This window comes from Oncorhynchus mykiss, chromosome 9 (genome assembly GCF_057628025.1).
Source record: "Oncorhynchus mykiss isolate SJ-2025 chromosome 9, ASM5762802v1, whole genome shotgun sequence".
NCBI lineage: Eukaryota > Metazoa > Chordata > Actinopteri > Salmoniformes > Salmonidae > Oncorhynchus > Oncorhynchus mykiss.
Window position 1 is genome coordinate 61,201,249 of NC_143030.1, and position 71,076 is coordinate 61,272,324.

General features: G+C 41.2%; 5 protein-coding genes and 1 long non-coding RNA gene across 10 annotated transcripts; 3 read left to right on the plus strand and 3 right to left on the minus strand.

Annotated features, from left to right (window-relative positions):
- The first annotated feature begins 3,178 nt into the window (after positions 1-3,178).
- LOC110532428 (small ribosomal subunit protein eS10-like) lies at positions 3,179-11,764 on the plus strand. Of its 2 annotated transcripts, XM_090184839.1 has the most exons (6): positions 3,179-3,240; positions 4,619-4,769; positions 4,963-5,128; positions 11,272-11,358; positions 11,524-11,576; positions 11,681-11,764. In XM_090184839.1, the coding sequence occupies exons 3-6, from the start codon at positions 5,095-5,097 to the stop codon at positions 11,759-11,761; spliced, it is 255 nt and encodes an 84-aa protein (XP_090040965.1). In that variant the 5' UTR covers positions 3,179-3,240; positions 4,619-4,769; positions 4,963-5,094; the 3' UTR covers positions 11,762-11,764. The 2 variants fall into 2 exon arrangements, 1 of the variants encoding a protein (XP_090040965.1); XR_016483357.1 differs by lacking the exon at positions 4,963-5,128.
- A 169-nt stretch (positions 11,765-11,933) lies between these two features.
- Positions 11,934-18,833, minus strand: LOC110532425 (diphosphoinositol polyphosphate phosphohydrolase 1). Of its 2 annotated transcripts, none has more exons than XM_021616320.3 (5): positions 17,942-18,833; positions 16,529-16,639; positions 15,644-15,688; positions 15,414-15,498; positions 11,934-15,190 (listed from the first exon to the last, which is right to left on the minus strand). In XM_021616320.3, the coding sequence occupies exons 1-5, from the start codon at positions 18,038-18,040 to the stop codon at positions 14,991-14,993; spliced, it is 540 nt and encodes a 179-aa protein (XP_021471995.1). In that variant the 5' UTR covers positions 18,041-18,833; the 3' UTR covers positions 11,934-14,990. The 2 variants fall into 2 exon arrangements, with proteins under 2 accessions (XP_021471995.1, XP_036844283.1); XM_036988388.2 differs by having other exon boundaries at positions 16,541-16,639; positions 17,942-18,439.
- LOC110532427 (small integral membrane protein 29) lies at positions 18,826-32,904 on the plus strand. 2 transcript variants are annotated; one of them, XM_090184838.1, is made up of 5 exons: positions 18,826-19,146; positions 27,054-27,353; positions 27,517-27,542; positions 28,269-28,374; positions 29,087-32,904. In XM_090184838.1, exons 2-5 carry the CDS (start codon positions 27,246-27,248, stop codon positions 29,153-29,155), a joined length of 309 nt encoding a protein of 102 aa, XP_090040964.1. In that variant the 5' UTR covers positions 18,826-19,146; positions 27,054-27,245; the 3' UTR covers positions 29,156-32,904. The 2 variants fall into 2 exon arrangements, with proteins under 2 accessions (XP_090040964.1, XP_021471997.1); XM_021616322.3 differs by lacking the exon at positions 18,826-19,146 and adding an exon at positions 26,062-26,209.
- Positions 19,008-23,938, plus strand: LOC110532426 (suppressor of cytokine signaling 2). The gene is made up of 3 exons (XM_021616321.3): positions 19,008-19,146; positions 22,234-22,487; positions 22,802-23,938. The coding sequence occupies exons 2-3, from the start codon at positions 22,443-22,445 to the stop codon at positions 23,087-23,089; spliced, it is 333 nt and encodes a 110-aa protein (XP_021471996.3). The 5' UTR covers positions 19,008-19,146; positions 22,234-22,442; the 3' UTR covers positions 23,090-23,938.
- A 170-nt stretch (positions 32,905-33,074) lies between the features above and the next one.
- On the minus strand, positions 33,075-43,587 carry LOC110532429 (high mobility group protein HMG-I/HMG-Y). 2 transcript variants are annotated; one of them, XM_036988392.2, is made up of 5 exons: positions 43,258-43,587; positions 42,215-42,324; positions 41,437-41,517; positions 40,260-40,316; positions 33,075-35,305 (listed from the first exon to the last, which is right to left on the minus strand). In XM_036988392.2, the coding sequence occupies exons 2-5, from the start codon at positions 42,308-42,310 to the stop codon at positions 35,240-35,242; spliced, it is 300 nt and encodes a 99-aa protein (XP_036844287.1). In that variant the 5' UTR covers positions 42,311-42,324; positions 43,258-43,587; the 3' UTR covers positions 33,075-35,239. The 2 variants fall into 2 exon arrangements, with proteins under 2 accessions (XP_036844287.1, XP_036844288.1); XM_036988393.2 differs by having other exon boundaries at positions 43,011-43,365.
- On the minus strand, positions 35,515-38,093 carry LOC149981283 (uncharacterized). Its single transcript, XR_016483358.1, has 2 exons — positions 37,887-38,093; positions 35,515-37,635 (listed from the first exon to the last, which is right to left on the minus strand). It is a non-coding gene; the product is annotated as an uncharacterized LOC149981283 (long non-coding RNA).
- Positions 43,588-71,076: the final 27,489 nt, after the last annotated feature.

Consider the following 71,076-nt stretch of genomic DNA (forward strand, 5'->3'; position numbering starts at 1 on the left):
GATTCTGACACTTAGTATATCTGGAAAGAAGACATCTGGGAGCTTGGGAGGAAATGATCAGAAGATAGATAGCAGTTACATAGTTCAGAATACATAAGATCAAGCACACATAAAATATATTTTTTCAGTTTTTTATTTTTAAAGTCATCTTTCATTGACAAGCTATACGTGAATTATTGATGCCCAGAGCTGGAAACACATCAGATGGCTTCCACAACATGTGAACAATATCAGAAAAAAATGGGATTGATAAACCTAACAACTATAAATGGACAGATGTTTTAGTAAGTGGTATCAGGTGTGGTCATGAGTTGTTTCTAAGCTAGGTAGCAATAGTTCGCATTACATATAAATTCTAGGGCTTGCTTTGTCCCACCCAGGCCAACTGCATATCCCTGGAAAACTTATCTCATTGGCTACAAGACTGTCAAGGTGCCATAGTAGCCAATCCCCTGTGTAATAGATCCCTACAGCGCTTAAGCGGGTAACATCAAATATATAGTCACTCATTGGACATTCGATGTTGCTATTAAGTCATACATTATCAAATAACATTGGCAATAGGCTAGATTTGTTCCTACCAACCGAAGGATTAATTTGAAGTAGCTATAGCTCAAACACAGACCAAAACAAAGCTTACATTGTAAGATGTGCGCTGTTTGGTGAAAACAATGTGTAAAATAAACATTTTGACTCTTGGAGCTGGTGATCAATAATGGTAGGTCACAGGCAGACAAATAAGATATAATCATGATCTGTGGAGTCCAGGCTTTCGGTGTGTATCAACGTATTCCGTGTTTAATTTGTTTATGCTTCACAACCTTAAACAGAATGTAGGTAGCAGCCATCTAGAAAGGAGGTAATCTGCTCTGCCTGCCCTTATTCTTTTGTAAACCCATATATGGTAGCAAGTCATACAAAAGATATTAAGACACCAATCAATAGCCAAGATACTCAGCTTTCCGCATACACCCTGCTTTGCAGATAGGGGCTACCGTTCTCATACCAGACTGAATTGAATAAAACAAATCTAATAGGGTCCCAAAATATGGGGACCTTACATTTAAGAGGTTAAAAGTGCAATCAAGATTTCCTGCTACATATTGGTAATTGCAAATGTTTTGAATACCCCTTGAAAATTACTTAAATGTCTCAATGGGCATAGCATACTAGTACTAGGCTATATTTGTAAGTGTAACCAACAGGTTTATGGGTTTACATCATACATAACAGATAAACTACACTGTGTGTTGCTCTCTGACAGTTAAAGTGCCATCAGGAAGTATTCACACCCCTTGAGTTTTTCCACATGTTGTCATGTTACAGCCTGAATTTAACATTGATTGAGATTTTTTTTGTCACTGGCCTACAAACAATATCCCATAATGTCAAAGTGGAATTATGTTTTTAGAAATGTTTCCAAATTAATTAAAAAGGACAAGCTGAAATGTCTTGAGTCAATAACTATTCAACCCCTTTATTATGACAAGCCTAAATAAGTTCAAGAGTAAACATGTGCTTAACAAGTCACATAATAACTTGCATGGAATAACTCTGTGTGCAATAATAGTGTTTAACATGATTTTTGAATGACTACCTCATCTCTGTACCCCACACATACAGTTGAGCAGTGAAAAAAATATTCAATCACAAAGACCTGGGAGGTTTTCAAATGCCTCACAAAGGGCACCTATTGGTAGATGGGTAAAAATAAAGCAGACATTGAATATCCCTTTGATCATAGTGAAGTTATTAAATACACTTTGGATGGTGTATCAATACATGCAGTCACTACAAAGATATAGGCATCCTTCCTAACTCAGTTGCAGGAGAGGAATGATTTCACCATGAGGCCAATGGTGACTTTAAAACAGTTACAGAGTTTAATGGCTGTGATAGGAGAAAACTGAAGATGGGGTCAACAACACTGTAGTTACTTCACAACACTAAGTTAATTGACAGAGTAAAAAGAAGGAAGCCTCTACAGAATACAAATATTCCAAAACATGAATCCTGTTTGCAACAAGGCACTAAGTCAAACTGCCAAAATGTTTGCAAAGAAATTAACTTTATGTCCTGAAAGCAAAGTGTTATCTTTGGGCCAAATCAAACACAACACATCACTAAGTACCACTCTTCATATTTTAAAGCAGGGTGTTGGCTGCATCATGTTATGGGTATGCTTGTCATCAGAAAGGACTAAGGAGTTTTTTATGATAAAAATAAACAGAATAGAGCTAAGCAGCGGCAAAATCCTAGAGGAAAACCTGGTTCAGTCTGCTTTCCAACAGACACTGGGAGACAAACGTACCTTTCAGCAAGACAATAACCTAAAACACAAGGCTAAATATACACTGGAATTGCTTACCAAGACGACATTGAATGTTCGAGTGGCCAAGTTAGAGTTTTGACTAAATCAGCTTGAAAATATATGGCAAGACTTGAAAATGGCTGTTTAGCCATGATCAACAACCAACTTGACAGAGCTTGAAGAATTTTTTTTTTTTTAAATGTGCAAATATTGTACAATACAGGTGTGCAAAGCTCTTTGAGACTCACAGCTGTAATTGCTGCCAAAAGGGGTTCTAACATGTATTCACTCATGGGGTTAAATACTTATCTAATCAAGACATTGCATTTTATTTTTCATACTTTTTTGTACAAATCTCAGAATTTCTTCTACTGACATTACAGAGTATTTTGTGTAGCTCATTGTCAAAAGAATTACAATTAAATCAATTTTAATCCCACTCTGTGACACAACAAAATGTGGAAAAAGGCAAGGGGTGTGAATACTTTCTGAAGGCACTAAAGGCTGGGGTGAGGGGCAATCTTCTTCTTTAGCCTATCATTGCCTTGGCAAAAGCTGATCAGTTTGGTATTCCGGTTGTCCACTCACAATATTTGCTAGTATCATAAAGTACATCACATAATGAATTTCCTATGAAATGCAGCCTAATCATGAATGCTGCTGATGTGACGTCACCACAGCACCCAGTCACCCTTGCTCCCTCCCTCCCTGTCCTGTACCTGGCTGAAAAATAAATGTAAAATATAGACAACCATAACACTCAAACAAAATGCCATTGGCACACCTGCACAAAAACATATTAATATTGAATTATGAATTGACAGTTCGATAATCAGGGATGTTTTAATTTATCATGGCTGTGCTGCATAAAATCACATCAATACGCATGCGTCGGTCTCTCGGCTCCGGTCTCAAAACACTCATTGAAGGTACAAAAACAGCTTACTTTAATCATTCTGCATGATCCCAAACATCATGAGACATGGCGTTGTCATAACTGAAAGTGGTGTCTAAATTGTGCTTCTTGAAACAGTCTAACATTTATTTTTAAATGTTATTTTTTTGGCCCTTATTATGACTGTTTCTACGAATACCTAAGCGTTAGCGGCACTACTTATAACTATGCATGGCGGCTGCTAGTTAGTTGGCTTGCCCTGCTGTATTCGTTCCACTGATACAATAATACAATGTAGCATAGTCTTGGCTTTATAACTAGCTCATTGTAACTTTATCGCCTATATCCCGGTGTATGCCTTAAACATTGTGTCCGATGTTTTAAAAAAGTGTAGTGCTACACTGCCCCCAGAGGGACCCAGGCATTATGTAGTTAGCTAACTGTTAGTTGGGTAACGTTAGCAAAGCGAGTAGTTAACTAGCTAGTTGTAACTACCAGTTAGCTAACTAGGCATACTTGCCATGATTTAGAGACACTAACAAGTGTTCAACCTTTATACCATATTTGGTTAATCTCTTCTATGTGGTCCATTTTAGGTTAGAAGTGTTTGCTGCCGGCTAGTTAGTGTTAGTTAGCTCACTACTAGCGGACTGAACTCACTCATGGTGAAGGAAGTTCCCGATTACTCCCAACGGAGTGGCGCAAAGACCAGGCAGCAGGCTTTGTGGAATCTTCTGACTACATGATTCACCCAAGGTCAATATTTAAAAAGTAATTATGGAACGCTTAATAAACCTTGTACAGATATTTGTTCTCTGTAGTTGCATGCCTTTATTAGCTGAAATCCATACTTTTTCAATAAACGTTCATGAACCACAACAGACTGTCCTTGTTGAGATTCAATTGGCATTTGAGCAGAGTTGTCATCTTAAAGCAACAGAAATGAGCAAACAGTCAGTTGTATTTTATTGTTTATTGAAAAAGTATGGATTTCAGCAAGCTGCTTCAGAGGACAAACATGGTAGGTGATACAAAATGTGTAATTATGAAAGTATTGACATTGGGCAAATCGATGTAGTTGGAGCAAAATTCCACAAAGCCTGGTCTCTGCTCCACTGTTGGAGTCATCAGAAACGTCCTTCGCTGTGTAGTTTAGTCAGCTAACTAACTACATGTCCTGATTTTTTGGATACACACCCAGAATCAGAAATGTATTTGATTTACCCAGTGGGTCAATTCAGTTGAGGTAGCCGGCATTCCAAGTATCTTTAGCTGCCGTATGACCATTATCTTACACGCCATGGGGGAAGTCTCAACGGCACAGCTGATGCCTGTTGACCTTTCTTGCATGTAACGTTAACTTGAGCGGTCTGTTAAACAGCTGACGGCCATGTTTTTCTCCGCCCCTTCAGATGCTGATGCCCAAGAAGAATTGTATAGCCATCTACGAACTCCTCTTCAAGGAGGGAGTGATGATGGCAAAAAAAGGATGTGCATCTGGCTAAGCACCCGGAGCTGGCCGATAACAATGTGCCCAACATTCACGTTGTGAAGGCCATGCAGGTTAGATTTTGTACTCTATTCTGGTGCCTCATATAGTGTCACATGATTGAGAGTGAAACCAGGATAGGATCAACTTTATTGTCCCTATGGGGAAATTTGTCTTTGACACCCAGTAATGTAGCTGTAAAAAATTATACTGGTTAGTTGGAAAAATGTCCAACTGAATGTGACCCTCCCTCTGCGGTCTTTGAAGTCAACTGGGTATGTGAAGGAACAGTTTGCCTGGTGCCACTTCTACTGGTACCTGACCAATTAGGGCATCCAGTACCTGAGGGACTTCCTGCATCTGCCCCCAGCGATTGTTCCTGCCACTCTGCGTCGCCAGATGCGTCCTGAGACCGCTAGGCCCAGGCCTAAAGGTAGGCTGCATATCATGACTGTGGCCTTTTCTCATTTGGGGAAAAATACTTTCCTTCATGACCCGGAAACCGATAAGTGGTCGAGGAGAGTTGCCACATTCAAAACAACTGGGAAAAATACGAAGTCAAATCATGTCGGTGATCTTCAGGTCGGAAAGACGGAGTTCAAAAAAGAGGCCCGAGTTGGATGACCATTTTTAAATTATTTTTCCCAGTCGGAGCTTGTTTTTTCCCCCCTTAGTTCCAAGTTGTTTTTGTGTTGTTTGTTTTGAACGCACTGAAGTTGGAGATTTTCGAGTTCCCAGTTTTGAATGCGCCTGGTGTCAATTCGTTATTAGGCAAACGGAAGACTGTTCTCCATTCCGATAGCCTCCTTTGGCGAGGAAGCACAAGTGTATCCTACCAGAGTCCTTTGTGGAAGAGTTTTCAAATCTGCCACACCCTTTGAATCTGCTTTTGTTTTCTTGAAGGAGAAAATCATGTAAACATTTAAAAACAATATGCTATTTAAATCTATAAAATGTATTGCATAACTAGCCAAATGTTTATCACTTTATACATTTATTTTGGGATTCCAACGCGCCTGATGACACGTGATTAGATGAGTCTCATTTCATACAAGCGCATTTTCGTCCACTTTCCCTCTCCGCCGCTCCTCGATTGCCTTTGACCTTTTTCCAATTGTGAAAAGGCCCATATGTTTCATCACCTGGGGACTGTTCAGGAGGGTGCACTGTAAAAATATAACTAAACTCAGCAAAAAAAGAAACGTCCCTTTTTCAGGACCCTGTCTTTCAAAGATAATTTGTAAAAATCCAATTAACTTCACAGATCTTCATTGTAAAGGGTTTAACTTCTCTAGGGTAGGGGGCAGCATTTGGAATTTTGGATGAAAAGCATGCCCAAATCAAACTGCTTCTACTCAGGCCCAGAAGATAGGATATGCATATAATTAGTAGATTTGGATAGAAAACACTCAGGTTTCCAAAATTGTTAAAATAATGTCTTTGAGTATAACAGAACTGATTTGGCAGGCGAAAACCTGAGAAAAATCCATTCAGGAAGTAGGATTTTTTGTGTGTAGTTTTCTATTCAACTTAGGACTCAAATTGGAGTTCCTATGCCTTCCAATAGATGCCAACAGTCTTTAGAAATTGTTTCAGGCTTGTATTCTGAAAAATGAAGGAGTAAGAGCAGTCAATGAGTGGACCCTGCCATGTCACAGAGCTTTTTCATGCGCGCGACCGAGAGAGTGCCTTTCTTGTTTACCTTTATATTGACAATGTTATTGTCCGGTTGAAATATTATTGATTATTTAGGCTAAAAACAACCTGAGGCTTGAATATAAACATTGTTTGACATGTTTCTATGAACTTTACGGATACAATTTGGATTTTTTTGTCTGCCTGTTGTGACTGCGTTTGAGCCTGTGAATTATTGAGGAAAACGCGCAAACAAAACTGAGGTTTTCGGATATAAAGAAAGACTATCGAACAAAAGGAAAATTTATTGAATAAATGAATGTCTTCTGAGTGCAAACATATGAAGATCATCAAAGGTAAGTGATTAGTTTTCTCTCTATTTCTGACTTGTGTAACTCTTCTACTTGGCTGGTTACTGTTTGTAATGATTTGTCTGCTGGGATATGTTCTCAAATAATTGTAAGGTATGCTTTCGGCGTTTTTGAAATCTGACACCGTGACTGGATTCACAAGAAGTTCATCTTTAAACCAAAATAGTTGTCTTTTCTGAATTATTATAATGAGTATTTCTGTATTTGAATTTGGCGCTCTGCAATCTCACTGGATATGTGCCAGGTGGGACACGTCCCACATACCCTAGAGTTTAAACACTGTTTCCCATGCTTGTTCAATGAACCATAAACAATTAATGAACATGCACCTGTTAAACGGTCGTTAAGACACTAACAGCTTACAGACAGTAGGCAATTAAGGTCACGGTTATGAAAACCTAGGACACTAAAGAGGCCTTTCTACTGACTCTGAAAAACACCAAAATAAAGATGCCCAGGGTCCTTGCTCATCTGTGTGAACGTGCCTTAGGCATGCTGCAAGGAGGCATGAGGACTGCAGATGTGACCAGGACAATAAATTGCAATGTCTGTACTGTGAGACGCCTAAGACAGCGCTACAGGACGGACAGCTGATCATCCTCGCAGTGGCAGACCATGTGTAACAACACATGCACAGGATCGGTACATCCGAACATCACACCTGCGGGACAGGTACAGGATGGAAACAACAACTCTCCAAGTTACACCAGGAACGCACAATCCCTCCACCAGTTAACCCTCGCAAGGCTGCCGGCCCAGATGGCATCCCTAGCCGCGTCCTCAGAGCATGCGTAGACCAGCTGGCTGGTGTGTTTACGGACATATTCAATCAATCCCTATCCCAGTCTGCTGTTCCCACATGCTTCAAGAGGGCCACCTTTGTTCCTGTTCCCAAGAAAGCTAAAGGTAACTGAGCTAAACAACTATCGCCCCGTAGCACTCACTTCCGTCATCATGAAGTGATTTGAGTGACTAGTCAAGGACCATATCACCTCCACCCTACCTGACACCCTAGACCCACTCCAATTTGCTTACCTCCCCAATAGGTACACAGATGACACAATTGCAATCACACTGCCCTAACCCACCTGGACAAGAGGAATACCTATGTAAGAATGCTGTTCATCGATTACAGCTCAGCATTTAACACCATAGACCCTGGGGTCTCGACCCTGACCTGTGCAACTGGGTCCTGGACTTTGGCGGGCCACCCCCAGGTGGTGAGGGTAGGAAACATCTCCACCCCGCTGATCCTCAACACTGGGGCCCCACAAGGGTGCGTTCTCAGCACTCTCCTGTACACCCATGACTGCGCGGCTATGCACGCCTCCAACTCAATCATCAAGTTTGCAGACGACACTACAGTGGTAGGCTTGATTACCAACAACGACGAGACGGCCTACAGGGAGGAGGTGAGGGCCCTCGGAGTGTGGTGTCAGGAAATTAATCTCAAACTCAAAGTCAACAAAACAAAGGAGATGATCGTGGACTTCAGGAAACAGAAGAGAGAGCACCCCCCTATCCACATCGACGGGACAGTAGTGGAGAAGGTGGAAAGTTCTAAGTTCCTCGGTGTACACATCACAGACAAACTGAAATGGTCCACCCACACAGACAGCGTGGTGAAGAAGGCACAACAGCGCCTCTTCAACCTCAGGAGGCTGAAAAAATTTGGCTTGTCACCAAAAACACTAACTTTTACAGATGCACAATCAAGACCATCCTGTCTGGCTGTATCACAGCCTAGTCCGGCAACTACTCCGCCCACAACCGTAAGGCTCTCCAGAGGGTAGTGAGGTCTGCACAACACATCACCGGGGGCAAATTACCTGCCCTCCAGGACACCTATACCACCCGATGTCACAGGAAGGCCAAAAAAACATCAATGACAACAACCACACGAGCCACTGCCTGTTCACCCCACTATCATCCAGAAGGCGAGGTCAGTACAGGTGTATCAAAGCTGGGACCGAGAGACTGAAAAACAGCTTCTATCTCAAGTCCATCAGACTGTTAAACAGCCATCACTAACATTGAGTGGCTGCTGTCAACATACTGACTCAAATCTCTAGCCTCTTTAATAATGACAAATTGGATGTAATAAATGTATCACTAGTCACTTTAAACAATGACACTTTATATAATGTTTACATACCCTACATTACTCATCTCATATGTATATACTGTACTCAAATCAAAATCAAATGTATTTATATAGCCCTTCGTACATCAGCTGATACCTCAAAGTGCTGTACAGAAACCCAGCCTAAAACCCCAAACAGAAAGCAATGCAGGTGTTGAAGCACGTTGGCTAGGAAATACTCCCTAGAAAGGCCAAAACCTAGGAAGAAACCTAGAGAGGAACCAGGCTATGAGGGGTGGCAAGTCCTCTTCTGGCTGTGCCGGGTGGAGATTATAACAGAACATGGCCAAGATGTTCAAATAATCATAATAGGTCTGGGACAGGTAGCACGTCCGGTGAACAGGTCAGGATTCCATAGCCGCAGGCAGAACAGTTGAAACTGGAGAAGCAGCACGGCCAGGTGGACTGGGGACAGAAAGGAGTCATCATGCCAGGTAGTCCTGAGGCATGGTCCTAGGGCTCAGGTCCTCCGAGAGAGAAGAGAGAATTAGAGAGAGCATACTTAAATTCACACAGGACACCGGATAAGACAGAAGTACTCCAGATATAACAAACTGACCCTAGCCCCCCGACACAAACTACTGCAGCATAAATACTGGAGGCTGAGACAGGAGGGGTCAGGAGATGCTGTGGCCCCATCCGATGATACCCCCGGACAGGGCCAAACAGAAAGGATATAACCCCACCCACTTTTCCAAAGCACAGCCCCCACACCACTACAGGGATATCTTCAACCACCAACTTACCATCCTGAGACAAGACCGAGTATAGCCCACAAAGATCTCCGCCACGGCACAACCCAGGGGGGGGCGCCAACTCAAACAGGAAGATCACATCAGTGACTCAACCCACTCAAGTGACGCACCCCTCCTAGGACAGCATGAAAGAGCACCAGTAAGCCAGTGACTCAGCCCCTGTAATAGGGTTAGAGGCAGAGAATCCCAGTGGAAAGAGGGGAACCGGCCAGGCAGAGACAGCAAGGGCGGTTCGTTGCTCCAGAGCCTTTCCGTTCACCTTCACACTCCTGGGCCAGACTACACTCAATCATATGACCCACTGAAGAGATGAGTCTTCAGTAAAGACTTAAAGGTTGAGACCGAGTTTGCGTCTCTCACATGGGTAGGGAGACCATTCCATAAAAATTGAGCTCAATAGGAGAAAGCCCTGCCTCCAGCTGTTTGCTTAGAAATTCTAGGGACAATTTCTCTATACCATCTACTGCATCTTGCCATGCCGTTCAGCTATCATTCATCCATATATTTATATGTACATATTCTTATTCATTCCTTTACACGTGTGTGTATAAGGTAGTTGTTGTGAAATTGTTAGATTACTTGTTAGATATTACTGCACGGTTGGAACTAGAAGCACAAGCATTTCGCTACACTTGCATTAACATCTGCTAACCATGTGTATGTGACCAATAAAATTGTATTTGATTTCAGTGCTCAGACTGTCCGCAATAGGTTGAGAGAGGCAGGTCCTCACCAGACATCACCGGCAACAACGTCGCTTATGGGCTCAAACCCACCACCACCAGGACTGGCAAAAAGTGCTCTTCACTGACGATTCGCGGTTTTGTCTCACCAGGGGTGATGGTCGGATTCGCATTTATCGTTGAAGGAATGAGCGTTATACCGAGGCCTGTACTCTGGAGCGGGATCAATTTGGAGGTGGAGGGTCCGTCATGGTCTAGGGGCAGTGTGTCACAGCATCATCGGACTGAGCTTGTTGTCATTGCAGGCAATCTCAACACTGTGCGTTACAGGGAAGACATCCTCCCTCATGTGGTAGCCTTTCTGCAGGCTCATCCTGACATGACCCTCCAGCATGACAATGCCACCAACCATACTGCTCGTTGTGTGTGTGATTTTCTGCAAGATAGGGATGTCAGTGTTCTGCCATAGCCAGCGAAGAGCCCAATCTCAATCCCATTGAGCACGTCTGGGACCTGTTGGATCTGAGGGTGAGGGCTAGGGCCATAAATGTCTGGGAACTTGCAGGTACTTTGGTGGGGTAACATCTCACAGCAAGAACTGGCAAATCTGGTGCAGTCCATGAGGAGATGCACTGCAGTACTTAATGCAGCTGGTGGCCACACCAGATACTGACTGTTACTTTTGATCCCCCTTTGTTCAGGGACACATTATTCAATTTCTGTTAGTCACATGTCTGTGGAACTCACTTTATTTCTATTGTTGAATCTTATGTTCATACAAATATTTACACGTTAAGTTTGCTGAAAATAAACGCAGTTGACAATGAGAGGACGGTTCTTTTTTTGGTGAGTTTACTGCCAATCAGTATTACAGGGTTGACTGATTCCTATACTTAGCATGTTTCCTTCATGGATGTATTGTGGTGAACATTGCAGGTGTTATGCCAGTTGGTTGGAGATGAGTGGTGTAAAATGTCCTCCCGTTTCAGGTATGGAGGGTGAGAGAGCTGAGAGGCCAGCCAAGTTTAACCGTGAAGGAGGAGACCGAGACAACTACAGACGTTCTGTTGCACCACGTGAGTACCCAAATCGCCTGTTATGTTCGATAAGCATGCACCCATATGGAAACATTGGACCAATACCAATATTTTCCATGGTGGCTGACCTACGTTGCAACACATGGTAAATTGAATGAAAGTTACCTAATTCTTTACTTGTCTGATGATCAAATGTCCTTTTAGCTGGTGTAGACAAGAAGGCTGAAGCAGGTGCTGGTGCAGATGAGTTCCAATTCGTAAGCAAATACTTTTCCAAGCATTTGAATCAAGTATGGGTGCCATGCGATATTGTAGCCCAATAGAGATCAAGGACCGAAAACATACCAACTTTGTGTTGCAGAGGCGGTTTTGGACGTGGCAGAGGACAGCAACCACCACAGGAGTAAAGCAGACTGTTCTTGTACAGCATAATAAAAGGTGATTGAGATTACACCAATGTGTCATGAATTTAATTGCATGAGATGTCAGTGCTCATTATCATAAGATGTATACACTTGAATTTGTAGGTGGTAATGACTAAGCTTATTTTCAAAGTAGGTTAGTTTACGAACGAATTGTTCCATCAGCTGAAAGAAACCCAAAGAAAAGAGAACTGAAATACTGGTGTTTTTATTAATTGGCACAATTCATTTTACATTCAGGCTTACACTTTGTACCCATTGAAGAAATCTGAGTTGACAACATGGAGATGTTTAGCCATATAATTGCAAGGCCAATTGAACAATGAACAAATGCCTGTCTGGACCATTGCACGCAACGACTAACAATTTCTGAACACCAGTCTTCAAGAAATATCTCATTTGATTTATCCTGTTAAGACCCTTAACCTTACCAGTAAACTGAAGTAATCAAGAATGGGGGAAACACTGCGATAACTACCATCACCTGGTTAGATGACCCATAGCCAGTACATGGCACAACCTCATGACAGGCCTCAAGACATTGGCATACTGAGGAAAATAATGAAATTCCTACTGGCCCTATAGTGGGGAAATAAAGCCATGTATGTCATTACGTCCTGGTGCGATATTATGACTACCATGAGTAGGCCTAACCCTTTCTATTTTTACATGTGCCATAGGCAAGTAGTCAAAAGAAATTAAAATGCAGTTCACATGCAAACGTCACATTCTTATGTTCAGGGTCAATGTTGAAAGGGACCAAAACTCCACATGATAGGCAGTTACTAATACATAAATGTTGCATAACCAACTGAAGGAAATGCAATGCAGCTAGGCAAAACTAGCCAACTGAGGGCTCAAGATACCACAGGGCTAGGGCCATAAATGTTAAGAGGCTGTATAAAACTTAAACATTGGCAAGAGACAGTTCAAAGATGAACAAAAGGAGGCTGAAAACTGAACAGCTCTTTGTACCAGATCTGTTGGGTATATGTGTAAATTTGGACCAATGCAGCTCAGCAAGAATATCCAAATACTTGCCTAAATGCTCAGTGGCACAAGCTGTTCTGCCAGAGCCAGACAGTTTCGCACACCATGGACAACATGACACCTTACATTGTTTGTTCTTGGCAGGGTAACTTGGTGGGCCTGAAACATAATTGAAATGATCACATACCTAGCCCATCAGGGTTTTGAGCTGTTTAGCAGAGGTCTCAGGAGTAAGTACTTCATCAAAACCAGCTAGCAACTACAAGATGACAAGTGTGAGCGAAGAAGAATCTACACATTCATTTGTGGGCCAGGGAGACGAGCAAACGACAGTACCAAACTCCAGGGTCAGTAGGAGAGTTTGCTCTCTACATTGACAGACTATAGCTCATTAACATATCTACCAATCCCAGTTATTTGTTCCCAAGTCCTGACAGGGCCAGAATCACTATGGTTCTGAGACTCGGCATCCATCCATTCGTCAGAAATACGGCATTTAAAATATTTAAATGATTAATTTGAACAACCAATGAACATACCAAAAGTAGACAATATATTAAGACCTGTTAAAAGTATTTTTCAAGAAACAAACAAAAAAAAAAATCTCACTGACAAAAAAGAAGTCCAGTGTTAATTTAAGGGAAAAAGCAGAACTACATCACAGTGTAAACATTTGTTAGGAATACAATTTAGAATTGATGAAATCATGAGTGTAAATGTACTCACCAACGTGCAGGTGATTTACCTTGGCATTGCATCTCAGGTTGTGCAACCTCTTTTCCTGCATCACACACTGGCTGCATTTTGACAGACAGCCCATTCTGATCTTTTTCCACAAATTGGTCTTTTGACCAATCAGATCAACTCTGAAAAAGATCTGTGATTGGTCAAAAGACCAATTAGTGGAGAAAAAAAAAAATCAGAATTGGGCTGCCTGTCTAAATGCATCCATAGTCACACACGCAAATACACACCAATCAGCCCTCAACTTACACAATACACACAAAGGCTATTAGTACAGACTGATAAATGTCCGTCATCTGCAATCAATCACCATAACATAAGAAAATAAATATGAATATTAACAAAGTAAATTGATATAAGATTATTGAATAAAGTGGAAACCATAACAATGAGTGGGGTCTAGAGTGGGGTCCACATGTTATGCAGCAGTGGCATAATCTTCCTAGTGCCATTTTAATTTAGCCTTACTATTCAAGCACAAACACCTAAAGACATTACTCCCCACCTCCTGATACACAACCAGATTCAAAAGACTAGTCTGGGTTCTTGTTCCTTTCCCCTGAGGATCAGAGAACATGCACAATTCTCTGTCTTTCTGGTCAATGAATTATAAAACCAATTAATAAATCTTCATAGTCTGACAAGATGTGAGACAGCAGACGACTTAGATTTCAATGTTCTGGTTAGATGTGCCCCAGTGTGGTTAAAGGCCCAAGCTACTGTGGGAGTAGTTTTTTTTGTCAGACCCTTATCAAAGCTTCTCTTTCAAAACACCAAAGCTTGTGCTACCTTCACAATGTAATACAAAGGGAGACTGTTTGTACCAGATAATTCCATTCCTACAATTTGCGTCACACAAGACACACCCATGTAGCTTTACCACACATGCAAAACAAGAAACTTTCCCACAAGCCTATCTAACCTAAAGCCATTCATTCTTAGGGGATTAGGAAATATATGAAAAAAAGCAACAATAGAAAATGTCACACAGAAATAGACTCATACTTTATAACTCTTAACACCGTTGGGAGTAGGTATTACACTAACGATCTGTCACGGTATATGGTGAGAGGTTGTCATTCTTATGAATGCCATATAAAAAGGGGTGTGGCAACTTCAAGTAGTGTTAGCAAAACACGACCCTGGAAAGCCTGTTTTCTTCTGTAAACACATTCTATACCAATACTTTACGTCGCCAAAGCAGAAAGTTTCATTCATCAAACCTCAGATTTATGAGAGAGGAACCGAGGTAAAGGAGGACAAGAGTTTGGGAATATCTCATGCAATCACTAGTAAAAAGCAACAACAAAAAAAAACATTTTAATTACAAAGTGTTATATCTTCTTCGCCCAACACTTGTCAAGTCTGTACCTCCACTCTGGCACAAGAAGGCTGGCAAGGCAAACATTTCTGTTGATATTTTGAAGATATAAAAAAGTAGTAGGAGCAGGATTAAGTAAGAAAAATAAGCAGGTAAAAGATGTGGAGAAGTCTCCAGGAGTTTCTGTGTTTTAGTTATCTTATACTCGATCTGGAGCTCTGGTTGATATTGTAGGTAGGGGAGTGCTCTTCTCCCCCTATCGTGGTCACCAGGGGTGTCCCGTTGCTGCTCAGGCTGCCCTGTTGTAGGGCCTCAAAGTACGAGGCCTGCACAGGCTTGTGGCACTGCAACACTCTTCTGGCATCCTCTATATTAAACCATTCCCTTTTTCTCCCTGTCAGAGGGATAAAGACCAAAGGGGAGTCAGGAAGGGAAAAAAACAAAAACAAACAGGTTTAGTCTAGATTAACTAAGGACTGAAACATGACTATGAAGGATCTACAATAGTAGTAGGATCTACTGGCCAATCTGTGTGTCAATGAATCAATTTGATAACAAAAATGATTGTCCAGTCATCACAGCTTTCACAAACACCACAAAAACTAGAAACAACATACCAATATTCACAGAGTCCTCCCAGTCTTCCAACATCTCTGTAACGATGAGGACATAGACATATGTTCTGTGCTTCCTGTCTGTGTTCTGAGTAAATCGAGAAATTGTCAGTGCTCAAGGTTAGGAGGCAATCAGTGGAAATAAATGAGCAGTTCCTCCCACCAAGTTTAAAGACAACCACACAGACATTTAAAAAATGGATTATGTAAAATCTTCAATTTTCTCATCTCACCTCGAAAATTCCTAGTAGACGCCCCAATGTCCCCTTGACACCAGCCTGAAAAGACAACATGGCCAGTGGAAATGAAACAGCAGAAAAAAAATCATTATTCTTAGTAAAAGCAGGACACTTGTGATAATGTTTTTTGCATTTTCACCCGATGAGACCTGGGGATTCTGAGAATTGATGCCATTTTCAGTCACGGGGTGGGGGGAGGCCATGGTTGTGTATGGTCATGAAGGAGAGGGAGGTCAGTTCCTATTAACATGGCGTCATCGTAGTACTTTCTTCTTCAGGTTACAGTTTTACTCTATTTATAAACATGGACTCTCAATCAAGAGGCTCCTCCATCCCCATTTAGTCCATAGCTTCCATAGAGGAACATCTAGACTCAAAGAACGCATAGATTTTTCAGGCTTGAAATAAGGGCTGTTAAGGTAACAGGTATAAACTTGGTACATCAACAAAAAAAAATCCTGCAAGAACATTTTGCAAAGACAACAATGCATCAGATTGTGTTTCACTGACAAATGAGCTCAATATCAATCACAAGGAACTCACAAAAGAGGCTGAATACACTTAATGGAAAAGCAATAAACTTAAAATGACTGGAAGATCTAATTTGTTATAAGAGAAAACGCTAACTTCAGTTAGGGAGAAGTGAAATACGTTATGTACCCTCCTTAAGAGCTTTAGGCAACACTTTAGCATGAGCGTAACCCTTCTAGAAAATTTTGCTGAAGGACAGGATGTTTGGGGAAATCGGATCAGATTAATAAGCCTAAACCAAACCATTTAAAGGCCACCTGTGCAGAAGTGAAATTATACTTCCCATGAGCTCCTTGCTTAATAAAAACTCTGCATGCACAAGTCAAGTTGACAAGTAATTCAGCCTACCTCTTCACACACCTCTCGAACAGCAGCAACGTTGGGCTCTTCCTCCGGCTCCATCCCTCCACCAGGGACGATCCACTTGCCTGGATGCCGGATACTACTCACCAACAACACCTGTAGGATTGACAGTTATTTCAATTCAGATAATATGCCCCTACCGTCACAAGATTGAGTTGCTCTAATTGAATACCATTACTTAAGCACTAATATAGGCCTATAACAGAAATCAAGCACTTGAGCCCCCAGGTGTTATAATACCCACAAAAAAAACCTATCAGTCAAACGGTTCCAATAATTTTTTCCATCTTTCATTTTCCCATAGGGAATTTTAGAAACACTTAAAATAATGGCTGTAGGCTCAAGTAGGCTTACCCTGGCATGATGTTTTGATAACCAGGTAAATCTCTCAGACAAGGTGACTTTTATCAATATATTTCAGCTACATTTACTCTCAGATTCGAAAATGCCAATTAGCATCAAAGTAGACATCAAGCAAGAGTACAAATCCCTGCAAGTCATCTCCAGCTGCCACCTTTGCTAACAGGTATTGTGTCAATTTAAATCTTGCACAAGACAGTTCACAGAATTGTCAATTTAAAGAAATGTAGCCAATTTCTTCATGACTACATTTAGCTAACATTAGATAGTTAATCCAGAGATTCTTATTTTTGGGGCAGTCTCATCCAGGTCATCGTGACATTTGTAGTTCTTTATGATAGCCACATTCGCAGCTAATTAGCTTTTCATTTTTTTTGGTGGGGGAAACAGGCGAATATATTGATACATTTCACCTTGTCCGAGAGATTTAAATTTGTATCATCAAAACGTCACAAGGGTAAGCATACACGAAACACAGCCCTTATTTTAAGTGTTTCTAAAATCTCATATGAGATAAATTAAAAAAAACGACGGTGGAAAAACGATTGGAACCATTTCCTTGTTCGACCACTAGGTTTTATGGGTATTATGACTCAAACTGTGGTACTCTATTTGCACAAGGCATGTCATGGATGCATTTGCGCCATGCCTTACATTTTTTTGTTGGCCCACTCCTTTGATGATATGCACACATTGCAGAATTTGTTGCAATGTCCCAAAACTAAATTGAAACGGCATTGCATAAACTCACTGACAACTCTGGGGAAATACAATTACATTACATTTAATCTAGGCGTCTACGGTTAATGTCAGTTTGAGAATTGTAATAGTTTTTGACACAAAAACATGGCAACCGCCGGTGATCGTCTTGCCAGCAATTCTATGTAGGCCTTCTCGCCACCAAATATATGCCTTTCGTTGACAACTCGCCCTCTTCTCTTCATTCGGAATCGCTACCCCCAGACTATCTGCTGGCAACGTGGCAAACTGTTTATTCACAAGGCCCGTTCCACCACACCACTCTAGCCTCGGACTTACCTCCTCCTCACTCTCGTTTCTGAAGCACAGACAGGCGGCGCGCTTCTTGTAGCCATCCCCGTCATATGTCCGCGTTTGATTCGATTTGATCTTCATCATTTCGGGGTCTCAAAAAAGAAAAAAGTGAACAAAATCACTGGAAGACGTTCACAGCCCACTTACTGAAACCCTGTATAAGTCTCGAAATTTCTAGAATAGACTTCTTCTTCGCTTCATTTTTGAAGACCTGGTCGCATCTCTCGTACAGACGCCATTATTAAAAAGCTGCGTAAATTACGCACCACCGGAGATAGAATAGTCGAACGTAGCCTAGGCTACACATTTCGGTATTCACGTTTCAATATTTGAGAATAAGCGTACAGTATAAACGCAGTTGTGATGTTTCTGGTTGGTCTCGTTTTACCTGGTTTGTATTACATTCTGAGTCCAGGAGCCGCACCCGGTTTGAATGGCATAAATGGAACGTATCAACCATACGGACACCACATGTTCTACTCCATTAGAATACTCCATTCCAGCCATTACAATGAGCCCATCCTCATATGGCTCCCCCCACTGGCTTCCAAGTCGTGTTTATCCTCTATATACAAGCACAAAATAGCCTATGGTATAGACCTATTACCCTGAAATAAGAATATTATTATAGCCTACTGAAATTAAAGGGATCTGGCAAATTAACAAATAATGTTTTAATTATGAATAAATAGGCTATGCATTGTAAGCATGTTATTGCCACTATTCCGAGCTATAATGTAAAGTCATATCGCACATTTTACGGAATGCACCTTTCAGTGGGCCTAAACCCTTTTCCGTTCGCTCCACTGTGTCTGTGGGTGACTTCATTGTCTTTGCCATGGATTGCTGGAACGGTGCCAGACCAAATCACACACACGTGACCGGTCTTTCTGGGAATGTTCCTGGAAAGACGTGCGCTCGATCAACAATTAAAACTAGAGAAGGAAACATTGTAAAATGTTTTTAAAAAACAACTAATCGCCCAGACCGATAGAGCGTCAAATCGTGCATTTAGACGGCAGGCAGCTCGTGGGGAACATTGTGGATGATTTGTTGATTATATTCCTGAAATGTTCTGATTATCCAGCTGGAAACAAAACAAGTGCTCCAGAACAGATCTTTCCATCGTTGTGTCCGCTCAAGGCTTCAATCATGAATTTCGGAGGACATGACCTGTTTAACCAGTGCAGGTAAAAATAATGATCAGTTGTAGCAGCCAAACATATATTTTCTGTGTTATTGAATGTATGTTGCCCAAACAGGAGTAACTGCCATACGATTTCTATGACAGGAAATGGCTTCATGCCTCAGGGAGACGTGAGTTGAGATTCAGCACAATATTTTGTTTGCAGCATTAACACGAATACTTTTCCAGTTCAATCCCATCACACTTTACTCAGCATATTCATTAGTGTATTCGTAAGCATGTTCTATATTGCCAATTGACGATGTAGGCGATATAGAGCCTAGGTATCCAGCCTAACCGTTCCGCAAACTATACAATTTTCATGTAAAATTGTGAAACGTTGAAACTGTGAAAAACGTGAAAAAGTTGTCATTTGGTTCTAGGAGTTAGAGAAGATCTTCCGAGTAGGCTATTTCAAGGGTTGAACCACAGAAGAATGAGATTTAGTTAGTTATAAAAAAATATTGGGTTTGCCCTTTGGGGTCTTCCCACTTAGTAGGTGAGAAATAGCACACTTTCAAATGCCGATATATAGGACTAAAAGTTTAGTCTAAGATTTGTCCAACGACCATACTATTCAATATAGTGAGTGGAATTATTAGGACACATGTAGGACGCATGTACAGTGCCTTTAGGAAGTATTCACACCCCTTGACTTTTTCCACATTTTGGTTTTACAAAGTGGGATTCAAATTGATTTAATTAACATTTTGTCAAAGAACTACACACTACTCTAATGTCAAAGCAGATTTTTTTTTTTACATTTGTAAAACATTTATGAAAAATAAAACACTAATATCTTGATTAGATAAGTATTCAACCCCCTGAGTCAATACATGTTAGAATCACCTTTGGCAGTGATTACAGCTGTGAGTCTTCCTGGGTAAGTCTCTAAGAGGAAAATTCACTGTCTTATTGGTAAACAACTCCAGTGTAGATTTGGCTTGTGTTTTAGGTTATTGTCCTGCTGAAAGGTGGATTAATCTCACAGTGTCTGTTGGAAACCGTTAATTTCTTTATCCTTAAAAACACCCCAGTCCTTAACGATTACAAGCATAGTCATAACATGATGCAGCCACCACTATGTTTGACGATATGGAGAGTGGTACTCAGTAATGTGTTGTATTGGATTTGCCCCAAACATTTTGTGTTTAGGACAAAACGTTAATTGCTTTGCCATATTTTTTTTGCAGTACTACATTAGTGCCTTGTTGCAAACAGGACGCATGTTTTAGAATATTTTTATTCTGTACAGGCTTCCTTCTTTTCACACTGTCAATTAGGTTAGTATTGTGGAGTAACTTAAATGTTGATCGATCCTCAATTTTCTCCTATCACAGCCATTAAACTCTGTAACTGTTTTAAAGTCACCATTGGCCTCATGGTAAAATCCCCAAGCGGTTTCCTTCCTCTCCGGCAACTGAGTTAGGAAGGACGCCTGTATTTTTGTAGTGACTGGGTGTATTCATACACCATCCAAAGTGTATTTAATAACTTCACTATGATCAAAGGGATATTCAATGTCTGCCCTTCTTTGAGAGGCATTAGAAAACCTCCCTGGTCTTTGTGGTTGAATATGTGTTTGAAATTCACTGCTCAACCCCCAGAAAATCAATTTTAATTCCAGATTGTAAGGCAACAAAATAGGAAAAATGCCAAGGGGTGAATACTTTTTGCAAGCCACTGTATAAAAAGTTAATGTAAATATCACATTTACATAAGTATTCAGACCTTTTACTCACTACTTTGTTGAAGCACATTTGGCAGCGATTACAGCCCTGAGTCTTATTGGGTATGATGCGACAAGCTTGGCACAACAGTATTTGGGGAGCTTCTCCTGTTCTTCTCTACAGATCCTCTCAAGCTCTGTCAGGTTGGATGGCACAGCTATTTTCAGGTCTCTCCAGAGATGTTCGATCAGGTTCAAGTCCGGGCTCTGGCTGGGCCACTCAAGGACATCCAGAGAATTGACCCGAAGCCACTCATGCGTTGTCTTTGCTGTGTGCTTAGGGTTGTTGTCCTGTTGGAAGGTGAACCTTTGCCCCAGTCTGAGGTCCTGAGCACTTTGGAGCAGGTTTCCATCAAGGATCTCTCTGTGCTTTCCCTCGATCCTGACTAGTCTCCCAGTCCCTGCCGCTGAAAAACATCCCCACAGCATGATGCCGCCACCCCCATGATTCACCGTGGGGATGGTGCCAGGTTTCCTCCAGATGTGACAATTGGCATTCAGGACAAAGACTTCAATCTTGGTTTCATCAGACCAGAGAATCTTGTTTCTCGTGGTCAGAGAGTCTTTAGGTGCCTTTTGGCAAACTCCAAGCGGGCTGTCATGTGCCTTTTACCGAGGATTGTCTTCCGTCTGGCCACTCTACCATAAAAGCCTGATTGGTGGAGTGCTGCAGAGATGGTTGTCCACCTGGAAGGTTCTCCCATATTCACAGAGGAACTCTGGAGCTCTGTCAGAGTAACCATCGGGTTCTTGGTCACCTCCCTGACTAAGGCCCTTCTCCCCCGATTGCTCAGTGCGGCCAGCTCTAGGGTGAGTCTTGGTGGTTCCAAACTTCTTCCATTGAAGAATGATAAAGGCCAATGTGTTCTTGGGGACCTTCAATGCTGCAGTAATTTTTTGGTACCTTTCCCCAGATCTGTGCCTCAACACAATCCTGTCTCGGAGCTCTACGGACAATTCCTTCTACCTCATGGCTTGGTTTTTGCTTTGACATGCACTGTCAACAGTGGGACCTTATATAGACAGGTGTGTGCCTTTCCAAATCATGTCCAATCAATTGAATTTGTCTCAGGTGAACTCCAATCAAGTTGTAGAAACATCGCAAGAATGATCAGTGGAAACAGGATGCACTTGATCTCAAATTCGAGTCTCATAGCAAAGGGTCTGAATACTTATGTAAATGAGGTATCTGTTGATTTTTTTTTTTAAACATATTTTTGCTTTGTCATTATGGGGTATTGTATATAGATTGAGGAAAACAATTATTTAATCAATTTTAGAATAAGGCTGTAACGTAACAAAATGAGTAACAAAATGAATACTTGCACTTTAGATGATTTGTGTGTCTGTTTGCATTCTCAGTGCGTGTCTGAAATAGCAGACAGTGACTCCTACCAGACCTTGGGTCAACAAACAAATTGAGAACCATTGGACGCTCAAATCCTCAAGTGTTCCACTGCTGTCATGCACAATGATTATACCGATCAGTGCCCCTGACAAATCCCTCAACGCAATCCGGCTAAAGGACTGCAAGCTGGAGTCATGTCAAAGTGCGTCAAGACTAAGAGAGGATGTCGCACTGTTGCAAAGAGCCATGTCTCATCTTCGGGAGTCAGGTTAGCATATTTTCATTATTGTAGGCCGACATTTCGATTAATGGACTATTTCAGTTGCCGTGTAAGGACTCTGAACACATTTTCCATTTTATTAGAATATTCAGACTACATTGAATTACAACAGATTGAAATGTATTTTTTTAAATAAGCAGAATTGAAACTTTATAGCCTGCTATATCTGACATGAATGTAGCCTAACATTTAAATTCAGATGACATTAAGTAAAGAATATTTGACAGCCTAAACGTATTGCACACTTATGAATCTAATATTCTCAGCCGCATGTCCCTCTCCCTCATGCTCCCCTCTCTCAGTGTTCTTCAGGCTGGTACTGGGGCCCCCTGACAGCTACTCAGGCTAAACAAGTTCTGATTAAAGCTCCAGAGGGTATTTTCCTGTTGCGGGACATCTCCTACCAGGGCTACCTCCTCACCCTGTCTGTGAAGACCAGCCTTGGCCCCACACACCTCCACATAGAGCATGGCACTGGCATGTTTGGCTTCGACTCTGTGATTGTGGCATGGCCACGAATGCGGAGGGTTGAGGGGGCTGTAGATCTGGTGCAGCACTATGCCTTGACTTATAAGCTTCTGGTCAGTTAAAAGGAGAGACTCAGGGCTCAAAAGGAAACAGGAGGAGCAACCCATCCGCCCCCAGTAGAGAGAACTCTGCAGCTCAAGCTCATCTGCCCCCTCCATAAAGTTTTCCCTAGTCTCCAGCACTTTTGCCGCGTCACTATTAACCAGCATTCTCGCTGTCACCAGGACTTACCCTTGCCAGGGTGGCTACATGACCTCTTGCTGGAATACCCTTTTGTGCTGTAGGAAATGCTCATCTGATGTTTTGATATTCCTGAATTAGACTTTAATTGGACATCAATGATCAATGTCCTAATGTTGTGTTGAAAATTGGCTCTCAGCTGTATACATGCTGGTTCCTAGATGATCATTTAGCAAATCCCTACGTGTATTTTTACATTTATACTTGAGTCCTCTATCAGATGCTTTTATCCAGAGCGACTTACAGGAGCAATTAGGGTTAAGTGCCCTGTTCTAGGCATCATTGACAGATTTTTCACCTAGTCGGCTCTGGGATTTGAACCAGCAGCCTTTTGGTTACTGGCCCAACGCTGTTAACTGCTATGTATCAGAGGCAAAATTCACCTACCTATCACCATCTTAGGTTAGTTAAACTAAATTAACAATTGAGAGTACTGAAATGGAATGCTGAAATAAATAACAGTTAGAAGAACATGACAAAGGGGAATAGATAAAAGCTTTGTTATTGTTCTATAAACAGTATTAAAGAATGATTATTGTATAATGGACCACATTAATTAAAAACACTATACAGTATTCAACCAATTCACCTGATGTACCATGGCTTTTATTATGGGGGATTTTTTATGCTGATGTGAAAAGGGCTTTATAAATAAATTGGATTGAATTTGATTGATGATGGATTCCAGACCATCGTCTTGCCTTAGTTGTCTTATTGTGTCTTTATGTCTTTATGCTGCAAAGGGGGCTGATCTGAGTGTCCTATCCATTCCCATTTTCTCTTAATCCTGCAGTGTAACTTGGTCATTATCAAGGTTGTGTAGTTTCAGCTGATTACACTTTTAGTTGTTTTTTAAGACTGCATTGTGTTACTCAATTTCAGGTCTAAATTTGGGTTCCTTTATAGATCTTCGAGATTCTGAAATAACCATCTCTTGAAATGAGCAAAAAATACTTCCAAAATTCTCCTACATCTCCTTATGTACAGTGTAAATGAGCCTCTTATGGTATTTGCAACCATTTGGCAGAGCCATTGGGATATGGCATTGATCTGTTTTCATGTGTGACAGAAGCTAAAACATTTTTTTTAGATAAGCCATAGAAATTTGATAACTGCCTATTTTATAACTGATTCTGTATCTGCCACTTGAGAATGATTGAGAATAGCAAAAGTGCATTTTAACCGTATTTTGCTTAATACCTTGATGTTGACTCAGCTCAGCTTGAGCTCACCACTCTTTCTAGGAAAATAAAGACAGGGAAAATGCAGTGCTCTTTGAGGAAACCATAGAAACTGAGAGAGGGCGTGTGTTGCAGGGAGTGGGGGGAGTTTTTTTTTTTATACCTTTCCCAGAATGATTAAGCCTGTTTCTGTTTGACTCCAGTTCAACCACAGAGTCTTTGTGAAGTGTCTCAGATTTTTCCTTTCATTTCAATGTGGGCATTCATTGATTATTGTGCAAAAACAATCTCCCCCTCGTAGCTTACATCATTGCAGAAAATGCTGTGAGTGTGCACAGAGAAGGTTGGGGCTTATGCTGTAGTAATATGGTATTTCACTAATGCAGAGGTGTTTCTGAGTGAGTCTGTGTGTGTATTTGTTGAGCCGATTGAATGACAGTTCCTGGAATGAGGATTCCTGGAGGCTGCTGCACAACTTACCCACACCGGATTCCCACTCAAAGACCCAACTACAGAAAGAGAGAGAAAGAGAAAAAAATAGACAGAAAGAGAGGGGGTGGGTTAAGATAATTTTGAACAATTACTTTTCATGCCTTTTTTTCACAATAATTTGCCATATTCATTCTTGTCTCATCAAACATCTTTATTACTGTTCTTTATAGCTTTACTACACATTTGTATCTACTGCTTTACTTACCAGTAAGTGACTTTGAGGACCCTGTCCTTGAACAAAACATTGTAAATTATTGAAATAGCAGGTATGATTAATGTAAACACATTTCTTATGTTTATTCAATCTATAATTTAAAAAAAATATCTATTTTTTTCCAGAGTTCATGCTCTTACTCTGCTGTAGATAGGCTCTTTATAACTGCCCAAATAATCTACATGTTCTAGGTTCAAGTCATGCATAAACAGCAGAGCAACCAGTCAATGTACAGTAAATGCCCATGCCTTAATGTAGGTTTACATAGAACCACAAGTACAAAGATGATTTCATCTCCCAAGCACCAACATGAGTAGAGGTCTCCCACCAGTACAAACTTTCTCAGTGCCAAATATGATTGCTCTTTACTTTGCCCATCCTCTCCATACCTGAGCAAGGACTCATCTTTTTTCTTTACGTTTACTATAAGTCACCATGGTCTACTTAGTCTATGGTTCACACTGTACATGTTTGTTTCCCCCCCAATTTGACCAAGTGTGGTCCATTATCTGCCCTGGGCCTTCTCTCATTGTGTCTGCCTGCAGTTCTTGGTATTGAACTTTGTATTGAACTGGCTGCCTATGTGCCAGATATAGAGTCATATGTTTACATGAGCTATGTTTTCGAGGGCCTAGTGAGGGGAAGGGATTGGTGGTGCAGAGCCCAATGGAGGGAGAGGGATGCGGAAAAGAGTTGCTCTGAGAAATAATGTAATTGCAATTCCATCTTTCTGCATTCATGGAAGGAGGGAAATGCTGTAAGTCAACCCTCTCACTGCACGGACTACCAGTTCCTCCATACAATAGGCCTATTAAAATACCAGAGTATTTGGTAAATTGATATGACAGGCCTTAATAAATGGTGTACAGTATGAGTTTGGCGACACGTACCGATGCATCAGGTGCATAGCACTCAGCTTCTGTCTGTTCCAGAGACGCTTCATTGGCTGCATTCCTCCGTCTCCCATTCCCTGCTTTCATGAATTGGCTTGTCAATCAAAGGGCTATTATATTTTCTTCCTGGTTAGCTGCAGAGTGAAAGAGGAGCAACGTTCGGTGAGTGTTCATTACAATCACTTTCCTGATTTAAGGTAAATTGGACAAATAATTTAGAGCTAGCAATATGGTTATCCGCAGTGGTACTCTTCTAAGACACTTGCAATACGCCAAAGTGAAAAATAAATTGAGCTGCATAATCCAAAAGCTGTGCTACCAAGTTGGTCTGTGACAACGTTAGCTGGAGCTGTTCAATTCAGCAAGCTAAACACACGATGCATGACATTGTTTGCGTAGCAACTTTAACGAGCCAAGAAATACAGCTAGTTACTAGGTTACCAAACATCGGGTTAAAGCCCCGTTTGACCTACACGGTTTTGGCCACCCAAAGCCATCATACAACCAAGTGTAGTGGTGGCCAGTATTTTTGATGTATGCTATTCACGTGCCTCGGCCTGGGTGCTGCGCACATAAGATAAATCTGAATCTGTTACAATTATTTGTAATAATTTTGCTAGAAATTTGAGTATTAGTTTGCTAAAGCTAAATCAGATAGTCCAACCTGAGCAGCATTTTACCCGGGCCCACACATGTGAATAATATGGACATTGTTGTGTGGACCACATGACTACTAGGTAAAAATGTAGGACATATCCAAAAATGTGACTTCTATTATGGGTCATGCTCTCTACTATTACCGTTTCATGTGGAAACGGTGGCTAGAAAGCAGATTAGAGGCCTCCATAAAAAAGTTTGCCATCATAGCTAGCTATTAGTGAAACTATTTACTCTGTGCACTTTGATCTATCTGTATCAAATTTGGGTGAAGATTTCTCTGCCATTTTTCCTCTTTCGTATGCCTAACCATGTGATTTCTACTTGTTTTGTCTTTTGGCCCTCTCAGGCATATTTCACACTGATTAGTGAAAGGGGAGAGACCATGTGGAAGTCACATGAGCGACAAGGATGAGGAAAAAACAACTGGGAGAGGACTGCTACCGCCTAACTTGTCAATCCGACTGGGGATTTGCTGCTTCCGAAGCTTGGCTGGGACAGCCTAGCAGCCCCTGACTCTTCCTCTACCCACACATATGCAATGAACAGCACTACTCAGCCCCCTGCCCCCATAGACAGGGATGTGGCAGTCAGCTCATTGTTGGTACCATTCTTCCTGATCACCTTCATCGGGATAGCTGCAGCTGTGGTGAGTGGCTAACAGGAACATCACATGTTGGCCTACAGTGATACAGTTAAGAAGTACTACTTTGATGAGCTAAAGCTTTTGATTTAATAACCTTTAAAATGACCACATAACATCTCCTGTATTTTATTTGAACCAGCTAAACTAGTCATCTTTTTTATTGTAGGTGCTGTATGTGCGCAAGAAGAGAAGGTAACTTCCTTTTATTCTCTTCCTTATTGCTCTCAGCAGGTGTATGGTTACTTATTAAAGCTACATTATGTAACATTTTGGGTGACCTGGCCAAATTCACATAGAAATGTTTGTTTTAGAGCTTTCATTCCCTGGGGCGGCAGGGTAGCCTAGTGGTTAGAGCGTTGGACTTGCGTTGCAAGTTCAAACCCCCGAGCTGACAAGGTACAAATCTGTCGTTCTGCCCCTGAACAGGCAGTTAACCCACTGTTCCTAGGCCTTCATTGAAAATAAGAATTTGTTCTTAACTGACTTGCCTAGTTAAATAAAGGTAAAATAAAATATAAATAAATTGAAAGCCAGTCTGAGGTAGATCTGTTCTATGGGCGTTAATTTCTATGCTTCCTTAAGTTTAGTTTTTGTGTCTTTTGCTTTTGATACTGTACGCCAGCTTTAAACTGCTGAAAATAAAATATTTTTGCTTATGGAATATATATTTCACAGCGGTTTAGATGGTACAAGGATTCTCTACACAATGTCTGCTTGTTTTGTCACATAAACTGAAATGAGGCAAACTATTATAATTTTAGCAACCGGAAAATGGTGGAGTGATTTATGCATAGCGCACTTTTAAATTGGCCAACTCCTTTTGAACAATACACAGAAATCTTACAATAATGTAAAAAAATTATGTTCTTGCATTGGTCATCATGTTACGGTATACTCCTTTCCTATTGTGTGTTTCAGAATTGACAGGCTTCGGCACCAGTTGCTTCCAGTCTATACTTACGACCCCTCTGAAGAATTACATGAAGTTGAACAGGAAATGCTGTGGAAAGAGGAAGATACTAAGGTATGATTTCACCCTCGTCTTTGTCTATGAATTAATTGATAGGCTACAGTAACATCTGAGTTCCTTCCCTATGTGGCACTTTTGCAAACACTAGATGGCAACATTGGCCCCGTATAAATAAAGGCCTTTTTATGTAATGTAGTAGAATCAAATGGAGCCGCATTGTGCTTCATCTTTGTAAAAAAAAAATCAGTTCTGAAAGTGCTGCCTTTTAAACATCTTTTATGAATGAAGATATTAACGAATGTAGACATTTGAGAACTTGGTCTGCCGGATAAGTGTGTCTGCTAAATGACTAAAATGTAAAGGTAGGTTTATTTTGCGGAGATGCGGTACAACTATGTACCCCACGCTTATATGTGACTAATAATCCGGAGCATCCTGACCGCGCGTCGGACGCCTTTCTATTTAACTCCCAGAGAGTCTTGTCACCCGACTTGATATCACTTTACGTTTCTGTTCGGTATGAATTGTGTGTCGGACGCGTGGGGGAAACTCCCCTAGCTGCATCTGTTGGAGCTTGACCTGTCGTTTCCAACTCTGGTGTAAGTCAAGTCATCTTTAGGCACACATTGTGCCTAAAGGTATTAAGGTATTAAGGTATTTGCACACAGTGTTTATTTCAAATGCATGCCATATACAACAGTAATGAAGAAAAACTCAGGTGACAGTCAGATTATCTGGAATCTAGTATGTGACTTTGTGTCTGCAGGTGGTGAAGGGTTGGGCACGATCATACCAGCAGCAAAGACCCCTGTTGATGAAAGATACCCATGCATGAGTGTGTTGGAGCAGGACATAGATCTGTGACATCATACAGATCAGTGGAGTTAACCCTTGAGATGCCAGATTTGTCAGTCATTCAACATAAAGGGGTTTTAGGAAAAGCATATAAGCCTGTCATGCATTCCGCATCATGCTCCTCCTCAGTCATCATCTCTGTTGGAGCATTTACTTTGTACAGCGTCAGCCTCTAAGCTAAGAGGAGGTTGGTTTTTATGTGATTGTGAACCTCTGATGCCATGCCCCTGTGCCCGAAAGCTGCGACATAGCCAACATGTCGTGGTTTAGGGTAATTACTGGTGGACATTTATTTATTTGAGATTATTTATTCAAGTTTTATTTTTTATTTTTTACTGTGTTTGTGTGTGTCATAATGTGGGCGTTACTGAAACTAAGATGGTGCCATCCATCCAAACAAGACACTGGTGTTACATTTGCCTTAAATGTCTATTGTTTCCAGTGAGATTAGCAAAGCCTTGACCTTGGGTGGGATGCTTACCGTTGTACTACTAGTTTTAGTGGTGTAAAATTAGGTTACTATATCCCTCACTATTCAATGTAATAGAAGTTACACAGAAGGTATGCAATCAATCAATTTGATTTCTTAAGTTGCTGTTTTGTTTCCCTGTTTGTGGCACTTTGAATGCCATTATGAAAGCAACCAAAACAATACCTCCTCCTCGTCATCATACAGATACTGTATGTTATGATGAAAAGGTGGTGAAATCAGAAGGAGAATGTATAGAGAGAGAGAAGAGATGGCAAATGAATGTAACTAGTCAACCAACCTTCCCCTACCCCACCCACTCCCCTCCACTATTTAGCTGTGACTACTGCCCTAAAAATGTCCTGTTGGGAAGACAGGGCACCAGGAGGATTGTTCTTCTAGCAGAATAATCTCTTTTGAAGAATACCATAGGCCTGACTGTATACAGTACTCAGGAAACCTCAGCCACCCATATTTTTTAAGAAATAAGTGACCAGTGATTCATCCTTGAATTATATGTGCTCTAAGTTACCCTCCTTTCCTCCTTGCATTTGTGATTGTCATGAATTCAGGATGAGAAGGATGAAGGCTTCCATTGAAATCAATCACCTTATCAGCACATGTATATGTACAGTATGTTGGAATCCACTTGATAAGAATTTAAACATACACTGTGTACAAAGCATTAACAACACCTTCCTAATATTGAGTTGCAACTTCTCAGAACAGCCTCAATTCGCCGGGGCATGGACTCTGCAATGTGTCGCAAGCGTTTCACCGGGATGCTGGCCCATGTTGACTCAAATGCTTGCCACAGTTGTGTCAAGTTGGCTGGATGTCTTTTGGGTGGTGGACCATTCTTGATATACACGGGAAACTGTTGAGTGTGAAGAACTCGGCAGCGCTGCAGTTCTTGACACACTGGTGCACCTGGCACCTACTCCCATACCCCATTCAAAGGCACTTAAATCTTTTGTCTTGCCAATTCACCTTATGAAAGGCACACATCCACAATACATGTCCATACACAACACAATCCAAGGCTTAAAAATCATTCTTTAACCTGTCTCCTTCCCTTCATCTACACTGATTGATGTGGATTTAACAAGTGACATCAATAAGGGATCGTAGCTTTCACCTGGTCAGTCGATGTCATGGAAAGAGCAGGTGTTCATAATGTTTTGTACACGCATTGTACATCAGTTATTTCCATTTATTTTAATGTGGAATTGAAACTTAAAACATGAATAGTTGACTTTCTCCTGAATGCGAACTGCTACATATTACTCTCCACTATTTATAAAGTCTATGATTTAATTCCCATGCACATTAAACATATACAGTTGAAGTTGGAAGTTTACATACACCTCAACCAAATACATTTAAATTCAGTTTTTCACAATACCTGACATTTTAATCCTAGTAAAAATTCCCTGTTTTAGGTCCGTTAGGATCACCACTTTATTTTAAGAATGTGAAATGTCAGAATAATAGTAGAGAATTATTCATTTCAGCTTTTATTCCTTTCATCACATTCCCAGTGGGTCAGAAGTTGACATACACTCAATTAGTATTTGTTAGCATTGCCTATAAATTGTTTAACTTGGATCAAATGTTTTGGGTAGCTTTCTACAAGCTTCCCACAGTAAATTGGGTGAATTTTGGACCATTCCTCCTGACAGAGCTGGTGTAACTGAGTCAGGTTTTTTAGGCCTCCTTGCTCACACACGCTTTTTCAGTTCTGCCCACACATTTTCTATAGGATTGAGGGCAGGGCTTTGTGATGGCCACTCCATCTTTGTTGTCCTTAAGCCATTTTGCCACAACTTTTGAAATATGCTTGGAGTCATTGTCCATAAGGAAGACCCATTTGCGACCAAGCTTTAACTTCCTGACTGATGTCTTGAGATGTCACAATATATCCACATACTTTTCCGTCCTCATGATGCCATCTATTTTGTGAAGTGCACCAGTCCCTCCTGAAGCAAAGCACCCCCTCAACATGATGCTGCCACCCCCGTGCTTCACTGTTGAGATGGTGTTCTTCATCTTGCAAGCCTCCCCCTTTTCCTCCAAACATAACAATGGTCATTATGGCCAAACAGTTCTATTTTTGTTTCATCAGACCAGAGGACATTTCTCCAAAAAGTACGATCTTTGTCCCCATGTGTGGTTGCAAACCGTAGTCTGGCTGTTTTGGAGCAGTGGTTTCTTCCTTGCTGAGCGGCCTTTCAGGTTATGCCGCTATAGGACTCATTTTTACTGTGGCTATAGATACTTTTGTACCTGTTTCCTCCAGCATCTTCACAAGTTCCTTTGCTGTGGTTCTGGGATTGATTTGTACTTTTCGCACCAAAGTACGTTAATCTCTAGGAGACAGCGTCTCCTTCCTGAGCGGTATGAAGGCTGTGTGGTCCCATGGTGTTTATACTTGCGTACTATTATTTGTACAGATGAACGTGGTACCTTCAGGCGTTTTGGAATTGGCTCCCAAGGATGAACCAGACTTGTGGAGGTCTACAATTTGTTTTCTGAGGTCTTGGCTGATTTCTTTTGATCTTCCCATTATGTCAAGCGAAGAGGCACTGAGTTTGAAGGTAGTCTTTGAAATACATCCACAGGTACACCTCCAATTGACTTAAATGATGTTAATTAGCCTATCAGAAGCTTCTAAAGCCATGATATCATTTTCTGGAATTTTCCGAGCTGTTTAAAGGCACAGTCAACTTAGAGTATGTAAACTTCTGACCCACTGGAATTGTGATACAGTGAATTATAAGTGAAATAAACTGTAAACAATTGTTGGAAAAATTTGTGTCATGCACAAAGTAGATGTCCTAACCGACTTGACAAAACTATAGTTTGTTAACAAGACATTTGTGGAGTGGTTGAAAAACGAGTTTTAATGACTCCAACCTAAGTGTATGTGAACTTCTGACTTCAACTGTAATAATGCATTTGATTAAAATGCATTGCACTGTTCCAAACATGGCAACCCTGCTTACTATTAACAGTTTCTTTGGGGAATTGCCATGGCGAATTCTGAAGAAATCCAGAATATAAACTACTGATTAAAATACATTTTAAAAAATGTAATTTTGACTGTTAAAGGTTTCACACACTTGTTAAAAGACTGAATATTTGTGTTGCTTGATTTTACTGTCCATGAAGTAAAGTTCTAGATCTTAGTGAGTTTATGGACTTTTTATGGATGGTCTGGATGTAATGTAGAGCAAAAATAAAATGGAAAGAGGAGTACATATCCAGGCTTTGTAAACATTTGATAACGTCAGTGACAATTGGGAGAAACGGAGAAAGAGCTGCAATAAGCCAAGGATAAACTAATCTATACATTAGTCTAACTTTTGTTAGTCTCACAATGTAGGCCTATATATTTTAAGTGAAGAGGATACAGGACAAGACAACTGAACAAATTATACATTCTTGTATTTATTGACCATTTCTGGATACAAATTGTCATAGGGCACAATAGAAATATAGACATTGTACATTTAAAAGAATGATCCCATCTCAACTTTGCATGAATTATTGTACATGGATGATGTTGGAACATAAGGACATCGTACATTGTCAAAATAGTTGCAGCTGTGATTGGATATATTTCATTACCGGAGTTCCACATGAACATGATACCGCTCAAATGGTACCCTATTCCCTATATAGTGCACTACTTTTGAACAGGGCTCTGGTCTAAAGTAGTGCACTATAAAGGGAATAGGGTGCCATTAGGGACTTATACATGGAAAAGAGCACGGTTCCAAAGCTGCACGAGGCCTACAAGGGAATTACAAGCTGGAGAGAACACCCAGTTTTTGTCACTAAACACACACATGACAACCTGAACCAAGCTAACATTTCAGTGCACCAGAAGTAAGATTTATTAAAAAGATAGAATACGCTGGCTAATCGACTACAGTCAGCGAACACAGTTTGCAAAACTGCCAGACCTCCCTGACTTTACACATCGGCTTAGTGACCTGTCTAAGCCAGGTTTAAAAACCGGGGGGGGGGGGGGGGGGGGGGCAAATGAGCACACTTTCACTAGTAGCTAGGCAGTTGTCTTTAGAATACCAAGCTACAGTCAGATTAAAAAATACAGAAAATACACAGACTATGTAATACAAACATTTCTCAAACACTTGCCAGAGGTTACATTGTACATTTGAAACCAGTTGAAGAATGCAATATGGGAAACTTAAGTGAGTATGAGATTCTGGGCCTTGTCAGGCACAATGCAGTTTTACGGGTTTTTATAACTGAGTTTGTAGCAGCTTGTAGGTTTGAGGAGAGACCCAGTAACTGGACTGTGATCTAGAGATCCCTGACACTGAGAAACACAACGAAACAACAACAAAAAACAGTTATTCTAGAGTAGACAGCAGACACTGACTGTATCCTCACAGACAGAGCAGAGTATTTCAACATCCTGTACAAAGTGATGATGACACGGCCTTGGGCGTGTAAAGAGGTGAAATGGAATGATCAGCTATTATACAGACCCATTGGATAAAACAGTGCCACAATAGTAACAATCCAGCTCCTAGTTTGGGCAACCACAGTTTGTTTCACCTAGAACTGACCAAGTGGCGATGGGTCGCAACAAGTACTGTAGACTGGAGGACCACATTAAGAGGAACAGCAGATGCCAGAGTTCAATAAAAGCTCCCTGGATTGATGGGAGTGTAGCTCCCCACTCAATGAATGCCTACCCACCCTTAAGCCATTATGACATTATTATGTTGAGTTTTCGTAGACGTCGAAGCAGCACAATTCCTCAGGTATTTGAGGGCACGTAATGACCCGGAGGAACATGATAAAAAACAATCAGTCTGATCAGATCTTTGATTAATAACAGTACACTTTAGTTTACACAAGCCTTTTCCAGTGGCGCCCCAAAGAGGCTATAGGGAGACAAGCACAAGTCACACCAGAGAGACTAGTAAGGGACAGCTTATTTTGGGTGGGAGGGAGGAACAATTCTGCACAATCAGGAGTAACAGGGAGATAGATGTCTACTACAGAGATTTACATGAATAACTTTTCTATAACCATATATTTAATGATCATACTGTATATCCTCGAGATCACTGGTAAGTAGGTGTAATGGATAGATTAACCACTTCACACTTAAAAAGCAAGTATAGGCAAAACTCACCTTTTGTCCAATAGAAAACCTGGAAATAAGTGTATATGCCATACCAGCTCAAGATACCGGTGTTAGGGAAAAAATAGTACCGCTAAGCTACAGTCCTTTGAAAGATGTGTGTCCAAAAACTCATCATCAGAGCATACTTTAGTCCAATATAAAAGACTTGCAATACCATGACATACCCACAGAGAAAGTGTTGTCTGTCACCTGTCCTGTGATTCTTTGAGATATATGCTTGTCGAGAAACATCCATTGGTTTTCCAGTGCATTTGCAGATAGAGGTTGGATGAACTGTGTTGTTGACCCTCCTTTGGCTAGAAGGCAAGAAAGTGAACAGTAGAACAGGGGTTGGAGTGGCACCAGTATTGGAGATTCAGTCCAGCTCTGGTTGACAGGAAGTCAGAATGTTGAGCGAGGTAGCAAGTTTACTGGTCTTCCTCCTCCTCTCCTTCTTCAGATGATGATTCCTTGGCTGTCTGTTCCTCCTTTTCCTGAAAAGACACCAAACACAGACCGGTCAACCCATGTTTCTCCTGGTTCACACCAACAACAAAACAGAATTGGATTAAATATACTCTTAAGTCACCAGCAGACAGTGCATTAATCTTTCAACTACAATAACTGATTTGCAATACAAACAACAGTATCTATTAGGAGTCAACTATACCTAATCGGGTCAAAGACTCACTCAAGACAAACATTTTCAGTGCATGTTTTATTCACAATTAACTTAACATACAATTGTGCAAAAAAAAATAGTAACGACAACAAAGGTTGGATGTGTAAATATGTAGAAAATAGTATATACATAATACGAAGCAGATACAATATGAATGAAGTAAAATGAAAGACCAACTGATCTGTGTTTCAGACAAGTAACAGTGGTTCACTCTAGTGCACCATCAACTCAATAAAAGCATGTCTGTAGGGCAAAGACACATTTTCTTTCTCTGTAAATAAAATGGCTGACAAAGTTTTCAACTTTGACAGTTCCTCAATAGCTCTATAACAGAACATACAGTTCAAGTCGAAAGTTTACATACACCTTAACCAAATACATTTAAACTCAGTTTTCATAATTCCTGACGTTTAATTCTAGTAAAAAATCCCTGTTTTAGTCCAGTTAAGATCACCACTTTATTTTAAGAATGTGAAATGTCAGAATAATAGTAGAGAGAATTATTTATTTCGGCTTTTATTTCTTTCATCACATTCCCAGTGGGTCAGAAGTTGACATACACTCAATTAGTATTCGGTAGCACTGCCTTTAAATTGTTTAACTGGGGTCAAACGTTTCTGGTAGCCTTCCACAAGCGTCCTACAATAAGTTGGGTGAATTTTGAATTTTGGCCCGTTCCTCCTGGCAGAGCTGCTGTAACTGAGTCAGGTTTGTAGGCCTCCTTGCTCGCACACGCCTTTTCAGTTCTGCCCACACATTTTCTATAGGATTGAGGTCATGGCTTTGTGATGGTCACTCCAATACCTTGACTTAGTTGTCCTTAAGCCATTTTGCCACAACTTTGGAAGTGTGCTTGGGGTCGTTGTCCATTTGGAAGACCCATTTGCCACCAAGCTTTAACTTACTGATGTCATGAGATGTTGCTTCAATATATCCACATACTTTTCCGTCCTCATGATGACATCTATTTTGTGAAGTGCACCAGTCCCTCCTGCAGCAAAGCACCCCCACAGCATGCTGCCACCCCCGTGCTTCATGGTTGGGATGGTGTTCTTCGGCCTGCAAGCCTCCCCCTTTTTCCTCCAAACATATCGATGGTCATTATGGCCAAACAGTTCTACTTCTGTTTCATTGGACCAGAGGACATTTCTCCAAAAAAGTACGATCTTTGTCCCCCCCCCCCCCCCTCCAGCATCTTCACAAGGTCCTTTACTGGGATTGATTTGCACTTTTCGCACTAAAGTACATTAATCTCTAGGCGACAGAATGTGTCTTCTTCCTGAGTGGTATGATGGCTGCGTGGTCCCATGGTGTTTATACTTGTGTACTATTGTTTGCACAGCTGAACGTGGTACTTTCAGGCATTTGGAAATTGCTCCCAAGGATGAACCAGACTCTACAAATTATTTTCTGATGTCTTGGCTGATTTCTTTTGATGTTCCCATGATGTCAATCAAAGAGGCACTTGAAGGTAGGCCTTGAAATACATCCATGGGTACACCTCCAATTGACTCAAATAATGTAAATTATCCTATCCGAAGCTTCTAAAGCCATGACACCATTTTCTGGAATTTTCCGAGCTGTTTATAGGCACAGTGTATGTAAACTTCTGACCCACTGGAATTGTGATACAGTGAATTATAAGTGAAATAATCTGTCTGTAAACAATTGTTGGAACAATTACTTGTGTCATGCACAAGGTAGATGTCTTGACTGACTTTCCAAAACTATAGTTTGTTAACAAGAAATGTGTGGAGTGGTTGAAAAACCGTTTTTAATGACTCCAACCTAAATGTATGTAAACTTCCGACTTCAACTGTACATAGTGATGCATAGCACGCCTTAATAAGTCTCTCAGTCCAGTGCAGGCTTGCCAAGAGTTCCTTGAGCTCTTTCTGCTGGCGCTCAATCAAGCCCGGGAGATATACAGACTTAAAACATTCGCACATCTCTGGCGTACAACTGACCACTAGTTGCATCCTAGTTTCCACCATATCCCTTGCATAAGAACTATTTACTAGCTTCCATCCCTCTTGCTCCAGCTCTTTGTCCTGACATAAATACAGAGCATGCATTTTGGCGCTGGCAAGACAACGCTCATATTTCTCCTCAGTCCCAGGTCTCCGCCAGTGTTTGTTCCCCCTTAAAGATAAATAAAGAGTCATGACAGGAGTTATCATGAAAGGATAGTTATCTACAGTTAGGGACAGCTAAAGGTTTAGGTTTAATCAACAACAAATTCAATACCACAAAACATCTAGTGAACACATTCCCCTTAATGCAAAACACAACTACTTCAAAACAAGCTAAACTATATTGTCATATATGTAAGTCTTAAATAGTTTTATTTTTACATAGTGTTGTGTTTAGAGAATTCAACAATCGTTGCTTACCTCGTCCTTTCAGAATCGCATGAAGACGAGTCCCAGAGGTCAGCTTTAGGTCAAAATGTGTCAATTCCTCATCAGAACTAAACAATTCCTCATCAGAACTGTGTTTGTTGCAAGAAAGTCATCCTGAATGTTTCTTCAATGCAAGTTGTCTGGAATATTTATTGTTTCAAATTAAGCAATATACTCCAGGTGTAGTTGACTTCACATCTGGTTGTTGCAAACAGAAAAGGTTAAGTTGAATGTTTTAATTTGCACACAATAGCCACCATGTTTGTTTTGTTGGTGGCTGAATAGCAGTGGAAGATAAGCAGTAGACACTGAAACCCCTCCCCCAACTTAATTCAACCAATCACAGGGGTGGTGGGTTTGGAGTTCACCTGGAAAGAGTTTGCTAGGTTACAAAATTGTGTCTGTTTAGGACACGCCAGGGAACAGGACAGATGACGAGTTAGATTGTTCGTTGTACATCATTTTGTTTGTATGAACTAGCCATAAGCATTCTAACCGTTGGGATTTCTGGCAGCAGTGAGCATGTGGAGGGGAACCAAACAGTGGCGACTTAAAGGAAAAATCCATTCAAAAATGATTAGTCCACTGTTGATACAGTCCCAAAATGTTTTGCATGTCAGCAGTCAAGTTTTTTAGATGTTCAAGAAGCAAAGTGTCACTTATCACATTATCATGACTATGTGTTTTGCAGCACCATGATGATGCGTTTTGCAGCACCATGATGATGTGTTTTGCAGCACCATGATGATGTGTTTTGCAGCATCATAATAATGTGTTTTGCAGCACCATGATGATGCGTTTTGCAGCACCATGATGATGCGTTTTCCAGCACCATGATGATGTGTTTTGCAGCACCATGATGATGTGTTTTGCAGCACCATGATGATGTGTTATGCAGCACCATGATGATGTGTTTTGCAGCACCATGATGATGCGTTTTGCAGCACCATGATGATGTGTTTTGCAGCACCATGATGATGTGTTTTGCAGCACCATGATGATGTGTTTTGCAGCACTATGATGATGCGTTTTGCAGCACCATGATGATGTGTTTTGCAGCACCATGATGATGCGTTTTGCAGCACCATGATGATGTGTTTTGCAGCACCATGATGATGTGTTTTGCAGCATCATAATAATGTGTTTTGCAGCACCATGATGATGCGTTTTGCAGCACCATGATGATGTGTTTTCCAGCACCATGATGATGTGTTTTGCAGCACCATGATGATGTGTTTTGCAGCACCATGATGATGTGTTATGCAGCATCATGATGATGTGTTTTGCAGCACCATGATGATGTGTTTTGCAGCACCATGATGATGCGTTTTGCAGCACCATGATGATGTGTTTTGCAGCACCATGATGATGTGTTTTGCAGCACCATGATGATGCGTTTTGCAGCACCATGATGATGTGTTTTGCAGCACCATGTTGATGTGTTTTGCAGCACCATGATGATGTGTTTTGCAGCACCATGATGATGTGTTTTGCAGCACCATGATGATGTGTTTTGCAGCACCATGATGATGTGTTTTGCAGCACCATGATGATGCGTTTTGCAGCACCATGATGATGTGTTTTGCAGCACCATGATGATGTGTTTTGCAGCACCATGATGATGCGTTTTGCAGCACCATGATGATGCGTTTTGCAGCACCATGATGATGTGTTTTGCAGCACCATGATGATGTGTTTTGCAGCACCATGATGATGTGTTTTGCAGCACCATGATGATGTGTTTTGCAGCACCATGATGTGTTTTGCAGCACCATGTTGATGTGTTTTGCAGCACCATGATGATGTGTTTTGCAGCACCATGATGATGTGTTTTGCAGCACCATGATGATGTGTTTTGCAGCACCATGATGATGTGTTTTGCAGCACCATGATGATGTGTTTTGCAGCACCATGATGATGTGTTTTGCAGCACCATGATGATGTGTTTTGCAGCACCATGATGATGTGTTTTGCAGCACCATGATGATGTGTTTTGCAGCACCATGATGATGTGTTTTGCAGCACCATGATGATGTGTTTTGCAGCACCATGATGATGTGTTTTGCAGCACCATGATGATGTGTTTTGCAGCACCATGATGATGTGTTTTGCAGCACTATGTTGATGTGTTTTGCAGCACCATGATGATGTGTTTTTCAGAATCATAATGTGGAACATGAAACTTTGCTTCTTGAAAGTCCAATATCTTGAAAACGTAGCTAATAACATGCAAAACATTATGGAACTGTAATAACAGTGGACCGATGAAAAAAGGGTTTTTCATTTAGGAGTGTGTCAGGGTCAAGGGACATTACTGAGAGAGGCATTAGTTAACCATAATATTAAAACCTATGATAATCTTACCTCCTTCTTAGGTCTTCCCCTGCGTTTCATCCCTGCAGTTGAGGCTGCTGGTGTCTTCTGTAGAAACCGAGGGAAGAAAAACAAACAATTAATCTAACTGCACAGAAAACTGCTAATCTACTGTCACTAGAGGGCACTAATACTCCTATAAGAAAGCAGATGGCTTGAGGGCATCAGGTTCATTGGCTATTATCTTGAAAGCTGACAGGAACTGCACACAGGGCACTCCAGTTCGCTGGCCACCTGGTCTGGGGCTCAGAGACAGCTGGTGAAACTGGGCAAGAAGAAACAAGCCCACTTCAGATCTATCCTTGAACCTAAACACACATGCATGCTTACACATATATCCCTTCCCTGAGCCCACTTCAGATCTATCCTTGAACCTAAACACACAGTCATATATGCACATATATCCCTTCCCTTAGCCCACTTCAGATCAATCCCTGAACCTAAACACACATGCAAATATACACATATATCCCTTCCCTGCACATACACATAGACACACCAACACACAGTGCTTAGAGGAGCGTGGGGGTTGGGGCGAGGAATAGAACTCGCCTGTTGCTATGGTGACAACGGGGAGAAAAAAACTAGGGATGTGTGTTCTGGGGGGGGGGGGGGGGGGGGGTGTAATGTCAGCTTGGAAACAGTCTTGCAGCCTGCTGCACCTGCACCACACTGTGCATGACAAGCTACAGGAAGCTGGAGGACAGGAAGCCAGGGGGAAGTATTAACTCAAAACTGAGTGTTTCTTCAAGCAGCCAGTAAACCAAGATCTTAGAAAGGGAAGCTATGGTCCTGTTATTTTTTACGCTTGAGGCGAGAAGGGACAAAACGTACAGTTAACGTATAAATCGTACTTAACAACAGGACATCCTTTGAAACTAATGAGGTTAGCTCCCCTTGTGATAACAAAATCATCATCAACCGTCATAGGGACATGAAAATTACTTTGTGCTTGACTATGAGGATGAGGTTGAAAACTCAGGTAATATCAAGTTAAAACCATAGGGGCAGCTATAGGGGCTTGTGACAGCTGCTCCATCTGACCCTAATGGTAACCTGTGGTCAACAGGGGCCTGCGGGTTCTGGCAGGATAACTGCTAAGCGTAAGTGACAGTAGCAGGTCACATTCACTCAGTTGTGTAAAAATAGGGCTACCAAATTGCCTTACCTTGCCCTTGGTGACAGTCTTGTTCTTGCTGCCTTTTGGCCTTCCCCTGGGCCTCTTTGGGGTAGGGGACCCACTGGGCTCCTGGCAGAAAAATATGGGAAATGGTCAGGCGGACAGCACAACATTACAGCCAAAGATGAAAACATGTAAATGGCGGTTCTATAGTTGTTGCATCCCAAGGTTTGACACTATGGGCGCAACAATAAATTAAGTGTATTTTTTGGAGGGCAAACACAACAGGGTATATGATGTGAAGCACACACCTTCTTAAATTGAATACTTTATTATTCAAGACACAAAGAGTGTGCTGTTCAAGGTCAGTGCAACTCACACCCGTTGCTACTTTAGGACTAACAGGTGGTCACAGTCACAGGCTGCCAAGTTCTATTTACTGTAACAAGCTCTAGAGAAATGACAGTGGTTTAAATCAAACCATACAATAAGAGTATGTATGTAGGAAGTAGTGGCTTACTATAACCCAACAATAATATAGCTTTATGAAGACCAGTGAAGACTGCTACGGGAAAACATTGCTTCTACTTTGCTTACATAAACCGATCAGTTAGAAGCAGAGGTAAGAGTATGTGGGTTACTACTGGTTTAAGGGGTTCAGGTTACATATCACGGACAACCTGCCAGAACACATGATGACCATTACAGATGTACACAGCCATGGTTGGTGGGGGGGCCTTAGTTTTTCCTCTGCAGGCAAACTCCAGGGCCTACACATGATCTACCATACACAGAGAAAGTAATGTTGTGTTATAAAGACACTTACATCAGAACCACTTTTCACCGGTGGCTGTTTTCTTGGCCTTCCACGTCCCCTCTTCTCTGCTCCCTCTTTTGTTGAGATGGTGCCCTTATCACTCATGTTGAGGTGTAATCCTAAGAATAATAATAATAGTGTCTATTTTCACAATGCATGTAAATTCCATATACTACAATCTCTATTGTTGTATGTAAAACTGACACTTTACCGTAGGGTCCTTAATAGTGTTATTACATAGTAAGTACAGTGACATAAGCATTTGACACGTCCCAATGTATTTGCAGCACTATTTGTGTCTCATCTGTGCTGCATCCGTGGACTACTGATAAATAAACGGGGTGACATCAACCGGTTGTGTATAACACTACATACAGACGGAGTCCGCGCACAATGGAGACAGTCTACCAAGGAAATCTTTATTTAAGCGAAAACAATGTGATGAATGCAATTGACACAATTCAAGAACTGCACAAATAGTAATAACTTAGAAATGCAAACTGCATGCGAGGATACAGCAGAGTGAAATGTCCTAGTTTGGTATAGGCTGAATGTTTAAAACCCAGTCGCTACGGGTGCCCCGTTGCTCCATCAAGCACAATACGCAAACGAAAACAAAAAGAGGAATATTCAATCGGAATAAGACTGTATGCAATATCGTTATTTTAGTCCACAAAATGTTATCGAATCACATTTACAACATTTACGCTTCCAGCCTATCGAATCCTATGTCAAAATAGAATGAAAACGTGACCGACTGCAAGGTCAGTTTTGTGTTCGTTGCAATAGGTTGGATTGCTCATACCTTGATCCCTTGAAGATTATGGCCCTCCGCCGAATTATAACGAATGGTTCACCCACAAACCATTCGCTTGTTTTACCGGTTAAATCCTTTAGCTAAAACTCTTGTTTTATTCGACAGAGACTCGGCTACACAAAATCCGCCCCTTTATATTCCAGTGTGCAGCACAGCAAATAGACGTATGCTATAGAAGATAATCCCTAGACAAGAGTAAGTAAGTACAAAATACTGTAGGATTGTTTAAAATTACCTTATTTAAAATGAAGCAGGCGAAAGTGCAGATCCAAAGCGTGCTAAAAATAGATGTCTGTCTTTCCCCAAGATAAAGAAAATGCGCCAGTCTCAAGGAGTTTAGGGCAATTTAAAGAGGCGTCCTCACAGGAGCTATAACATTGGAGGGCGGAGATATGATAAGTGGGCCACCATCATCAACCCAACACCCCAGCCCCTTCATCCATCCCCAACCCCCATTCACATCCAGATGTATTGTTTCAGCGTCCAGGTGGCTAACCTGTAGTCTGACATTTCTTTATGCCTTTAATCCTACAGCCAGGTAAAAGCTACAGTCTGTAGTGTTCCCACAGCAATATTAAACAATGAAATATCTCCCTTGGTTTGAAAGAAATGATGTACCTTGAAATCACGTTTTTAAAAAGTAGTATTGTAAATTGGCCTAGTAGGCTTGTTGCCTATCACATTTAGCATGTTCTCCATTTATAAAATAAAAAATGGTGTCCCACTCTTTGAGTGTATCTATACATTAAGGAGTTTGCTTTAATAGTGTGGTTAATGGTTTCAATTCATTCAGGACTGTGTGCCATTTTTAAAAATTCATTTTTGTTTGGCCATATAGCTTAAGGATTCATATTATGAGCTATAAACTTGGCTTAAGGTGCGTTCTGTGAACTGTAACAAGATGTTTAAATATATGAGATAGACAAGCTAGATAAGAAAACATGAAATGAAAAGAAACAAAGGAAACCTCTGTCTGTTATCAGATAGATTATGTTTACTGGCGTGGTTACTGCATGACGTAACTGCCGCCGTAGTGTATGCATAGTCACCCTCCTCCATTGGTAGACCTCTCGACTAGACCTATAGCTTTACTTGAATGTAAATCTCCCCCCCAACCTGGAGTTGATGGGTTCACAATGCATGTGAGAGAGATAGGTGTCAAACCATTAACTGATGTCCCATTGGAATACACCTTTTTAGCAGCAAATGGCTCCATATCCCAAACTCTGCCCAAACATAGAATAAGGGACAGATGACAAGGAGCCATCTACTGTGGTGAAATGTATTACACCTTGCCGCCTTTCCCCCAGACACACACCTCCCATCCTCCTAAGCCGGAACAGGAACACTTCCCAATCCCCCCCGCTCAACAAATGCTTTCCATGTGCCTGCTAGGCTGCTATATTGTTATCTTTGGTTCCATCTGACTGTCTAGGACTCAGTTTCACACCAATAAGCACACATAAAACAAAACAATTATTACTGGAATGTACATTTGCTTAAATGTACTATGTGTTGCTCAAGTAGTCATTTTAAAGAAACAGTGAACAGTGAAGTAAAATGTAATAATGCAGTAATTACAACCACCAGTGTGATATGTTTATTTAGCAATTGACACATTATTGAATAATTTCAATAACAGCTGGTACAACTGAAACATTACAACAAAACAAAAAGCAGTTTCACAGGAGACTTTTAACACATTTTCTGACCCAGTTTCAATTTGTTTTTAAAAGTATCTTGTTGAAAGAAATTGTGTTAGTTTCAAATGTAAATAGTTAGGTGAACAAAAGAGTTAGGTAAATAGAGATTTTAGTTTATGGTGAATTGAGTTAGTACAGGGGCTTCAGAGTATGAGCCTGTGTGTACAGTATCTGGTGAGATATACCGTGTATGTATACTACAGTACATGGTGGACAGATAGGATGAGTGGGTAATGGGGGAGACTAGATGGGGAATGAATGGAGAGAAGTTCTCTTTTTCTGAATGGATCAAATGTTCTGCTCAGCATGTGCTTGCCTGGCACGCCAGCTCCCCCTCTCACTCTATTCATTTCCTTCCTCTCTTTTTTCCCCCCAGTCCCCCTAACTCATCCACCCACAACCCCCCCATCCTCCCCAAGCCTCTGCCATGCTCTCTATACTGATGAGCACAGGGCAACCAGCCCAGTGAGTGTGTGTCTAAGGAATGTCCTCCACCCAAAGATTGGATGAGCCTTGCTGCTTAAAGACTCACTATTTCTTTACCTTTCCTGTTGAAAAACAATATCCCACGTATAAATACAATAATGTTGACACTTAAGTGTGAACACATATGTTTTGAGAAAATGGTTATTATTTTAATTTTTTTTACTTCATGGAGTAAGCCAATTCAAGGAGTTGGTCTGATGTCATCGGCCTCCCCCTTGCTAGAGGAACAATAGAGAACAAAAGAGGAAAGGCCCTAGCTGTTAGCTGCTACCATAGACGTCCAGTTAGCAATTGCACTAACGCTAGTTAGCAACTTCCTTAAACTGCACGAAGAGTTGCAGAGACATACAATTCCACGAGTTCATCTGACTCTGGGGATGTAGATATTGCCAAAATCCTGAAGTATCCCTTGAAGTAAATCAGGTGATAAATGAGCTGAAAAGAAGACTGGAGTTGGACTTTAAAAAACTTTTCCCCAGTAAAGTATTTAAAATACATACCCCAAATAGTATTTCACCGCAAGTAGACAACACCTGTATTCTAAATTGTGAGTTGGGTTGCAGTAAAAAGCAGTCTGTTGACAGTTAACACTCAAGCTTGAATATAAATACTTTAATTTCAATGGATAAATAATCATGCATAATTCAGCATTACAAAGTGATAAGGAAACTCCCCTAATTGCAGTTGAACTAAAAACAAATGGCTTTCTTATCACCAACCACAAAAGGCTGCAAAACATTCCAGTTAAAATTCAGCAAAAACACAAAATGAAACACACCAAAAAGCCAATCACCTCCATTCCAGACTTAAAGCACTCTCTGGAGAACCGTCTCCTGGCATGTGGACGATCACAGGCAGTTCTAGGCTATGGGAGTCCTAATAAACTCTGGGGGGGTCTTGGCCCACTTTGGCATGCTAACCCCCTTTCTCCTATATTTCTTCCTCCTTTAGGCTCTGTGCAAACCACAGAGCTCTGCAGCCAAACTGACTAACAGATGTGGACCAAAACATCCTATTCCTGCCTGCGCCTGGGTTTCCCCCTGCGTGTGCGGCTAGTATTGGCCCAGGCTGGATCTGGAAATGACTCATACTACGCACACACTTGTCCTGTAAGAGGGAAATACAGAAAGAGGGAGGGAGAGCGAGAAGGAGTGAGAGAAAGGGATAAAGAGAGAGAGAAGAGGGAGACATATAAACATACACTTAGCACAGTTGTCCAGACAGGACCTCAGGAGGGGTGAACGAGGGAACAGGGCATGCAGAGGCAAGGCAAGGTGGGTGGGGATGGAAGAGAGTGTCATTTTTCTAAGCGGAAGGGGCGGGTGGAGGTGAGGTGGCAACGGATGGTGGCTGATTCACTGAAGTTCATGATGAGTAATGGCTGACTCACACAAACACAGGAAGTGGCGCGTGCTGCTCATTTAATGAATAAAGTGCTGGTATTTATTTGAAACTGAAATAACATATCGCACTACCTAATTTCACCGTGATGCATCATTCGGAAAAATAACTTCCTGTGCGAGTCAGAGCTCCACTTTAATTTTCACATCCTGAACCCTCTAGGTAAGGATCCTCTGGGTGACATTCCTGGGTCAGACTTTGGCGCCATTTAGGCATAGCCCTCCCTACATCTAATGCCCTTCATTATGCAAAGGCTGTAATTGACAAAACTTTACAATAAAATTGGGTTGACACACAATTACTCTGACTAATATGTGAAACCTTTCTGATGTAAGTATAATAACAGGAATAACAAAATGCATCTTTGAATGTAAAATGGAATTTGAATTGCATTAAAATCTCAACGCCTATACCAAATCAACCCCTGCCCATCCTCTACCCTTCTATGCACTATGGTAGATCTGAAAGGATTGGATAAATGTAAGCAATATGTAGTATTGGGGAGTAATGACCTACATGTAGCTCAACTAGTCATTTAATGACATTTGCAGAAACTTAGTGGTTGTTGAGCTAAAATGACATTTTGGTAGTGTTTTCAGTATTTCATGACTTTTTTGCCATGCAGCGATGTAGCTAACTACTGAAACCACACACTACTTTTTTAGCAAAAATAAAATAAAATATGGGTGAAGTAGGCAATAATTTATTTGCATTTCCGGCATCAGGCCTGCTTAATTCTCACTTGAAACCAGTGAAGGCTGCTGAGGGGAGGACGGCTCACAATAATGGCTGCAATGGAGTAAATTAAATGGTATCTAACACATCAAATATGTGGTTTCCATGTGGTTGATATCACTCCATTGACACCATTTCAGCCATTTCTATGAGCCTTCCTCCCCTCAGCAGTCTCCACTGCTTGAAACATAGTTTTTGTGTTTAATGGGCTAAATTACACATTCTGTTAACATCTGTCTCCAGAGTGATATGTTTTAATCTATGACATTTCAGATTTTGATATGATCATTTATCACAAAGTAGTTTGAATGTGGTGAACTATTTTTCAAAGAAACTTTAGTTAAGTAAACTATATTTAGCTTTAGTGTATAGCTTAACTTCTTCCAGCATGAAGTAATTGCTAGCTTGGTAAATTATATTTTCAGAGTAGCTTACCCCAACACTGGCAATATGGCAGACATTCTACTGACCCTATCAGAGGCCATGGTGGAACTATTAGCATATTGCTTATACAATCCTTTCAGATCTATAGAAATACATACACTACATAACCAAAAGTATCGTCGAACATGCTCGTCGAACATCTCATTCCAAAATCATGGGCATTAATAGTGAGTTGGTCCCCCCCTTTGCTGCTATAACATCCTCCACTCTTAGAGGAAGGCTTTCAACTAGATGTTGGAACATTGCGGCGGGGACTTGCTTCCATTCAGTCACAAATGCATTAGTGAGGTCGGGTACTGATGTTGGGTGATTAGGTCTGGTTCGCAGTCTGAGTTACAATTCATCCCAAATGTATTTGATGGGGTTGAGGTCAGGGCTCTGTGCAGGCCAGTCAAGTTCTTCCTCACCAATCTTAACAAGCCATTTCGGTGTGGACCTTGCTTTGTGCAAGGGGCATTGTCATTTGGGCCTTCCCCAAACTGTTGCCACAAAGATGGAAGCACAGAATTGTCTAGAATGTCATTGTATGGTGTAGCATTAAGATTTCCCTTCACTGGAACTAAGGGACCAAGTCCGAACAATGAAAAACATCCCCAGACCATTATTCCTCCTCCACCAAACTTTACAGTTGGTACTATGCATTGGGGCAGGTAGCGTTCTCCTGGCATCTGCCAAAATCAGATTAGTCCTTAGGACTGCAAGATGGTGAAGTGTGATTCATCACTCCAGAGAATGCATTTTCACTGCTTCAGAATCCAATGGCAGTGAGCTTTACACCACTCCAGCTGATGCTTAGCATTGGGCAAGGTGACATAGGCTTGTGTGCGGCTGCTTGGCCATGGAAACCCATTTCATGAAGCTCCCGGTGAACAATTCTTGTGCTGCATTGGATAGTGAGTGTTGCAACCGAGGACAGACAATTTTTACGCGCTATGAGCTTCAGCACTCAGCGGTCACATTCTGTGAGCTTGTGTGGCCTACCACTTCACGGGTTGTTGCTTCTAGACATTTTCACTTCACAATAACAGCACTTACAGTTGACCAGGGCAGCTTTAGCGGGGCAGAAATTTGACAAACTGACTTGTTGGAAAGATGGCATCCTATGACATTGACGGGGTGGCAGGTAGCCAAGTGGCTAGAGCGTTGGACCAGTAACCAAAAGGTTGCTGGATCAAATCCCCAAGCTGACAAGATAAAAATCTGTTGTTCTGCCCCTGAACAAGGCCACTGTTCCCCGGTAGGCCATCATTGTAAATAAGAATTTGGTCTTAACTGACTTGCCTAGTTTTAAAATATTATATTGCCACATTGAAAGTCACTGAGCTCTTCAGTATGGGTCATTGTACTGCCAATGTTTGTCTATAGAGATTTCATGGTTGTGTGCTCGATTTTATACACTTTCAGCAACGGGTGTGGCTGAAATAGCCAAATCCACAAATTTGAAGGGGTGTTCACATGCTTTTGGCCATGTAGTGTACATGGCTGAGTAAGGGCTTGAGTCTGGCACCGTCTTGTGGACGTAGTAGCACAGTGGGAAGCAAGACATTTTAGGACCCTTGTAGGTATAAAAATATATATATATATATATATATATATATATATATATATTTGATAAAATATTGAATTTGTCCCATATGAACGCACTGAATAACACATTAATAAATGGCACAACAGACAGTCAAAGAGCGATCAAATGTGATGAAAATCTGCGAATACTTGACCAAGGAAATATTTTTGGTTGGTATCAGGGAATTTAAAACAGTTGGGAAGGAAGACATTGAAAACCGGATTAAGTGAATTAGCAGCAAATATGTTAAACGAGAAACTAATAAGCATGGAGAGCCTCACAAATTTGACAAAATATAATATGTCTAATATAGTTATTTATTTACTTTCGTAGCTCTTATGCCAAAATAATACCTTTTTAACTGCCCTCCAAGTTAAACTGGAATTTAGATCGAAAGGATTTTACAAATGTGATTGGTTGTTGAATATAACATTGGTTTACATATCACATGCGCTGCACAAAATATCAGATCTCAACAACGAATGGAGAAGTGTTTAATCACATCACCAGTTTCATCCTTATGATTTATATATTTTTAAAAGAGCAACGTGACTGCAAACAGAGATCTGCACATAATGACGAGATGCGCATGTCTCCGCCCTAACAAGGAGTCGTCGTCACAAAGGCGGGAAGGCGGTCGAAAAGTTTAGGTCTAAAATAAACACAGAGAAAATCATTGGGTTTATTTTGGACAGATTTTGTCGAGAGAAACTTTTCGCTTCGCCTCGTGCGCTCTGCTGCAAAAGAGAGAGGCTGGAATGCCTGACTGAAATACGAAACAAATGCAAATTTTTTGGTAAAAATAAATAAAATGTAGGACATTGTTTGTTTGCTGGACAATCCGGGACATGTGTTTACCCTAACCAGCACCGGGTTACCTTCAGACGAGTCCCGCGACACTTTTAGGGGTCATAGAGTAAAACGTGTTCGTGACAATCTCATATTTTCAGAGTGGTAATATTAGTTTGTAGCCCAAATGGTTCGGATGCTTTAATTGAAATTACGTGGAAACAATGTTGATTCAACCAGCGTGTGCCCAGTGGCATTGTTGTGCATATCTCTCTTCACCAACAATCTCTGCAACCTTCCTCCTCCATGCCATTGCCGTCTGATTTTATCTCTGTATTCTAGCAAAGCAACATCATATGGTATTGGAAAACCAGACATGGCCAAAAGAATCACCCTGATTAACTCTAATGACTGTTTATTTTATTTTTATTATATAACCAAAAAAACATTACATTTTATTTGGAATGGAAAACCAGACAAAATTAAACTGGCCTATTTATATGTAGCTTGTTTTTGGTCGCAGGTTCTGGAATTGCTGAAGAATTGCAACATTTACCTGGAGCTAACTCTGCAAATAGCACTGCTGGGTGATTTAAAAAGTCATAGTCAACCGATCAATAATATAATACTCTAACAAAAATATTTTTATTTGATTTATAATCTGTAGAAACTATGATAATAGAAAGGTTCAGAACTTTTGTAAAACATCACAGCTGAAAAATATATGGCAAATAGAAATCCAAACTATATGGTATTCAGAGATAGATGGGAGGGGTCGAGGAGAGCTGAATGGTGGGATCAAAAAACGCCCCCAAAAAACAAGATAGATTACTAATGTATAATATACTGTGTCCGTAAAATGTACAGTGCATTTGGAAAGTATTCAGACCACTTGACTTTTTACACATTTTGTTATGTTACAGCCTTATTCTAAAATAGATGACATTGTTTTTCACCCTCATCAATCTACAATACACAATACCACATAATGACAAAGCAAAACAGGCCTTTAGACATTTTTTGCAAAATATATTTTTTTTAAACACGTAAATATCACATTTACATACTGTATTCATACCCTACTCAGGACTTTATTGCTGCCACCACCATGCTTCACCGTAGGGATGGTGCCAGGTTTCCTCCAAACGTGACGCTTGGCTTTCAAGCCAAAGAGTTCAATCTTGGTTTTGTCAGACCAGAAAATCTTGTTTTGCATGGTCTGAGAGTCCTTTGGGCGCCTTTTGGAAAAACTCCAAGCGGCTGTCATGTGCCTTTTACTGAGGAGTGGCTTCCGTCTGGCCACTCTACCATAAAGGCCTGATTGGTGGAGTTCTGCAGAGATGGTTGTCCTTCTGGAAAGTTCTCCCATCTCCACAGAGGAAATCTGGAGCTCTGTCAGAGTGACCATCGGGTTATTGGTCACCTCCTTGACCAAGGCCCTTCACTGCCGATTGCTCAGTTTGGCCAGGTGGCTAGCTCTAATAGAGTCTTGGTGGTTCCAAACTTCTTCCATTTAAGAATCATGGATGCCAATGTGTTCTTGGGGACCTTCAATAATGCAGAAATGTTTTGGTACCCTTCCCCAGATCTGTGCCTCGACACAATCCTGTATCGGAGCTCTAAGTACAATTCCTTTGACCTCATGGCTTGGTTTTTGCTCTGACATGCACTGTCCACTGTGGGACCTTATCCAGACAGGTGTGTGCCTTTCCAAATCATGTCTAATGAATTGAATGTACCGCAGGTGGACTCCAATCAAGTTGTAGAAACATCTCAAGGATGATCCTAGGAAACAGCATGCACCTGAGATCAATTTCGAGTCTCCTAGCAAAGGGTCTGAATATTTATAATAAGGTTTTTTATTTATTTGTAATCAATTTGCAAACATTTCTAAAAACCTGTTTTCTGTTTGTAGATTGACGTGGAAAAAGTTAAGGGGTCTGAATAGTTTACGAATGCAGTCTTTGTGTAAATGTTTTGCAACATGGCCGGTGAGGTATACAGGTTGCTGCCATTACTCTACAGAGATACTGGATATAATGACAAGACGCTTGTGTCTCCGCCCTAACAATGGGATTCATTGTCCACAGAGCGGGACGTCAAGCGGGACGTCCTGCCCATTCCTCTATATATGTATATTTTTTTACCTTTATTTAACTAGGCAAGTCAGTCAGGGGCAGTACGCCAGATTTGTACCTTGTCAGGTCGGGTGTTTGAACTTGCAACCTTCCGGTTACTAATCCAACGCTCTAACCACTAGGCTACCCTGCCGCCCTATGTGGTGGTGGATACATCTCGTTATTTTAAGTCTTTTTTAAATACTAAATGAATAACAGCCTGTATTCAATGGAGAGTGATGTGCTACGCTAGCCTCATGAATACCCAATGACCGTCTCGAATCTCAATAGGACCATATGAAGTGTTTTTTTCTCAAAGTATCCGGGATGTCACATGCATCACACTTATATCAGTACACTCGTAACAACCGAAGCATTTCAAAACTTCTATTAGATCAAAAAGCCTCACGTATCAAAATAGCAATTCATTTTTATTTTGACTAAATTCAACACTCTCTCATTGCCCCCATACTAAAACTCTCCACTTGCGTAATAATTCATTATCTGCTTAACTCGGACAGATTTTGGATGGAGTAAACCCTCTTGCTTCGCCTCTTCCTCTCTGAATAGAGAGAGTGACTGGAGACAGACATACTAGAGTGCTCTTTACATGAACTCCAGCAGAGGGTAGTCTTGCCTTGATAAAGATTGTGTGATCAGTTTTGCAGCTGGATTCGTGTGATTAGTGAAGCCCTTAGGCCTAAATATTTTTTTTTTTACATTAAAAATACAAAAACAATAAAACAACAACAAAAAATTGTGCTGAGGAAAATTAATCACACCTTAACCTGCATTTGTTGTGGCACCGGCACTATTGCAAAATTTACATGACCTTCAGTTTTGTGAAAATCTTCAACACCTTTGAAACTACAATCAAGGGCCAAATAAAGTAATCTGTTTATCTAGGCTAAATTACTTTGAGACAGTCTACAGCAAACCCAGGGAGGGATTTGGAACTCAGACAACATCAATGACTCTGATGAGTTTATGTTCAGCTCTGTTTGTAGCTTTAATGGATGAGAGTCACCTTGGCGACAGTACATCTGGAGTTTTAGAATTCCTCCTATCCTTCTCACCTGATTGATCGAAGGTGAGAGGGTGCCCGCCTGTCGCCTCCCTCCGTGGCAGCTGTAGACACAGGGGAGGGAGGGGGTGGTGGTAATGTGCTGCATCGGTGCTGCTGGTTACTTACTGACGCAGTTCGTGCTCAGATTTATCATAGCCTTTATCTTCTACCAGAACAGACAGAAGGTTATCTCTACAGAGGGCTGTGATAAGACACATTTGAGCCCGACTCAACAGCATAGTGATACATGGTATACAAATATGTTTTACAAAGTGACTGAGTTGCAGGTGCAACTTTTAACATTTGTTCCTCTGCATTGAAATCCCTGCAAACAAAGTAGAGGAGGGGTGAATATCTAAACACACAGTAATACTGGAGTTCCTCCAAATGCAGATAAGGAAGGTTGGCAGACACTTCCTCCTTTCTTTTGGTCTGAAGAGGCACTCTGTCTGGGAAAGAGAAGAACTTCAATCACAAGCTGAAGTCAATACACTTTTCCTTTACTGGCATCAATCGTGAGGAGATTGCCAAGTGTAGTATGGACACTCCCAAGAAATCCAGCTGTAATCATCAGGCCAGTGTCTGGAGTGATATCAGTTGTCAGAACAGACCCCCCCCCCGCCCCCCCGACACCAGGCAGCCGGTCTCTAGCCTTGACCACATCACAGTGGTGCTCTATTCCCTACATAATGTACTACTTTGGGCCCTATGGGCCCTGGTCAAAAGTAGGGTACTATTTGAGGAATAGGGTGCCATTTGGGACGTAACCCTGGACCCTGGTGTCGGATTGCTGTCTATTGATGAATGTTTAGGGTTTCTGTCTGAAAACAGACTGTGGTGCTACTGCCTGGCCTGCAGGGCTCTGGGCAAGACGGATGGCTACATTTGTAATTCAGATGGGGGCCGCACAGCTCCATTAACTATTAAAGTGTGGTTATCTCTGGGTAATGGGACCGCAGTATCTGAGAGAGAAAACCCTTCCAGAGATTGCGTAGTCTGAGCTTTGATGTATGAGCCTTCCCACTCTACATTATAGGATCCTCTCTGCACCATACTCTGACTGACTGTAAGTAATCATGATATGTGTGGTGTCATTGTGATGAAAGAAAATAGGCACTCACACTACAACTCTCCAGGCGTCAAAGCAAATTTATGGGCGACATACAGTATAACATGTCAGGTGATATAGGCTCTTGAAAGGGCTTCAGGTAGCCTAGCGGTTAAGAGTGTCTAGGTGAAAAATCTGTCGATGTGCCCTTGAACAACGCACATAACCCTACGTGTTCCTGTAAGTCTCTCTTAAAATGTCATCTAAAATGAGACAATCATTCTGGATACAGGCACACTTAAGGAAACAACCATAATAACTATCCTATTTGTGATGACTTAGTATGAGACGCTTTGATCAAATCAAGACCAGCTTTTACCTTTTATAACCCTACAGACAAAAAAATACAGCTTTCTCATTGCTTAGTATTGCTTCGTGTCATGGCAGAGCATAGCTGTACCCATCTGAAATTCAAAGCATTTTAGACAATTATACAAATCATCACCAGGCCTGTACCCAATAATGGGATCACACCATCATTAGTAAGCATATTTGGCAAGTGTCTTACATTTTCAAACTATCCCTTACCCGGTCTATAATACCAACTTGTTCCAAGCAGACCACCATAGTCCCCGTGCCCAAGAACGTCAAGGTAACCTGCCTAAATGACCATCGCCCCATAGCACTCACACCTACAGTATAGCCATGAAATGCATTGAAAGGCTGGTCATGGGTCACATCAACACCATCATCCCAGACACCCTGTACCCACACCAATTTGCATACTGCACCAACAGATCCACAGATGACGCAATCTCTATTACACTCCACACTGCCCTCATCCACCAGTACAAAATTAATACCCATGTAAGAATGCTGTTCATTGATTACAATGCGTTCAACACCATGGTCTCCTCCAAGCTCAGGACCCTGGGACTGAACACCTCCCTCTGCAACTATATCCTGTACTTCCAGATGGTCCACCCCGAGGTGGTGAGGGTAGGCATCAACACTTCCTTCCTCCAAGCTGACCATCAACACGGGGGCAGCTCAGGGGTGTGTGCTTTGTCCCCTCCTGTACTCCCTGTTCACCCAAATCTGCGAGGCCATGCACTAATCAAACACCATTATCAAGTTTGATGATGACACGTCGGTGGTAGGACTGATCACCGACAACAATGAGGCAGCCTACAGGGAAGTCAGAGACCTGGCAGTGTGGTGCCAGGACAACAACTTCTCCCTCAATGTCAGCAAAATAAAGGAGCTGATCGTGGACTACAGGAAATGGAGGGGTGAGCACTCCCCCATCCACATCGATGGGGCTGTAGTGGAGCAGGTCGAGAGCTTCAAATTCCTTGTGTCCACATCACTAATTTACACGGTCCACACACCCACACAGTTGTGAAGAGGGCCACGACTGCGCCACCAAAGCCAAAAGCTAATCAAATGGCTAACCGGACTACCTGCAATGACCCTTTTTTGAACTAACTCTCTTGCACTGGACTCTATCCGCGCTCACGCACGCACGCACACACGCACGCACGCACACACACACACACACACACACACTGCTGCTGCTACTGTGCCACATACGCTGCTGCTATAGTTCAGTCTATTATCTCAGTCTATCACTTTACCCTTACCTATACCAGTGGTGGTCAGTGCCGTTTACGATGAGGGAGGACACATTTTTTTGCATCTAAAATCTAAAACATATTTTGATTTGTTTAACAGTTTTTGGTTATTACATAATTCCATATGTGTTATTTCCTAGTTTTGATCTCTTAACTATTACTCTACAATGTAGAAAATAGTACAAATAAAGAAAAACCCTTGAATGAGTAGGTGTGTCCAAACTTTTGACTGGAACTGTAAGTGAATTTGACCCAATATTTTTGGTTCCCTAAAATGGGGGGACAATGTACAAAAAGTGCTGTCATTTTGAAATGGTTTACCCGATATGGATGAAAATACCCTTATATTAAAGCTGACATTCTGCACTTAACCTCATTGTCATTATATCATTACAAATTTAAAAAAATGTGTCACTGTCCCAATACTTTTGGAGCTCACTGTATAGCATAGCTACTGTACCTCAATCACCTCGTACGCACATCAACACGGTACTGGTACTACCTGTACAGTGACTATACAAAACATTAAGAACACCTACTTTTTCCATGACATAGACTGACTGGGTGAATCCAGCTGAAAGATCCTGTATGTTCACTTATTGATGTTAAATCCACTTCAATCAGTGTAGATAAAGGAGAGGAGACAGGTTAAAGATCCTGTATGATCACTTATTGATGTTACTTGTTAAATCCACTTCAATCAGTGTAGATAAAGGAGAGGAGACAGGTTAAAGATCCTGTATGATCACTTATTGATGTTACTTGTTAAATCCACTTCAATCAGTGTAGATAAAGGAGAGGAGACAGGTTAAAGATCCTGTATGATCACTTATTGATGTTACTTGTTAATCCCACTTCAATCAGTGTAGATAAAGGAGAGGAGACAGGTTAAAGATCCTGTATGATCACTTATTGATGTTACTTGTTAAATCCACTTCAATCAGTGTAGATAAAGGAGAGGAGACAGGTTAAAGAACCATTTTAAGACCTGAGACAATTGATACATGGAGGGTGTGCAAGCTAAAATATTTAAGTCCCTTTGAACGGGGTGTGGTAGTAGCTGCCAGGCGCACTGGTTTGTGTCAAGAACTGCAATGCTGCTGGGTTCTTCATGCTCAACAGTTTCCTGTGTGTATCAAGAACGGTCCACCACCGAAAGGACATCCAGGCAACTTGACACAACTGTGGGAACCAATGGAGTCAACATTGGCCAGAATCCCTGTGGATCGCTTTTGACACCTTGTAGAGTCCATTCCCCAATGAATTAAGGCTGTTCTATGGGCAAAAGGGATACTCAGTGTATATATCCATGTTATTTGTACTCATTATTGTTATTCATTATTCACTGTGTATTTATTCCTTGTGTCATTATTTCATTTTTTTTCTCATTTTTTTTACTCTGCATTTTTGGAAAAGGACCCATAAGTTAGCATTTCACTGTTAGTCTACACCCATTGTTTAAGAAGCATGTGACAAATACAATTTTATTTGATCTGTCTCGAACCCTCAACTGTCCAGTGCAGGCCAGGGTCATGTACAGGAATCACACCTTCAATGACTCTCCCTTACTGTTCTACTCTCCTTTGAACCCTCCTAAGGGTATCTGGGGAGTGTGACCTTTCAGTTGCTCGGCCTTAGGGGATGCAGGAGTAGCTGGGGTAGCGAGTAGCAGGGAGAAGCTGGGGTACAGGAGGGAACCATCCATCCAGCCAAGTAACCGGGCAGGCGGTTGAGTACCTGGGGGGCAGGGTGGCATTCCACCTGGCTGGCTAGATGCATAAATCATCCCATTATGCTATTCTGCAGCTGCAGTCCAATTAACCTACGGGGACCCTGTGAATGTAGTTACAGCCAGTGATTAATTACACTGCACTGACAACAGACCAGAGCTCACACACTCCCAAAGGGCAGTTTCATAGCTTCATTTTGGAGTTTTTAGTTTCTCAATGAAGTACTGAGCTGTTGTTATAATGTGTTGTCGTGTTTTGGTGCGAGGGTTCTCTGCCTTCCATGTCTTAAAATGTTATTGATTTCTACCTGAGTAATTGGTGGGTAGTGAGATGGCACAATATACGGAAAAACAAACACACAGACAGGCAGGCTGCAGGTACACATACTCACTCACACCACCAAGCATACACTATAAAGAGTATTGAAAGCAGTTTGCAATAAAAACAACATACTCTGCAATTTATTCAAAACTATCCATACAAAGAACCTCCACCTCTTGATAGCACACCTATCAGGATACAGTTAGGTGCAATTATTTCCTTAAACATGATCTAAGACAAAGCCGTTGTTCTCCCCTCTCCCTACTAATTTGAATAGTGGCCTTAATTAAACATGAAAAGGCAGGGAATGAGGGGGGTGGCTGGAAGAGAAAGGTTAATGGGACTGACACAAAGAGCAGAACAGACAGCAGAGAAGGACTAGCCTTAACTGTCACATCCAGACTGTTTCACAGTCTATGCCATATCACAGTCTCCAGGAGCCAATTAAAGCCAGGGCTTCATCCAAAATGGCACTGTATTCCATATATAGCGCAGTACTTTTGACCAGGGCCCAACCTTTGTTTTCTCTGAAAGTACAGACCCTCTCTGAGAGCAGAGCTTGTAATGACCTCTATCTTTCTCTCAATGATGTGTACACTCAGGGTAAAGTCTGGCTGCCTCCACATCCAATAGAAAGGTCACAGATGATGTAACAGAGGAGAGGGGTGAAGGGAACAGACAAGTTCTTGGGATTTAATGGCAAGAGGGCAGTGGAGTGGGGACCCGTGTCTATTATTTGGTTTGTGGCTTGGGTTGGAATCAAAAGCTCTATAAGCACTGCATCAATATGTTTTTGTTTTGAAGGAGTGAGATGGTGGGTCATTGCAAGTACAAAATCAAAGAAGAGGAACAGGTGCCTTGATTGGTGTCCGCCACACAATGTTTTTGTCAGCGTGTGTGAGTTTGTTTTGTTCTCATCATGATTGTGTATGCATTTGGCTATGTCTGCAAATCCTTATGCAGAAAAACATCTTACCTTCCATGTTTCCATGTTTGAATGGTTTAATTATGTGCTTTAGAGTTTTTACCACTTTGCTACTTAGAGGCTCATCCAACTTAAATTGAATGTATTGTTGTTGTTTTGCGACTAGCACTGCTTGAATTGAGATTAAAACCACATACTACTCATGCCTGATCCTGCTTCAATAGCAGAGTTGTCTTGGTATACCCAATAGGCAGGGTCCTGCAACACATACAGCAACAATAACACTCAGCTGCTGCACTACATACTTCTGTAAATTAGATTATGTTCACACAATATGGTAATAATTTGGTACCGTATATGTACACCCCTCTCTAAGATGAGCTGCAGAGACTGATAAAGAAGAAGCACTGAGGAAGCTCCATGGATATCTCATGAATTACAATCCATTTTCAACATTGTAGCTTACAGAAGGTATATAGAAGGTATATATTTCCCCCTGTCACTTCACTGCTTTCAGCCCATGCTATTATTTGTGTTTCTAGAGCTACAGGGGGAAATATGAAAAACTGCAATGCACACCCAATGTGGTAAGTTTCAAGTTTTAATGTCATGTGCACGAGTACAGTGAAATGTCTTTCTTGCCAGCTACAAACCCAATAATGCAGTAATGAATATCAATGTAGCACTAAAAATAACAAGCTAGATCAAAAACACAATAAATACAAATAAGAAATAAGAAGAACACGAGAAAGTAAGAAAGCTATATACAGGATCAGTTCCAATACTCTTTACATGAAGCTCCTCTTATACCTGGGTAACAACAATGCAATTACCCATACTCCCAAAATCCAAATAGTGAATTGTCTGCAATAGGTGTAATGGCCACTCATGTACACCTGAGGACTTTACGTAAAGTCACACCCATTTTCTTTACCTGCCCTATTATTTTCAGCTACTGCGAATGTTGTGCCCGCCATACACCAATCAATATGCTTTACAAATGTGCACTTAACTTATTTTGCTATTTGTCAGGAACAGTATTTAGTATATGGGTTGGTAACATACAGTAGTTTCCAATAACAATGTTGACTGTCAGGATTATAGATGATGATCCTCACTTATTTAGTAGTCAGGTTTGATAGAATCAAGTCTCATGTAAAAGGAAGCAGTGTTTAGGAAAGGCCACCTGCAGCCACCTTGGCATGGGAGGTGATCCACGGTGTCAAGGTAGGGCTTCCTCGAGGGCAGGGCTCGATGGCGCAGTCTGCAGACAACCTGGCATGTCCCTGATTTGGTGTCCAGAACCCTACTCTGAGTCATTGGGCTTAGCACTCGTCTATCAGTTCCTAGGGTCACACGTTTTTAGAAATGTTTGCAAATGTATTAAAAATAAAAAACAGATAAACAAAAAGTATTCAGACCCTTTGCTATGAGATTCAAAATTGAGCTCAGGTGCATCCTGTTTCCATTGATCATCCTCAAGATGTTTCTACAACTTGATTAGAGTCCACCTGTGGTAAATTCAATGGATTGGACATGATTTGGAAAGGCCCACACCTGTGTAAAAAAGATCCCACAGTTGACAATGCATGTCAGAGCAAAAACTAAGTCACGGGGTCGAAGGAATTGTCCATAGAGCTCCGAGACAGGATTGTGTTGAGGCACAGATCTGGGGAAGGGTACCAAAACATTGCAGCATTGAAAGTCCCCAAAAACACAGTGGCCTCCATCATTCTTAAATGGAAGAGAGTTGAGTTGCCCAGCCAGTGCCTTGAGTTGCCCAGCCAGTGCCCAGACTTGAACCCGATCGAACATCTCTGGAGAGACCTGAAAATAGCTGTGCAGCGACGCTCCCCATCCAACCTGACAGAGCTTGAGAGGAAATGCAGAGAAGAATGGGAGCAACTCCCCAAATACAGGTATGTCAAGCTTGTAGCGTCATACCCAAGAAGACTCAAGGCTGTAATAGTTGCCAAAAGGTCTTCAACAAAGTAATGAGTAAAGGGTCAGACACTGCAAACATTTTTAAAATGTTGTTTTTGTCATGATGGGGTATTGCGTGTAGATTGATGACGAAACCTAACATTTTTTGGAAAGAGTCAAGGTATATACATGTATATACAGTGCCAGTCAAAAGTTTGGACACACCTACTCATTCAAGGGTTTTTATTTTTGTTTTACTATTTTCTACATTGTAGAATTATAGTGAAGAAATCAAAACTATGAAATAAGACATATGGAATGATGTAGTAACCAGAAAAGCCTTAAACAATTAAAAATATATTTTAGATTTGAGATTCTTCAAAGTAGCCACCCTTTGCATTCCAGGTGACTACCTCATGAAGCTGGTTGAGAGAATGTCAAGAGTGCGCAAAGCTGTCATCAAGGCAAAGGGTGGCTAATTTGAAGAATCTCAAATATAAAATATATTTTAATTTGTTTAAACTTTTTTGGTTACAAAATATTTCATGTGTTATTTTGTAGTGTTGATGTATTCACTATTTTTCTACAATGTAGAAAATATGAAAAATAAAGAAACTACCCTTGAATGAGTAGGTGTGTCCAAACTTTTGACTGGTACTATATGTGAATGGGCTTTTGTAAGAATCACCAGTAATTCGGCTTGAAACAAACTGTGAAGGGACCCTATTTTTATGGTGGGGATTAAGGACAGGAAATCACATTAGAAGTCGTAATAGTTTGGAAAGTTTCATAGCAATGTCCTTGAACAAAAGAGCTTGTACTCTCTCTGGTTCTCTCTATGTGACTAAAAGTGACAGGTTATGCCGCAAAACACGAAAAGCCCTCTTTTTTCAACTATTAGATCATCAATAATAGATTGCTTTTCTTGAATCATTAATTATGAATGGCATGTTATGAAATCTTTGCTGCTGGGTTTTCTGGCCATCCTTAGCACCTTGGCCTAGAGATGTGGAAATCAGTGACCCGGCTATATGGAAAGATTCTGCAGCCCTTCGGCATCACAAATCCTTGCTCTGACCCTGCTTGGTAAGGGAGATGGGGTCTGCTCTACCAGTCTCTTTCCAACATGCATAGATAAGTTCTGCATGGACTATGTTAGGAAATCTCAACTATCCACATACAAGTACAAGCGAGTTGAGTGGCGACGAATGTGGGTGGACTGGAGCTCCGACTACATTGAGTCTGTTGATACTTGTACAATTTTCCAACTTAAACCATTACAGTGTACCTATGTTTGTTCTGTGATAATCTGAATCGTGAAAGTAGTGAAAGGTTTGGTAGTGAAAGGCTTGGAGTGCAAAAAAGATGCACAGCTTCCTAAACTATTGCTGGTAGACTCACAGGTAGTATCTGAGAAATCCTCTACTCTTTTAATCAGCATTTTCATGATGCAGGTGGATTATTTGAAAGGGGGGTAAATTTGACCTTTAACCCCTGCAACATTTCCTGACACTCCCGAGCACTTCTTCTCCTGGTTCTCCTTCTCACCCTTCTCTTAATGAAATCCTCAAGTTGTGGAAACAGCCGTTGTCCTACTTCTTTTTAAAGGAGGTGATCCCACTCTACTGATCAACTATTGGCCCATATCTAAATTGCCTGTTTTGGCAAAAGTATTGGAGTCCCTAGTCAATAGTCAGTTTAAGGCCTACCTCCAAGAAAACCATTTTTTGAGTGGTTTGCAATCAGGTTTCAGGTCAAGCCACAGCACTGTTACAGCAACTTTGAAGGTTTTGGATGATATTCACTGTGCCCTGGATAAGAAGTTGCATTGTGTATCTGTGTTTATAGACTTGTCATAGGCATTTGACACCGTGGACCATACTGTCTTGGTGCAGAGACCGAAGTGGATTGGGATTGCTGGTCATGCTCTGGAGTGGTTTGTGAACTATCTGTCAAATAGAACCCAGTGTGTAAAGTCTGACATCATAGAGCTGCACTCTGGTGTGCATCAAGGATCCATTTTAGGTCTGCTGTTGTTTATTGCCTAGAACAGGTATTCCCAAATTTGGTGGGGGTATGTGCAATGCCGTTTCTTCACATTTTCAAACAGTCCATTTATATTTTCCAACGGGGCTATACATTTGGGTGAGTTTTTTTTCTCACCTGAGTAGCCTTGTTTCACTGCCAAAAATAAATGTAAACGATCTAATGTTCAGCGAAACAACATCACAATGTCAAATACAGGTAGCGTAGTCAAATAATTAACATCCAATCACATTAACCGTTACTCTCTCATGGGAATTCCACTAACGGTCCTTATGTAGCCAAACGTAGCTGCTGCTCATTCCGTTCGCACCAAAAATTGATAAATTGTTAAAAAAATGAAGGCCCGCGTCCATAGAGACACATACCAGCTCTACTGGTAGTACTGCTACTTCCAGCAGAACTACACCTGCACTTGTCGACGACACAAGTTATTCTGCTTCCACGAGCACATCCAATGCTAGCATCAGTAATTCTACATTTGTTGTTAGCCCAGGTAGCATGGACACTGACAGTGGTGATTCTGATGCAGCCAAAGAGCTACTGCCCACTTACCCGGGAAAGCACCGAACAACAGACAGGGACATTGGACCATCGCAGAGGTGCAAATATGATGAGAACTACATTGATTTGGGTTCACTTATATTGGGAGTAGTGCCTTTCCTCAGCCACAGTGTGTTGTATGTGCAAAAGTACTATCTCACAACTCGATGAAACCTTCACTCTTGCGCAGACATTCAGAAACAAAACATGCCATTTTCAAAAATAAGCCATGGGAGTTTTTTGAGTGAGAATTAAGAAGACGTTTGAGTAGTAAGACATGTATAAAAGCAACAGATACCATTAATAAGAAGGGGCTAGAAGCGTCTTATATGGTGAGCTACCGAGTGGCTAGGACAGGCAAGCCACATACTATTGTGGAGAACTTAATTCTTCCTGCTGCCGGGGATATGGCTGGGACAATGCTGGGGTAAAAGGCCCAAAACACTATACAGGCAAGGCCTCCATTAAACAACGCTTTTTCACGACACATCAGTGACATGGCAGGAGATGCTTTGAAATAATTACTGCTTTGCATACAAGCCATTGAATTCTTTGTGTTACAGCTGGATGAGTCAACAGACGTGGCGGGCCTGGCACAGCTCCTAGTATATGTCCGTTATGTTTATGGGGGGTCAATTAAGGAAGACATCCTCTTCTGCAAACCACTGGAAACCAGGACAACAGGAGAGGATATTTTTTAACTACTGGACAGCTTTGTGACATCAAATGGACTTTGGTGGTCAAGATGTGTTGGTATCTGTACTGATGGCGCAAAAGCCATGACAGGGAGACATAGTGGAGTGGTAATGCACATGCAAGCAGTTGATTCCGACGCCACTTGGGTACACTGCAGCATCCACCGAGAGGCTCTTCCTGCCAAGGGAATGCCTGACAGCTTGAAAGACATTTTGGACTCTACAGTGAAAATGGTTAACTTTGTTAAAGCAAGGCCCCTGAACTCTTGTGTATTTTCTGCACCATGCAATGATATGGGCAGCAACCATGTGATGCTTTCACAACATACAGAAGTATTGACACATTTTTTTAAATTGAGAGACGAGCTTAGTTTTCTTTACTGACAATCGTTTTCACTTGTCTGACCGCTTGCATGATGGCGAGTTTCTCACACGACTGGCCTATCTGAATGATCTGAATCTATGATTTCAGGGACTCTCCGCAACTATCAATATGCGGGACAAAATTGAGGCTATGATTAAGAAGTTGGAGCTCTTCTCTGTCTGCATTAACAAGGACAACACACAGGTCTTCCCATCATTGTATGATTTTTTGTGTGCAAATTAACTCAAGCTTACGGACAATGTCAAATGTGATGTAGCGAAGCACCTGAGAGAGTTGGGTGCACAATTACGCAGGTACTTTCCCAAAACAGATGACACAAACAACTGGATTCGTTATCCCTTTCATGCCCTGCCTCCAGTCCACTTACCAATATCTGAACAAGAGAGCCTCATCAAAATTGCAACAAGCGGTTCAATGAAAATGTTATTTAATCAGAAACCACTGCCAGATTTCTGGATTGGGCTGCGCTCAGGGTATCCTGCCTTGGCAAATCACACTGTTAAGACATTGATACCCTTTGCAACCACGTACCTATGTGAGAGTGGATTCTCGGCCCTCTAGAAAATTATTTAAGACTGAGACTCTCTACAATATAACCCAACATTGCAGAGTTATGTGCATCCTTTCAAGCATACCCTTCTCATTAACCTGTGGTGAGTTATTCACAATTTTCAATGAACAAATAAAGTTTTATATCAAAGTTTATATCAAAATGATTGATTATTAGTATATTATTATTTGTGCCCTGGTCCTATAAGAGCTCTTTGTTACTTCCCACGAGCCGGGTTGTGACAAAAACTCACACTTATTATTATGTTTAATAAACGTATCATAAAGTGTGTGTGTGGCATGCTTACAATGATAGCAAAAAACAACATTTGAGAGTACGCTGACCCTGGTGCTAGAGGGGGTACGCAGCTGGAGTTTGAACAGGTCTATAAAAAGTTTGGGAACCACTGATCTAGATCAACAACATTGGGAGACATGTTGAGACAACTGATTAACATTTTTATGCGAATGACACAGTTTGACGTTGGCTTTTGATAAAGCTCAGACAGCTTTTAAAATCATACATTTATGAGAGGTATTGACATGTTGAATGCACCGAGCTGTCTGTCTAAACTACTGGCACACAGCTCGGACACCCATGCATACCCCACAAGACATGCCACAAGAGGTCTCTTCACAGTCCCCAAGTCCAGAACAGACTATGGGAGGCACACAGTACTACATAGAGCCATAAACTCTATTCCACATCAAGTAACTGACGCAAGCAGTATAATTAGATTTAAAAACAGATAAAAAACACCTTATGGAACAGCGGGGACTGTCAAGCAACACAAACATTGACACACACGAACACACACACACACACACACACACACACACACACACACACACACACACACACACACACACACACACACACACACACACACGATTACATACGCACTATACAGACACGTGGTTTTAGTACTGTAGATAGTGGTGGTGGTGGAGTAGGGGCCTGGGGGCACATGGTGTGTTGTGAAATCTGTGAATGTATTGTAATGTTTTTAAAATGGTATAAACTGCATAATTTTGCTGGACCCCAGGAAGAGTAACTGCTGCTTTGGCAGATTTCAAAACAAATCATCCAAGACCTCAGAAAAGAAATTGTAGACCTCCACAAGTCTGGTTCTTCCTTGGGAGCATTTTCCAAACTCCTGAAGGTACCACATTCATCTGTACAAACAGTAATATGCAAGTATAAACACCAATGGACCACGCAGCCGTCATACCGCTCAGGAAGGAGACGCATTCTGTCTCCTAGAGAAGAATGTACTGTGGTACAAAATGTGCAAATCAAAAACAGCCTGTCACGACTTCTTCCGAAGTAGGTCCCTCTCCTTGTTCGGGCGGTGTTCGGCGGTCGACAACACCGATCTTCCAGCAATCACTGATCCATTTTTCATTTTCCATTGGTTTTGTCTTGTCTTCCTTCACACCTGATTCCAATCAATTACATGTTGTGTATTTAACCCTCTGTTTCCCCTCATGTCCTTGTCGGAGATTGATTGATTGTATGTTATTTGCAAGTTATGTGTTGGTGTGCGATGGGTTTTGTACCCACTTTTATTATTTTGTATATTTAGTTGTTTTTTTTGTTTGTTTTGTGAGCACTTACTAAATGACTCCGTTTATACCAAGTTCGTTCTCCTGCGCCTGACTTCCCTGCCACCAACACGCACCAATTACACAGCCATCTTGTGAAGATGCTGGAGGAAACAGGTACAAAAGTATCTATATCCACAGTAAAACGAGTCCTATATCGACATAACCTGAAAGGTTGCTCAGCAAGGAAGAAGCCACTGCTCCAAAACCGCCATAAAAAAGCCAGACTACGGTTTGCAACTGCACATGGGGACAAAGATCGTACTTTTTGGAGTAAAGTCCTCTGCTGTGATGAAACAATAATTTAACTGTTTGGCCATAATGAGCATCATTATGTTTTGAGGACAAAGGGGGAGGCTTGCAAGCCAAAGACACCATCCCAACCGTGAAGCACGGGGGTGGCAGCATCATGTTGTGGGGGTGCTTTGCTGCAGTAGGGACTGGTGCACTTCACAAAATAGATGGCATCATGAGAACAGAAAGTATGTGGATATATTGAAGCAACATCTCAAGACATCAGTCAGGAAGTTAAAGCTTGGTCACAAATGGGTCTTCCAAATGGACAATGACACCAAACATACTTCAGAAGTTGTGGCAAAATGGCTTAAGAACAACAAAGTCATGGTATTGGAGTGACCATCACAAAGCCCTTACCTCAATCCTATAGAAAATTTGTGGGCAGAACTGAAAAAGCGTGTGCGAGCAAGGGGGCCTACAAACCTGACTCGGTTACACCAGCTCTTTCAGGAGGAATGGGCCAAAATTCACCCAATTTATTGTGGGAAGGCTACCCAAAACGTTTGACCCAAGTTAAACAATTTAAAGGCAATGATACCAAATACTATGTGAGTGTATGTAAACTTCTGACCCACTGGGAATGTGATGAAAGAAATAAAAGCTGAAATAAATAATTCTCTCTACTATTATTCTGACATTTCACATTCTTAAAATAAAGTGGTGATCCTAATTGACCTAAGACAGGGAATTTTTACTAGGATTAAATGTCAGGAATTGTGAAAAACAGAGTTTAAATGTATTTGGCTAAGGTGTATGTAAACTTCAGACTTCAGCTGTGTTTTATCTCAATGAAAATGACCTGGATAAATAAAGGTTGGAAAAAAAAAATATATATAAAAAAAAAATCTATGTTACAAGGGAAGAAATTAATAGGAATATTCTGTAGTATAAATATAGTTCCCAGTCCTAATTTGAGACCGACATTTTGTTTTTGTTTTGATTACCTTTATCTGGGGCTGCTATGGGTAATACTGCTGTCAGGAAAATGTTAATTACATAATGTATGTTATTCAGTGACGGCCATTGAATGGTTTGGGAATGTTCCAAAAATAGAATTACACATGGAATAGAACCTCTATGGTGTAAAATGATATAAATTGGCTACTCAGTGTTGTGGTAATGTTCTGAGACAGACACCCAAACAGGAACAATTTGCTGCTTTCCCATTGGAATGGGAAGCTGGAATGAGGCTGTTCACTCATTATTGGAAGGACACAGTAAACAGGCTGATGAAGTGATCATGGGACTAATGAATCAATATCTGTAATCAGGAAGATAATGACAAACATAAGCAGCCTTAGCTTAATGAACAATGAAAAGCCTGTTCTGGATTAACCTCAGGGAGTACAGAGGTTTCTAATCATTGTACATATTGGATGGTGTGTGTGTGTGTCATATTTGATTATTCTTCTCAATTGAAGGATATTGGTGTTCCAATATCCAACCACTAACTGAGTAGCCTAACAAGAATGTCAGCACTCAGAAATTATGTTAATCTACACGTCGAAGGTAACCCCCACACTGGGCACAGTCGTCAATTCAATGTCTATTCCACGTTAGTTCAGCGTAATTTCATTGAAATGATGTTGAAGCAACGTTGATTCAACCAGTGTGTGCCAAGTGGGCTAAGACTCTAGATGAACAGCATGTTGTTGACCAAACTAGGCACTAGTCGGCGCCTTCCACCTTCAGAATGTAATGCAATTCATTGACCAATCGCAGAGGAAAATCCTACTGCACTCCACCCACCCCTGTAGTTCCACCACACAGTCTTTCAATCGAAGAAAACCTGCAGACCAAGGCATAAATAGCAAGAAATGTTCCCCCAGCGTATCATTTTGCTCTCTGTCTCACAATGTCCTCTTCTTAAATTAGTCAAGGACAACTTCTCATGATTGCAGATCCAAAGAGTCGGGCAACGTCAATGCAGTCAAAGTTTGGCCATGTTGTCGTTATTATCATTATTATTATAGGTGTATGCATTGTTGCATTTAGACCAAATATTTTTCATTTAACATTTACACCACAAAGCATCAATATATTGATTTTCTTTACATTGGAAAATTTGGTATAGATTAAATATGACCAGGGTCGGCTCCAGGCATAAGCGACATAAGCATCTGCATAGGGACCACCGACCACAAAAAATAAATAATAATATAATAAACTCAGTTGGGTTCTCAACTTACTGTTGAGAGTTAGAATAATAGAATACACAAGGTGTAAGTTCAAAATGTGGTTGTCCATCAGCAGTTTTTCTCTTGTTCTGTCAGCCACTGACAGTGACTCAATTAGCGATGTCAGCTAACAATTTTCAGATTGGTAAGTTAGTCTATCCAGTTATCTAAACTTGTACTAATCATGGTCGAATACTGACCCCCATTGATTTTGTTAGCTACTCACTCAGATATCAATAACATAGCATGGCAAAATGTGTAGAATTGCTGGGAAGTAACTTCAAAACTGTAAACATTTATCTCCACCCCATGGCAAAATGGGTAGAATTGCAGGAAATTGACTTTAAAACTTAAATGTGTCTCTCAGCCATAAAGCGGGGGCCACCCATTGTTTTGGGCCCCTTGATGGGGGGGCCCCAAAAATATTTTTTCCAAAAACCTTGACAGGGCTTGGATATCCCAGAAGTGAACTGCGTGTCACTGCCCCCAAAGTACGGTCATAACTTAAGTGCTGAAGCGCCCGATATAATGCAAATATCAGCGTGAGTGCGTGCGTTTTGCAGCATCTATTGCTCGCCAAGAGCCCGAAGAGAATGGCCAGTGTGACGTAAGCTCATTACAATCTAATTTTGTCAATCATAAACCCAATATACACTCCGACATGTTGTTCTTCATAACCAGTGAGGAGATGGTAATGCAAACGAGAAGAAAAAATGTGCTGGAAAAAGGCATCCAAGTTTGTCTAGACACCTGAAGGAATTTCTTCACTTACATGCGCATATTTATACATAGTAGGCCTAAAGCTTCTTTCGTAGGCTTTAACACAAGGCTAGACAAAAGTGTGTAAAAGATTAGAGGAGATTCGTGGGTGTTCAACTTTCCCTGCTTACTATCATTCTAAAGATAATTCATAATTTGTTTGTATCTCACCACTAAGGATGTTTTCTAGTCGCTTGCACCGAAGCATGACCTCGGGGACATTAAACCGCAACTGATTTTGCTATAATATTTACCGTATCGATGTTGCGGTGCCCCTCTCCTCAGCATGCTGGAATGGAGCATACTATTTCTTGTCAATCCCTCTCATTGACAGTGTCAGGATTGCACGATAACCTGAGCATTCGGAGGGATTTCTTGTGGTAAACCGTTAAAGACTAATTTCCTCCAGTGTGGGAGGGGGTTGCTTCGTAGGCTACAGTCACAGAAGGTAGAACATTTCCAGCGCAGGATTCCCTTTCAGCACCACTCGCCAATGGACAGCGGTTTCAGGATGCATAATCATTGGGCAGTTTTGCTGTCGAGAAGTGACAGGATTTGTTAGGGGTTCTAGAGACCCGTGAGATTTGGAGAGCTTTCTGGACATGTTCTATTCTGGAGGTTCTATTCTCATGATTTTTTTCTGCACATACTTTGTATCCCGCACAACAGGACTAAACATCTGCATTGTATCCAGTTACACCTGTTTTGTGCGAGCTCGGGTTCTAACCAAACAGGAGTGCTCTCGGAAGAATTCGTAAATATGCTGTTGAAAGACAGTCTTTGAAAACAGACATTTGGACGCTATCAATTCAACTTTCTTATAAAGCTCACTTCTCTGAAATACAATCCAGTTGGTTTCATTCAAAGGTAAGAGTTAATTTTCTCTCAGCTCATGCGAAACAATGATGTGGTCTGCTACACGTGATGATATTTAATTGAATGAATACTTATCCAATGCATACACATTATGCATCGGCTGATATTAGTTTTTTTTGTCTCCAAATATAAAACAAATATATATTTATGATGGCTGCAGAATAGCTGCGCTCTGTTGTAGATTTTCATCCGTTAGATGACTGAAAAAGCTTGGGGGTTGGGAGGAAGATTACGTT

Excerpts from the sequence above, each read along its gene's own strand:
- LOC110532428 (XM_090184839.1), top strand. The coding sequence starts at position 5,095 with ATGCGTCCTGAGACCGCTAGGCCCAGGCCTAAAG. Across the intron at positions 5,129-11,271 it reads CGCTAGGCCCAGGCCTAAAG|GTATGGAGGGTGAGAGAGCT; the intron begins GTAGGCTGCATA and ends CTCCCGTTTCAG. Across the intron at positions 11,359-11,523 it reads CAGACGTTCTGTTGCACCAC|CTGGTGTAGACAAGAAGGCT; the intron begins GTGAGTACCCAA and ends ATGTCCTTTTAG.
- LOC110532425 (XM_021616320.3), bottom strand. The coding sequence starts at position 18,040 with ATGATGAAGATCAAATCGAATCAAACGCGGACATATGACGGGGATGGC. Across the intron at positions 15,689-16,528 it reads TTCGAGAGGTGTGTGAAGAG|GCTGGTGTCAAGGGGACATT; the intron begins GTAGGCTGAATT and ends TTGTCTTTTCAG. Across the intron at positions 15,191-15,413 it reads GGAGGACTCTGTGAATATTG|GGAGAAAAAGGGAATGGTTT; the intron begins GTATGTTGTTTC and ends TCCCTCTGACAG.
- LOC110532426 (XM_021616321.3), top strand. The coding sequence starts at position 22,443 with ATGTCGCACTGTTGCAAAGAGCCATGTCTCATCTTCGGGAGTCAG. Across the intron at positions 22,488-22,801 it reads GTCTCATCTTCGGGAGTCAG|TGTTCTTCAGGCTGGTACTG; the intron begins GTTAGCATATTT and ends CCCCTCTCTCAG.
- LOC110532427 (XM_090184838.1), top strand. The coding sequence starts at position 27,246 with ATGAACAGCACTACTCAGCCCCCTGCCCCCATAGACAGGGATGTGGCA. Across the intron at positions 27,354-27,516 it reads TCGGGATAGCTGCAGCTGTG|GTGCTGTATGTGCGCAAGAA; the intron begins GTGAGTGGCTAA and ends TTTTTATTGTAG. Across the intron at positions 27,543-28,268 it reads TATGTGCGCAAGAAGAGAAG|AATTGACAGGCTTCGGCACC; the intron begins GTAACTTCCTTT and ends TGTGTGTTTCAG.
- LOC110532429 (XM_036988392.2), bottom strand. The coding sequence starts at position 42,310 with ATGAGTGATAAGGGCACCATCTCAACAAAAGAGGGAGCAGAGAAGAGG. Across the intron at positions 41,518-42,214 it reads CGGTGAAAAGTGGTTCTGAT|GAGCCCAGTGGGTCCCCTAC; the intron begins GTAAGTGTCTTT and ends TTTTTCTGCCAG. Across the intron at positions 35,306-40,259 it reads GGGGAAGACCTAAGAAGGAG|GAAAAGGAGGAACAGACAGC; the intron begins GTAAGATTATCA and ends GTGTCTTTTCAG.